Consider the following 72,089-nt stretch of genomic DNA (forward strand, 5'->3'; position numbering starts at 1 on the left):
ACAAGTTATATCATTTAGAAAAAAGAAATCTCATATATCTACATTTTCTCCTTTGAAAAGTAATTGCACCCACTTCTCATCACTTTAAATAATCTATCTTTATATTGCAGTACAGACATATCAGTTTTTAATATGCTTTTCTTCCCATAAAACCTGAGATTACAAAACAAATTTGAACTATGTACTATCTATTATTTATCTTTCCAGCAGATTAAGAAAAGATTTGGGGAAATATTCTTTCCACTCAATCACCGGTGGTATTTTCTTAACATCCTAAAGAAAGATGACAGCCTTTGTGCCTTTTCCTTCTTTCTCCCTTTTTCTGTTGTTAATTTTTAAAGATTCTGTACTCTCTTCCTTCACCTTCATGCTTTTCTGTTCCCTACCAGTTTTCCTATTTGTGTAGCATAACAAAATCTGTCAGCTCTTCAACTTTAATACACTTAAAGCTTGATACACTTTTTACATTTCTAAGTATTTTCATTTACAATAAGCTTTTGCCAAGGGAGTCTCCCATCCAGACTCACAGAAGGAAAATAATCAAAGTTAAAGATTTGAAAAAGATTTTACAAGTCTATGTCTTTCAGTGACTCCCTTTAGCTGCCAGTCCTTCAAGAAATGTAAAATCTTGGACTCCATTCTCTTATCCAAATCAATGTTTGATAAAGTATTACTTATGTCAACATTTAAATAAAAGCATTCCTTTTCCAAAACAGTTACTTCCCTGGTGGCTTAAACGGTACAGAATCTGCCTGTAATGCAGGAGACTTGGGTTTGATCCCTGGGTTGGGAAGATGCCCTGGAAGAGGGCATGACAACCCACTGCAGTATTTTTGCCTAGAGAGTCCACATGGACAGAGGAGCCAGGCAGGCTACAGTCCATGTGGTCACAAAGAGTCAGACATGACTGAGCAACTAAGCACACAAACTAAATTATCATAATTCTGATGGCAAATTTCAGGCACTGTATCTATCTCTTTATTCATAATTTATTACTTATATACCAAATCATTCCACAAACATAGACTTAAGAAAATGTACATATAGTCAATGGATAGAAAGAAATTTTAATCGGAGATCCATAAACTGAACAGACATTGTTAAGCAGTAGCAGCATCAAAGCTCTGCTTGACTGAGTTCTTACCATGTAACTTGATAATTTGATAAGTAGCTTATCTTATTTAATCCTCACACATACAAAAATGTATCAGGTGGTGAAATATGTCTGAGTTATCTTCCTATATTTTGTCAGCAATTGTGCTATATATTTTTATCACTTTAAAATAATTGTAAAAATGAAAATGTGAACTAGAGGAAATCTAGCAGATGCTTTACCCTCTGAGCCATCAGGGAAGCTCCAGAGGAAATCAAATGCATGGAAATGAAATGTGTTGAAAACATTTAAAATCATATGGTAAAGAATCTGCCTGCAAGGCAGAAGACCGAGGTTCAATGTCTGGGTTGGAAGATCCCCTGGAGAAGGGCATGGCAACATACTCCAATATTCCTGCCTGGAGAATTCCATGGACAGAGGAGCCTGGCAGGCTACAGTCCATGGGGTCACAAAGAATCAAACACAACTGAGTGACTAATATTTTCCCTTTCTTTTCAAAAATAATACATTGTGTCAAATGGACCACTCAAGCCAAGATTCTAAGAAAAATTATGATATGCCCTGATATTTACAATCTATTATATGAATTCATAGGGGTGAATTCTTAATCTCAGTCTAATATAGTTTCAACAACATAATATCATGCAGCTTTTTACATCAGTATATGTTCTTACTTTTACACAGCTGCTAGAAGAAATTTCCTGAATATTCTGGTCTTATTGTTTTCTATCTATCCACCTTACTCTTACCCACCTATTGTGAATTACATTTGATTTTATCTAAATACTAGAAGTAGATATATTTCAAGTTTTCTCTCAATCAATGGTTCTCAGTATCTCTTACAGGATAGTAATCTACAAGGACTCACAAACACAAATATTTTGAAAGGAATTAAGATGCACAAGATCCCTCATATCTCATATTTTTAATTTACTTAGCTTTTTTTTTCTTTAAAATGATACCAATTTTTGAATTGGTATCTGAACCTTTGTTCTTTTTTCTGTGCCATTATTCCTTTATTTTTTGTAAACTTTTGCAAACTAGAGTTGATATGTTACCACTTTGATTAGGAATCTGAGTTCAATATTTAGTAGAAGAAAAAGTTAATGTTTTAAAAACTCTGAGTTGATGATTTTCCCATCTCCAAAATCAAAACACCTCCTATTCCATCCTATGATTTTATCTACTTCAGTAACTTTTGGCTTGTGTTCCTTGTATAAAGCTAGGTTGTTCTACTTTTCCTGGTTTTCTTTGTCTTTTAAAAGATATTCTCTGTATGTATATATCTATTTATATTTCTATCTAATACATTTGTGTCTCTGTGCATCTATCTAAGTTCTTGTCTAATTACAAATCATTGGAAGAGGTATCCCCTGCCCTGTTCTGGATCAACTATTCTCAAAAGATTCTTGGGTAGGAAGAGAGAGTCTTAGTTTAGCTCATATTCACTATGCAAAATACCACAAGAATTCTCTTTATTTCTGTTGAGATTGTCTTCTCACAAACGTCAATTTTGTCTGTGCTTTTCTTTTAGTTCACCTTCTCTGCTTCTGATACAGCATCTAGAGGAGAATCTGTGGAGAACCAATGCATTCCAATTAATGTGGCTGCTGCTGCTGCTGCTGCTAAGTCGCTTCAGTCGTGTCCGACTCTGTGCGACGGCATAGATGGCAGCCCACCAGGCTCCCCCGTCCATGGGATTCTCCAGGCAAGAACACTGGAGTGGGTTGCCATTTCCTTCTCCAATGCATGAAAGTAAAAAGTGAAAGTAAAGTCCTTAGTCGTGTTCGACCCTTAGTGACCCCATGGACTGCAGCCTACCAGGCTCCTCCATCCATGGGATTTTCCAGGCAAGAGTAAGGAGTGGGGTGCCATTGCCTTCTCCGATTAATATGGCCACAAATGTGGAATACAATATTTACATCTCACCTTCTAAAATAGATGCCTCTGGTGAAGTATATCTCAATGCACAGCCCATCTCTGATTTCAGCAGAACTTTAGTGGACAGTTCTGTGTGAACTCAGATTCATCTCACCCACCCTGACAGTGTCTTAGCTCAAGCGTGCTGTATATGTCTTCTTGGTTGGTCCCAGGCCTTGTGTAACACTGTGGGACTGGACTTGGCACAAAGACAAGTGCTGCTCAAAAATGCAAGAGATTTAATGACCCAAGAGGAAACTTTCAAACAAGGGAGAATAGTAGCAAGTGGATAAGTATTCCAGCAAACCTTCCTTCATGTGAAAAAATCTTATGTTTTCCAAGAGGTCCCGGGAGAATTGATCTCCCATTGTACACATTGACTAATATGCCCTAATACTATTTTTCTTACCTGTCTCAATTTTCCTGTCCTTCACGCATTATTCTTGAAGTTAGTTGCCTGAATCTAATTTCTATTCTCAAGCTCTGCTTTCTGTAGGACCTAAATGGAATTGGTCTGAAAGCAGTATTTGAAAGCAGACTCATAGAAGAATATTCAGGCAGTAAATCACTCACCAGTCAAATTGTGACATGCCCTCCACTGATAGGGGTAAATGGAATAGTGGTAACCCAACATGCTCTAACATTCAGTTGAGTTCAGTCGCTCAGTTATGTCTGACTCTTTGCGACCCCATGAACTGCAGGACTCCAGGCCTCCCTGTCCATCACCATCTCCCGGCATTCATTCAAACTAATGTCCATCGATCAGTGATGCCATCCAGCCATCTCATCCTCTGTCATCCCCATTTTCCTCCTGCTCCCAATCCTACCCAGCATCAGAGTCTTTTCCAATGAGTCAACTCTTCACATGTGGTGGCCAAAGTACTGGAGTTTCAGCTTCAGCATCATTCCTTCCAAAGAAATCCCAGGGCTGATCTCCTTTAGAATGGACTGGTTGGATCTCCTTGCAGTCCAAGGGACTTCCAAGAGTCTTCTCCAACACCACAGTTCAAAAGCATCAATTCTTTGGGGCTCAGCTTTCTTCACAGTCCAACTCTCACATCCATACATGACCACAGGAAAAACCATACATTGACTAGACAGACCTTTGTTGGCAAAGAAATGTCTCTGCTTTTCAATGTGCTATCTAGTTTGGTCATAACTTTCTCCCAAGGAGTAAGCGTCTTTTACTTTAATGGCTGCATTCACCATCTGCAGTGATTTTGGGGCCCAAAAAATAAAGTCTGACACTGTTTCCACTGTTTCCCCATCTATTTCCCATGAAGTGGTGGGACCAGATGCCATGATCTTCGTTTTCTGAATGTTGAGCTTTAAGCCAACTTTTTCACTCTCCTCTTTCACTTTCATCAAGAGGCTTTTAAGTTCTTCTTCGCTTTCTACCATAAGGGTGGTGTCATCTGCATATCTGAGGTTATTGATATTTCTCCTGGCAATCTTGATTCCAGCTTGTCCTTCCTCCAGCCCAGCGTTTCTCATGATGTTCTCTGCATATAAGTTAAATAAGCAGGGTGACAATATACAGCCTTGACGTACTCCTTTTCCTATTTGGAACCAGTCTGTTGTTCCATATCCAGTTCTAACTGTTGCTTGCTGACCTGCATATAGGTTTCTCAAGAGGCAGATCAGGTGGTCTGGTATTCCCATCTCTTTCAGAATTTTCCACAGTTTATTGTGATCCATGCAGTCAAAGGCTTTGGCATAGTCAATAAAGCAGAAGTAGATGTTCTTCTGGAACTCTCTTGCTTTTTTGATGATTGCTATTACTAACAGTCTTCCATGTTGTGGTTTGGCATACAGATAGAAGGGAGCATTGGAGTACATCTAGCCTTTGAAAGATATGAGAGTAATGATACTTAGATAATTGTCAACATTGCTGGCTTTCATTCATTATCTTGGAAGCTTTGAAAAAAAAAAAAACAGAGTAGTATGCTCCAGTCAGTCAGCCAATTACCAGCCTAAGGCTATGGTTCTCAAACTGTTAAAATGCAGATTTCTGGGCCTCACATCCAGAGTTTATGATTCCTTAGGTTTTGGGTAAGGCACAAGAATTGGCATTTCTAATAAAGTCCTAGTTGATGATAATGAGGCAGGTCCAGGGAGCAACTTTGAGAACCAATAACTAGGGAAAGCTATAAAAGCAAGTAAACTTCCATGGAAGCACTTAAAGAGATTTTCATACCCTACATAGGAAAGACTGTTGAAAATCAGACCCAGGATTTGGTTATAAGACTGACAGGCAAAGAATAAAAAAATGCACATCTCAACAGACTGTTTATATTAAAGTCAGGACCCTGAAAGGGATGAAGCCATACCTTTACACCTAAGATGGTGGATATGTGTACAATTGCACCTCAAAAACATGAACTTCCTTTCAGATTTCTCTGAACCTCTAAAACTGACAAACGCAGTCTTTTCCCTCTTGTTAGAGGAGAGAAAACTCCACTTGCCAGAGATCATGTAAACTTGTTCCTTGCAAGATGCTTCAGACCTTTTCACAGTCTCTCATTGTCCTTACTCAACAACTGCAGAGCAATAACTATGATCCTAACTATAAGAGAAAATAGAGTATTCTAAAATCTGTTGTACCTGGCTAACATGTACTATCAGTAACCTCTCTTAGAGGAGAAACAGAATACAAATCTGGGTATGGAAAAGTTTATAGACATTAGAACAGTTTTGTAGTACTTAGGAATTCAACTTCTTGAAAGGAATGCTAGATTCAGTCCTAATATATTAATACTTCAGGGATATAGTATAAAACTTTTATAGATTTATATGTTCCTTGGTAGGACTGATGTTGAAGCTGAAACTCCAATACTTTGGCCACTTCTTCTCACCTTATGAGAAGAGCTGACTCATTTGAAAAGACCCTGACGTTTGGAAAGATTGAGGTCAGGAGGAGAAGGGGATGGCAGAGGATGAGATGGTTGGATGGCATCACCGACTCAATGGACATGGGTTTGGGTGGACTCCAGGAGTTGGTGATGGACAGGGAGGCCTGGTGTGCTGCAGTTCATGGGGTGGCAAAGAGTCAGACATGACTGAGCGACTGAACTGAACTGATGTACAGTGAATATGATAGCATTGCTGCAGTTGCCTTGACAGAATAATAAAGTGTAACATGGCTCAGAGTTAGGAATGTTAGAATGGATTTATGATGTACCAACAGAGAATCTATCATCTAACCACACTTCCTGTGATGTCGCAGAGGACACACTCTATTAAGTGACTAGAGAATGTAGTCGTAAAGGGGCAAAGTATTTTTGGGAAGCTTAATGTTCTTTGCAGACCAAGGTTAACAATAGGAGATGTTTTCAAGAAACTGAGATCCTTGCTAAGAATATGAATGATAAAATTTCAAATAAGCAGAGGCAAAATGGCAGCTCTTCAATACCCGAATCCACTACAATTAACAGAATGGACAGTGGGCTGGCTCAGCAGTGAGAGAACCTTAATACACAAATATTTATGGTGATGGCTAATAGATTATAATTTTCCTACGGTTGAGACATATGTAGAGACGATTACAAAGTTGCTGGAGTAGATATGTCAAAAATATTGAGTTGGTGAAACGGAAATGGGAATGGCAATAAAAATAGTGATCCTTCACCCAGGTCATATCTAGTCTGTTCTCAGACCTAGATTCCATTAATTAAAGGTCCCTTGAAATGCCACTTCAAAAATATACAATAAATATTCTACTTAATGTTTCTCCAATGCACTCTAAGGCTTCCCTTGTTGCTCAGCTGGTAAAGAATCCACCTGCAATGCAGGAGGCATGGGTTTGATCCCTGGGTTGAGAAGATCCCCTGGAGAGGGAAAGGATACCCACTCCAACATACTGGCCTGGAGAATTCCATAGACTGTATAGTTCATAGGGTCGCAAAGAGTCAGACACGACTGAGCGACTTTCACTTTCACTTTTCTAATGCAACCTATGGCCATTTACCAAATTAACTGAACAAGGGGAAAGACAAGTACTGAGACCAAAGTGTGAGGGCCATCCAATATCGAGTCTTATTTGATGCAGGACATGCAAAATGTCATAATGACCCCCAATGATAGCAAAGGCTTAGAGGCATAGGAGATAATTGGAGTCTTGGCCTAAGTTCAGTTTACAATTAGTCCAGAAGGCTTGTGGACTTGTTCCATGGTATTTAATAGTCTCTGAATGCATAATGAGGACAGATATATTTAGCCAATGGAAAAATTCTCGTATTGATGCCCTAATGGGATAAAAGCCAAGGGAAAATCCATAGACCTGCCTTTCATCAGCCAAGATCAGAAGCAATACTGTGTCCTGAATAAAATGCATGGATTAGTTCAGACTTTGAACCAGAAGATGGAGAATAAATTGATAATGGCTCCCATCTACTTAGTACCAGAGATACTAAGGCACGTGAAATTGCATAACCTTAAACCTAACAAATGGTTGCCCCATTTGCAGCTGTGTATCTGTTGTAGAACCTTAACAAGAGAAGATTAATATAGGCTCTAGCATATGGTTGATCTATTAAGTGTATCATTTTCAATCCCCATCAGTACAGAGAATTAAAAGCAATTCACATTTATGTGAGGACAATAGGACATACTCACTGTTGGATCTAAATCAACTCTCCCTTTTCTGACAAAATACAGTCTGTGAAAATCTTGACTGTCTTGATATTTCACAGAACATAATTATTCCACAATATTGATGGCAGCATCCTAATCAGATCCAAGTGAAAGTGAAATCTGCTCAGTTGTGTCCAACTTTTTGTTTACACAGTCCATGGAATTCTTCTGGCCAGAACACTGGAGTGGGTAGCTTATCCCTTGCCCAGCGGATCTTTCCTATCCAGGAATAAAACTGGGGTCTCCTCTATTGCAGGTGGATTCTCATCAACTGAACTGTCAGGGAAGCCTTAAATCAGATCTAAAGAGCAAGAAATGGCAAGAAGTCTGAATATACTATGGCATGCATGTCAAAGGGTGGAAGATAAACCTTACAAAGATTTAGGGCCCTCCACATTAAGTGAAGTTCCAGAAGTTCAATCATCTTAGGTGTGCTTGTACATTCTCTCTAATATTAAGAAAAACGTATTTCATTTTTGCTACTTAATACAAAGAGGCTCAGTATTTGATGGAATCCAGTGGATTTGGAGGCAGCACATGCCACATGGGATATTCTGCTATAAACTATCAGGTGACTGAGAAGGCTGTAAGTTATAAATGGAGCTAAGAGCAAGAGAGAAATTTCTAGCAGGTAGAAGCAGTGGTGAAAGCTATCATGTTGCTTGAAACATGTAACAAAATATATTTGTGGTGCTAGGAGTATCTGTAATAGGTAAGCACTTTTCATATGGTATCTTTGAAAGCCAAAAAAAAAGAGTGGCATACAGACTTTTAGACCTGTATGCTTTGGACCAGGGAAATGCCTCACACAAGAGAAAATTAGATGTATTAGGTTGGTGTAAAAGTAATTGCTGTTTTGCATTGTTGAACTCTGTTGTTGATATTGAAATACATTCTTAAATAAATGTGGTTATGTTATACATCATTTTAATTGGCATTTCTCACTTTATGATTTTTGCTAATGACATTCCTTGCTATTTACTTTATATTTATTTTACACTATAGAAATGACGTTAGACAAAAAGCAAATTTGAGCAATTCATTTTATTCAAGTTCAAAATGGGTTGTAAGTGGTGGAGACAACTCACAACACCAACCCATTTGGCCCAGGAACTTCTAACAAACATACAGTGCAGTGCAAAGGAGACGAGAGCTTTGGGGATGAGGAGCAAAGTGACTGGCCATCAGAAGTTGACAACAACCAATCGAGAGCAATCATCAAAGCTCATCCTCTTACATCTACATGAAAAGCTGCCCAAGAACTCAATGTCGACCATTCTGTGCTCATTCGGCATTTGAAGAAAATAGGAAATGTGAAAAAGCTCGATAAGTGGGTGCCTCATGAGCTGACTGAAAATCAAAAAAAATCATCATTTTGAAGTGTCATCTTCTCTTATTCTACACAACAACAAACTGTTTCTCAATCAGATTGTGATGTACAACAAAAAATGGATTTTATATGACAATGGACGATGACCAGCTGTTGGTTGTACTGAGAAAAAGTTCCAAAGAACTTCCTAAAGCCAAATTTGTATCACACGCACACACACAAAAGGCCATGATCACTGTTTGGTGGTCTGCTGCTGGTCTAATCCACTGCTATAGCTTTCTGAATTCCAGTGAAACTATTACATCTGAGAAACATGCTCAGCAAATTGATGAGAGGCACCAAAAACTGTAATGCCTGCAGCCAGCATTGATCAACAGAAGAGGCCCAATTCTTCTCCAAGACAATGCCTGATTGCCCGTCACACAACCAACACTTCAAAAGTTAAAGGAATTGGGCTACAAAGTTTTGCCTCATTTGCTATAACCACCTGACCTCTCACCAATCGACTACCACTTCCTCAAGATTTTGACAACCTTTTGCAAGGAAACCACTGGCACAACCAGCAGGAGACAGAAAATGATTTCCAGGAGTACACTGAATCCCGAAGCACAGATTTGTATGCTATAGAAATAAACAATTTGGACTTCCTGATAGTTCAGTTGGTAAAGAATCTGCCTGCAATACAAGACACCCTGTTTGATTCTTGGGTTGGGAAGATCCACTGGAGACAGGATAGGCTATCCATTCCAGTATTCTTGGGCTTCCCTTGTGGTTCAGCTGGTAAAGAATCCGCCTGCAATGCAGGAGACCTGGGTTCAATCCCTTGGTTGGAAAGATCCCCTGGAGAAGGGAAAGGCTACTCACTCCAGTATTCTGGCCTGGAGAGTTCCAGGGACTGGGTCGCAAAGAGTCGAACATGACTGAGCTACCTTCACTTTCACTAAACAGACTTATTTCTCGTTGGCAAGAATGTGTTGATTGTAATGGCTCCTATTTTGATTAATGAAGATATGTTTAAGCCTGGTTATAATGCTTTAAAAATATTTACATTCCGAAACCATAATTGCTTTTGCACTAACCTAATACTTTCAAACTCCAGTACTCTGGCCACCTAATGCAAAGAGTTGACTCATTGGAAAAGACTCTGATGCTGGGAGGGATTGGGGGCAGGAGGAAAAGGGGACAACAGAGGATGAGATGGCTGGATGGCACCACAGACTCCATGGACATGAGTTTGAGTAAGCTCCGGGAGTTGGTGATGGACAGGGAGGCCTGGTGTGCTGCGATTCATGAGGTCACAGAGTCAGACACAACTGCATGACTGAACTGAACTGAACTGAACTGGATACTTTCAAAGCTCCTATTCTGATGTAGTATAGACATCAAGTGATTATGCAACTGGGGCTTCCTATTAAGTTTGATATTGTCAGATCCACCATTGCATAAGGTTGGATTCATGCAGTAAAAGTTCAACATACAACTGGAAACCAAACATTTGGATCTGACCAGAGCATGTCCAGAGGACATAAATTATGTGAACTAATAGCATAGATACTTATCACCTACCTCTGTTATCAGTGCTGCACTCTTAAACTATACTTATGGCCTCATGAGGATCCCCAAATGACCAGATATTGGAGCAAAAAAAAAATTCAGGACTTACGGCACAATTGCACTCATCTCACACTCTGGCAAAGTAATGCTCAAAATTCTCCAAGCCAACTTTCAACAGTACCTGAACCATGAACTTCCAGATGTTCATGCTGGATTTAGAAAAGTTTGATTTAGGACATCAAATTGCCAACATCCATTGGATCATCAAAAAAGCAAGAGAGTTCCAGAATAATATTTTTTCTGCTTTATTGACTACGCCAAAGCCTTTGACTGTGTCCATCACAACAAACAGTGGAAAATTCTTAAAGAGATGGGAATACCAGACCACCTGACCTGCCTCCTGAGAATACTGTAGGCAGGTCAAGAAGCAACAGTTAGAACCAGACATAGAACAATGGGCTGGTTCCAAACTGGGAAAGGAGTATAACAAGGCTGTATATTGTTACCCTATTTATTTAATTTATATGCAGAATACATCATGCAAACTGCTGGGCTGGATAAATCACAAGCCATAATCAAAACTGCTGGGACAAATAGTAATAATCACAGATATGAAGATGATACCACCCTTATGGCAGAAAGTGAAGAGGAACTAAAGAGCCTCTTGTTGAAAATGAAAGAGAAGAGTGAAAAAGCTGGTTTAGAACTCAACATTGGGAAAACGAAGACTGTGACATCCAGTCCCATTACTTCATGGCAAATAGATAGGGAAACAATGGAAACAGTGAGAGACTTTATTTTCTTGGGCTCCAAAATCACTGCAGATGGTGACTGCAGCCATGAAATTTAAAGACGCTTGCTCCTTGAAAGAAAAGCTATGACAGAGCTAGACAACATATTAAGAAGCAGAGACATTATTTGCCAACAGAGGTCTGTCTAATCAAAGCTTTGGTTTTTCCAGTAGTCACGTATGGATGTGAGAGTTGGACTATAAAGAAGGCTGAGCACAGAATTGATGCTTTTGAACTGTGGTGTTGGAGAAGAGTCTTGAGAGTCCCTGGGACTGCAAGAATATCAAAGCAGTCAATCCTAAAGGAAATTCACTGGAATATTCATTGGAAGGACTGATGCTGAAGCTGAAACTCCAATACTTTGGCCACCTGATGCAAAGAACTGACTCTTTGGTAAAGACCCTGATGATGGGAAAGGGCAGGAGGAGAAGGGGACGATAAAGGATGAGATGGTTGGATGGCATCACTGACTCACTGGACATGAGTTTGAGCAAGCTCTGGGAGTTGGCGAAGTACAGGGAAGCCTGGCGTGCTGCAGTCCATGGGGTCACAAAGAGTCAGACATGACTGAGACTGAACTGAACAATAGGGACAAGTGTTAAGAAATGTAATAATTTAGAAAATGATTATATTCTACACGGATGATTTTACAATTTATTAAAAATGCATTATACAAAAGAGAAACAAGTGAAAACAAATACATTAAACTACTAGCATAAGATGTTCTTTGATATTATATCTATGCTTATGCTCAGTTCAATGTCATCATACCATCTTAGGTGAGCACATATCAAGTTATAAATCAACTTATTTTCAAAAACTATTGCTGTTCCAATTCCATACATTTCTACTACAGTTGACCCTTGAACAATGCAAGAGTTAGGAGTGCTGACTCCACACTCAGTCAAAAATCCATGACTTTTAACTTGCCTAACTTAAGTGCTACTAGCCTATTGTTGACTTATTGATAATATAAACAGTTTATTAACAACTGTTATATGTATTCTATAATGTATTCTTTACGACAAAGGAAGCTAGAGAAAAGAAAATGATAAAAGAAAAAGCATAAAGAAGAGAAAATACATTTACAGTATGTACTGTATATATCGATACCATAAGTTTACATCCTCTGGTTACAAGATGAATCATCTATCAGCACCTACATTAATATTGCCTTATATGATACAAAACACTGTATACAATTATGTAAAGTTTAAAAATAAAATAAAATTAAAAAAAAAACACTGTATACATGTATTACTAGAAATCAAAAAATAAAAAAACAATTCAAAAAATAAATTCATATTTATTTAAAGGTATAATGACTTATACACTGATAAAAAAAAAGGAGCTAGATAATTACTTTATGTTTTATAAATAAATAAATAACATATAATTGCTTCACAGTAGCCTACCTTATACACTAATAAGTGAATCATTATAAAATGTTTATGGTATATGTTATACAGTCATAGTCATAATACAGCATTGAGAATACTGTTGTTTTTTTTTTTAAACTACTTACCTGTGATGATAAGCTGAAACATAGTTTCTTTCACTGTGAAAGAGAGAAAAAAGTATACTGTATGATAATGTAATTCTTTGAAAGCAAAGTTACAAGCAATAAAAAAACTGAATTATTAATTTTATATTAAGTATCACTCATGCCTATATGAGGATATGCTATCCTCTTCCACACAAATCTTACACACGATGCTCTATACATATATTTTTATATATTTATTGAAAAAAATATGTGTAAAAGTGGATTTTGCAGCTCATGCCCATGTTGTTGGAGAGTCAGCTGTAATTCTGCTCCAGTGAATTCATGCTAATCCTAAATTTATGTGTTAATTTTTATGTTGGAACTTTGTATGATATAGTTTTTTTAATGTGGAGCTCTCTAGCAGGTTTTGACCAAACACATTCATCACAAAACTAATAACAATAGAAATACTATTATCCCATATACACCATCTGTGGTCTCAGTATTTGACCCTGAGACTATTTAAAAGAATGGATTAAAAGTTCATGTAGTCTTGTATTTTTCTGATTAAACAATCCCAAGCTTATTTTTCATGATTACTATTATGCTTCATGAGTGGTATTTTGAATCTAGTTTTTAATATGTGTGAACAACCTATGGGCCAGTATTATGCTACCTGTACAGGTGGGACTAGAGTTCACATAGTTTCACTCTGGACACAATGACGAATTAAACCTGAGGGACTCTGGAATCCCTAGGGCTAAAAGAGCACAGAGCTTGGTATGAATGATAAGCCCTTCAGTTAAAGGTTAAACTCTCTCTCCATGACTCTGTCAGTGTTGCTGGTATTTATAAAATCAGCTTCTCATTGTATTAGGAATTAGGTGAGAAGAGCCAGGCTCAATCAAAAACACCTAAATGACTGAAGATTCTGTATCTAATATACTTTTACCTCAACGTGTGAGCTTTTCTCATATGTTTTTGAAGCAGTCCAATTATGTGTTAATTACATTCTCAGTCTGTGGGCAAAATGTAGCTGAATAAGAAATTCACAAGAGGTGAAATGTCAGAAAGTCACTGCATTTTTCATCTTGTCTTTAGACTAAACTTCCTTCAAAACATGACACAAAGAATGGGGTAGACATCTTTTCATCACAAGAAAAAAGAAAAGGTGAGTGATGTCTACTGAAGAGAATTATGTTACTGCCATTGAGTGGGAAAGATCTCTCAAGGTCATTTCATATACTTCCCTGCCTTTAGGTTGCTTCACATTAAATGACCAGAGTTCAATTTGCTTCCTGGGAATCTTGAAATAAAGGTCAAATATTTTCAGTGGCTCCAAAAATACTTGCTATCATTTCACTCCTTTGAATGAATGTTTGCCCATTATATTGTCATACCAAAAAAAAAAAAAGAGTCAGCAGGATTTTTAAGCCAAAAAAATAAATAAAATTAGGAGTATTTCAGGATTCTTTTAATTAGTAGAGTATATAGAAATGGGAGAAGTGTTATGATAACAGTGGGATGAAAATATCGTTTTCAAAGGGCAAGTTCATTTTTCTGATAATGTAAAAAGGGAACTAAAGAATGAGCTGACATTAGTGGCATACAAAATGTGGGGAAGAGTACTGAGTAGAAGATGTGAAAAACAGAAATAGGAAAAAAAGCAGCTGATGAGTAAAGCATTTTTATTTCTCATGCCCAAAGGCAACTCAATGTCTCCTACTAAACGTTGACTTGACTATCATTTAAATGGAAACGATGTTCTCAGTATTACACTAGAAACAGAGAAAAAATGATTTGTACATTTAATCATTTCATACTATAATATTATAAAGTTACAATAAGTTTTGGTTCCACCAATAGTAATTTGGTTGTCTGTTTTTTCATACACATGAAAAGTGGAGATAATGATATATTATTTCTATTAATACTTACTGATAATAATTAATACTCTTGATGCTATTAGTGATAACTAGTTCACATTCACTAAATGCTTACTATGTTCCAGAGCCGTCCTAAGTTCAGATGTGTAGGAATTGCTGCGTTAGATATACAATAACTCTCATTATCAATACAGAATCTTTGAATTTTGACCACAAGGATGTTCACCAATTTTCCCAGAACCATATTCAGACAGTAAAGAATCTGCCTGCAATGCCAGAGACCTGGGTTTGATCCCTGAGTTGGGAAGATGCCCTGGAGAAGGGAATGGCTACCCACTCCAGTATTCTTGCCTGGAGAATCCCATGGACAGAGGAGCCTGGTAGGCTACAGTCCATGGGGTTGCAAAGAGTGGGACTCAACTGAACAACTAACACTTTCACTTATACAGATCAGATATAAAATGTTGGGAGATTCTAGCTACAGAGGCAATGTTCTGAAAAGCTAACTTCTAAGATGATTTTTTTTAAAACATTACCTAGTGAGTAGACATAGCATTTTCCTGTTTGATTTTTATTTATTGGTGAAAAAGTTGCACATCTTTTCTAATTTCACCTTTGCGTCATATTTTTTCTTCTCCAACATGTTTATTTATATCCATTGCTCTTTTTTACTAGAGTTTTAGTCTTTTCTCATAATTATTAGGTACTATTTTTGCCGTAAACACTGCACATTTTTCATCTTGCATTTATCCTTTATCACTGCATGAACTTATTCATGTGAAAATTTAAATGTACACACAAATAAGTCAAGTCTTACATCCTTTTCTATTTTTCAACTGAAAGTGTATTATTGGTATTTACTAAATAACAATGTATCTGTAGCAAAAAGCCAAAATTAAAACTACATCTAATGGAAAGAACTACAGATCTTAGCACCATTTCTATTCATTCTTATGTAGGCATCCCATGCTAAAGTTATAGTTTATATATCAGTGTTACTAACTTGGGGGGAAGTATTCCATTCTGGTATAAAATTTGTCAATTCTTCTTATTTTATCTTCTTTCTTTTTTTAAAAATTATTTTATTGAAGTATGTTTAATTTTTAATGTGTTAATTTCTGCTGTACAGCAAAGAGATTTAATTATATATATATACATATATATTCTTTTTTTATTTTATTTTTTAACTTAACAATAATGTATTGGTTTTGCCATATATCAAAATGAATCCACCACAGGTATACACATGTTCCCCATCCTGAACCCTCCTCCCTCCTCCCTCCCCATACCATCCCTCTGGGTCCTCCCAGTGCACCAGCCCTAAGCATCCAGTATCGTGCATTGAACCTGGACTGGCGACTTGTTTCATATATGATATTATATATGTTTCAATGCCATTCTCCCAAATCATCCCACCCTCTCCCTCTCCCACATAGTCCAAAAGACTGTTCTATACATCAGTGTCTCTTTTGCTGTCTCGTATACAGGGTTATTGTTACCTTAAGTCAATCTAGCAGCACTATCTATTTTTATGCTTGTAAATTCAAATGGGATAGGTCTAACCAATGACAATTTAAACTCACAAAGTAGGCCGAAGGACTTTAGGTGCCCTTGGGTTATATAACTAAATAACTGATAACTTCCACAGACTGAAGAAAATCAACTTTCTTTGAGTTTTCATTCCTTGATTCCATTGACTACCACTGTTGTGGCTTCCTTTTGTGCTTTCTCTATATTTAGGTGGAATTAAGGTATATATAAAAAAGAGAATGGCCTTTAAATCCTGGTATTGAGTCTTGGCTTCAAGATTACAGAGTGTGCAATTTATTTATTCTCAATGAGTCACAGTAGCAGTAAAATGTAGATCATATCTATTACTAGGGTTTTGGTGAGAATTAGAATTATTTTGGTCTCTAACCAATGCCTGTCACATGGTAGCAAGTCAACAATTAGCTTATGCACATTACAATTTTCATCAAGGTATTTGAAGATGCCGGAAGATGTCAACTCTGAATATCATTATAAATCACAAGTTAACCATAATTTTTTTTTACCATGAATCAAAGCATCTCATACTCATGATAGCTCTTTGTGGGAACGGATGTTCATATATGTCATTTAAGAGAGGCAGCTCAAAATATACCAAGAAATTACTACTAAAACAAGTATAATTTCTTTAGATCAAGTTCAGATTTACATGATACTCTTATAACCTCTATATTACCCAGCATTTTGAGCTTGAATTAAAAATTATTCAATTAAAACAGCTTTTATTCTTAAAATACTTATTAAGGTAAGTTAGAAGTTAAGAAAAGGAAGAAGAATGAATTGAGCACATGTAACTGTCCATGTTTTACAATACAAGTTCATATTGTTGGCATTTAAATGTGATGATTGCTTCATAAAGTCAAACATAAATATAAAAATAGAAGACTTCTTTTCTAACCATACGATACACATATTATATTTCACAGGATTCTATTTAATTGACTATATATTTGACATTGAATGATTCACTATAATTATCCTAAATTCAGTCCTGTTACCATAAGAGTAGTCAATAATTATCTATTGACCACTTTCCTATTTTATATTTTTTAGGAATTAAAAATAAGTACATCATCATGAATTGGGCAAATGAGAGCTCCATGAAAGAATTTGTACTACTTGGCTTTTCAGACAAGCCCTGGCTGCAAAAGCCCCTTTTTGTGTTACTATTAATATCATACACAACCACCATCTTTGGCAATGTGTCCATCATGATGGTGTGCATTCTGGATCCCAAGCTTCACACCCCCATGTATTTCTTTCTTACTAATCTGTCCATCTTAGATCTCTGTTACACCACAAGCACAGTCCCTCATATGCTGACGAATATTTCTCACAACAAGAAGACCATCAGCTATGCTGGCTGTGTGGCCCAGCTCATCACCTTCCTGGCCCTGGGTGCTACTGAGTGTCTCCTCCTTGCTGTTATGTCCTTTGACAGGTATGTGGCGATTTGCAGACCCCTCCACTATGTTGTCATCATGAACCCTTGGTTCTGCTTGAGGATGATAGCCTTCTCCTGGTTCACTGGCTTCAGCAACTCAGTGCTGCAGTCCTCCTTGACCCTTAACATGCCACGGTGTGGTCATCAAGAAGTGGACCACTTTTTCTGTGAGGTTCCTGCCCTTCTCAAGTTGTCCTGTGCTGACACAAAGCCTATTGTTGCTGAGCTTTTTTTCTTCAGTGTGTTAATTCTGCTAATTCCAGTGACATTGATCCTCATCTCCTATGGCTTCATAGCTCAAGCAGTATTGAGAATCAAATCAGCAGAAGGACGACGGAAAGCTTTTGGGACGTGTGGGTCTCACATGGTTGTAGTCTCTCTCTTTTTTGGAACAAGCATATACATGTATCTACAACCACCTTCTTCCACCTCTAAGGACTGGGGGAAAATCATTTCTCTCTTCTATGGGATATTCACACCCATGTTGAACCCCCTCATCTATAGCCTTAGAAATAAAGATATGAAGGAGGCCTTTAAGAGGCTGATGCTATTAACATTTTACTATAAGAAGTAAGAAGTGTTCCATCATGATGAGAATCTTCAAGTCTCATTTTCTCTTGAAAACAGTAATAATGTTTGAACTGATTTTTCTATTTTTCAGGCTCTTATTAGTTTATGGAATTAGGCCAACAGTTAGAAAAGTCTTCCTTGCTTCAGGAAGTAATGCTTGGACCATAAATATATTTTTCTAAATTAAAAATTCCTTTGCTTTCTATAAGGTTCCTCAGTGTATTTGTTTTTGAGGCCAAGCCATGCTAATCCCCTCCTGTCAATGCCTGACTATTCAGAACACTTGGATGGTTTACCTTCCTACTTATATACTACATGTTAGAGAACTATCTTCTCTATCACCTTGGTTAGGGAGTTCCACGTCTTTCTGACTAAATAACCAGCAATCATAAGCAAGAAATTTTCCTATTGCGCACAAGTCCTCATATGCACCCTTCAGTAATGTTCCAAGCATGTAGTCTGTCTCAAATCTAGTAATAGCTGGCTTTAAACCAGCTAAGTGTGTGCATCTCATCTTAGAAACTGGACATACCAGTTGAATTTTTAAACATTTCTTTTTCACTGTGCTGGGTCTCCGTTGCTACTCACAGGCATTCTCTAGTTGCAGCGAGCAGTGCCTACACTGCAGTTGTGATGAGAGGGCTTCTCACTGCAGTGGCTTCTCTTGTTGTGGAGCACAAGTTCTCGGGCACGTGGGCTTCAGTAGGTGTGGCACACAGGCTTAGTTGCTCTGTGGCATATGGGATCTTCCCGGGTCAGGGATCAAACCAGTGTCCCTTGCATTGTGAGGTGGGCACTGAGCCATCAAGGAAGCCCTCAGCTGAATTTTATTTCCAACCCTCTTTTTAATTCATTCCTTTATTTCTGATGAATTGCATTTTTTTCCTTTCTTCCTTCATTCCCCAAATTCTTACTTCTCCCAAGCTCTGCACCAAGCACACAGATCTCCCCTAAATTATGATGCTATTTATAAAAATGTTAACAAGAATTTTTTTCTAATATTGATCTGAATTAATTCAATCTTTATTTGGGTAGTCACTCAATAAGTATTTATTGATCACTAGGTAGCACTAGACCAGAGAGAAAACAGAGTTCCTCTACTAAAAATTATTCTATTTAGCAGAGAAAATGACTCTTTTTTTTTTTTTTTCAAATTAAGAATTTTTATGTTTTTTTGCTTTTGGAGATAATCTTTTTTTTTTATTATTTTATTTTTAAACTTTACAATATTGTATTAGTTTTGCCAAATATCGAAATGAATCCGCCACAGGTATACCTGTGTTCCCCAACAATCAGAGTTCCTCTACTAAAAAATATTCTATTTAGCAGAGGAAATGACTCATAAACTCAAATACTTAAATGATTACTTGCAGTTAATAATGTAAGGGCATAGATGGGACAACATTTTAGGCAACAGAGAAAAGGTTACAAAACACATACAAAAAGAGGCTGGAGATGATAACTGAAAAGATTGGACTTTATCCAGTTATGAAAGCAGAATACTTAGAGCACAGAAGGTAGCAGTAGCACAAACTATCTAAAAACACAAGTACAGTCTACGGCAGAATATATAATAAGCATGTGTTTACTAAATGTGACATTTCAAATAAATGGGAAAGGGGAAAAGTTTAAATATATGGAAGTTTAAAATGTTTATTTAGCACAAAAAGAAAGCAATAAGCATTTCAAGACACCATAAATGAATGAATACAATTATATCTCAGTATAGGTGTCTTTTTTTTTTTGATAGAAATGTGTTTGTTTATTTGAAATTTAAATTACACTGGTGAACCTGTATTTAATCTAGCCATCCTGCTGCTGCTGCTGCTGCTAAGTCGCTTCAGTCGTGTCCGACTCTGTGCGGCCCCATAGATGTCAGCCCACCAGGCTCCCCCATCCGTGGGATTCTCCAGGCAAGAACACTGGAGTGGGTTGCCATTTCCTTCTCCAAGGCATGAAAGTGAAAAGTGAAAGTGAAGTCACTCAGTTGTGTCTGACTCTTAGCGACCCCACGGACTGTAGCCCACCAGGCCCCTCCATCCATGGGATTTTCCAGGCAAGAGTACTGGAGTGGAGTGCCATTGCCTTCTCCAGCATATAGGTGTCTTTTAAAAAATTTCCCAACCATTTAGTACCACTGCCATCTCTTTTTGAATATATGATAGACATTTCCAACTCAACACAATCAAAAGCTGAACACCTGCTCTCTCCACCACAAAGCCTTCTTCTAAAGCTCACTATTTTATGCACGATACTGGATGCTTGGGGCTAGTGCACTGGGACGACCCAGAGGGATGGTATGGGGAGGGAGGAGGGAGGACGGTTCAGGATGGGGAACACATGTATACCTGTGGCAGATTCATTTTGATATTTGGCAAAACTAATACAATTATGTAAAGTTTAAAAATAAAATAAAATTTTAAAAAAAAACATAAAAAAAATTAAATAAATAAAGCTCACTATTTTAGTAAATGGATTCACTTGTTGTGAATTTGCAAATCAGAAACCATTTGCCATATCTTAAGCCATCCCCTGCATAATTTTCCATATCAAAACCATTACCAAGACAAATCAGTCATTCCTCTTTTGTACCTCCCACCCCTCCATTCCTTTCCATCTTCACACTCCTGGTTACATCCTCTTTTATCTAGACCTACCTTATTACCCAGTCTATCTTTATGCACTCCTGCCAACTCTGCAACACACTTTAGGAAATACAGCCAGGGTCATCATTTCAATGCACATATGATCATTCCACTCTTCCTACTTGCACTAGAGATACTCCATGGTTTTCCATTGCTCATGAGTTAAACATAAATGTTTATTTCCCAGCCATAGAGCCTTCTGTCTTACACTGAGCATTTTTCCTTAAAGCACAGACTATTTGAGCATTCTTATCCTGCCCTGCCTGGCATGCTGCAGACCATGGGGTCGCAAAGAGTTGGACACAACTGAGCAACTGGACTACAACAAATCCTTCCCCCTAAAATACTCTTCCCACCCATCTGTATCTAATTACTAATTGCTCAGACCTCATCATTTATCAGATCTTTTTGTGGTCTCCTTGAATTACTCAAATACCCACAAATTTACTTGCTCACCATGTACCTCTCATTTATGGCATTTATCCTGCTAAGTGATCATTTGATAATTACTTTTATCTACTACTAGACTGTAACAAAGAGCAAAGTTTGGTTTTCCTCACCAAGACCCTCACAAAACTTAATTTTGGAGACAAAAATTAAAATATCAGTTGTCAAACCTATGGATAATTTTAGCTATTCTTTTAAAACAATTTTCAGAGATATAAAACTCTCTGGGGTGAGGAAAGTGGTCCTATGAAATCCCACAGTGGGATATAAACTTAAATTCTCAAAGCTAAAGAAATTGAATTTCTCTGTAGAAAATGAAAACCTAGTGATTGTCACATATAGTTATTAGTACTCTTTTCTCTTTTAAAAATTACATAAATGCATTACCTCTGTTTTGGGAAAAACAGTTTTATGGAAGAGAATTCATCCTTAAATTTACTATATTTAACTTCATCATTGTTGGCACATTAGTTTATCCCTCTAGGAATAATGGTTACGGTTTCTTTTTACATGCATTAAATCTTACTAGTATACCGAGATTCTTTTATTAAAAGAAAGTTTCTTTAAATTTTGTAGTACTTTACAGTTTTCAAAAGTTTCACAAATACATCATTCCATAAAAACCCTTTTTATCCCTATGCCTATGTTGCACTTTCCACTTTCCTCTCCTCACTGATAACTACTAGTTTGCCCTTTGTGTCTGTGAGTCTGCTTCTTTTTTGCTACAGTCACTAGTTTTCATGTTTTTTAGGTCCCTCACATAAGTGATATCATACAATATTTGCCTTTCTTTATCTGACCTATTTCACATAGAATAATGCCCTCCAAGTCCATCCATATTGCTGGAGATGGCAAATTTTAATTCTTTTTGCTATGTCTCCTCAAGCAAGGGAAACGAAGGCAAAATTTAAGAGGGAACTACGTCAAAGAAAAAAATCCTTTCCACAACAAAGGAAACTATCAACAAAACAAAAGACTGCCTACTGAATGGGAGAAAATATTTGCAAACAATATATCTGACAAGAACTTAATATTCAAAATATACAAAGAAAGCATAACTCAAAAAATCTGATTAAAAAAATGGGCAGAGAACCTAAATAGACATTTTCAAAAAAAACTCCATACAGATGACTTACACCCACTCAGAACCACTAGTCATCAGATAGAGGCAAATCAAAACCACAATGAGATATCTCCTCACACCTATCAGAATGCTACTGCTACTGCTAAGTCACTTCAGTCATGTCCGACTCTAATGGCTATTATCAAATGGACAACAAATAATAAATGTTGGTGAGGATGTGGAAAAAAGGGAACCCTCACGTACTCTTGGTGGAAATGTATATTGGTTTAGCCACAGTGGAAAACATATGGAAGTACTTCAGAAACTTAAAACCAGAAAATTAAAATTAAGAAAAAAATTCTAGAGCAAAACATTGTCTCAGAAAATAAATAGAACTACCATATAATCCAGAAATTCCACTCCTGGGTATTTATCCAAAGGAAAAAAAAATAACTAATTCAAAAAGATATATGTAAAACTGATTCACTTCCCTGTACAGTAGAAACTAACATAATATTGGAAATCCAATAAAAGTTAATTTAAAAATTAAAAACTAAAGAAGTACCTCCAACCACTCAACTGCCAAAAAAAGATATATACACCCTTATGTTCATTTGCAGATTAATTTACATTAGCCAAGAAATGGGATCAACCTACATGCCCATTAGTAGATGGATAGATAAATAAGATGTGGAATATATATATACAATGGACTATTACTTAGACAAAGAATGAAATCTTGCCATTTGTGACAACACAGATGGGCCTAGAGGGTATTATGAGAAGTGAAACCAGTCAGATAGAGAAAGACAGTGTGATTTCACTGACATGTGGAATCTAAAAATAGTACAAATGTACAGACATGACTGAACAGAAACAGAGTCCTAGATACAGAGAACAAATAGGTAGTTGCCAGATGGGAGGGGGTGGGAGGGAGGAAAAAGTAGCTGAGGGAAATTAAGGCACAAATTTACAGTTATAAAATAAATGCATCATGGGTATAAAATGTACAGTGTGAAGCCTATAGTCAATAGCTGTGTAATAGCTTCATATGATGATAGATGGTAACTAGATTTACTGTGGTGATCATTTTGAAATGTATAAAAATATGCTGTGCACCAGGAATTCATTCAGTGCTGTAGTTCAATTATACTTCAACAACTAACTCATAGAAACAGAGATCAGATTTGTTGTTATTAGGGGCAGGGTATGGGGTAGGAGAGAATTGAATAAAATGCTCAGTGTGTACACATTTCCAAGTATAAGATAAATAAGTTATAAGGATGTAATGCACAACAGGATTAATATAATTAATATCGCTGTATGTTATATATTAAAGTAGTTAAGAGAGTAAATCCTCAGAGTTCTCAAGACAAGAAAAAATATTTTTAATTTCTTTTAATTTGTATCTTTGTGAGATAATGAATGTACACTAAATTTACTGTGGTCATCATTTCATGATATATCATTAAGCTGTACAACTTAAACTAATACAATGCTCTATGTCAATTATATCTCAATAAAACTGAAAAAAATTAGAATATAGATGTTAAAATCAGAAAGAATCAGAAGTTATTGTTTTATTTAATATTAATGACTTTGTTTCTTAATGGACTCTATATAAAAATAACTATATTTTAAAAGATAAAACAAAGTTACTGATTTAAATACTTCATCTTCTTCTATGCTATATTATGGGCACAGAGAAAATTCTTCCAGTGAAGAATCATATTAAATGACATTAAATTGAGCAAAGATCTCTTTTATACTCTCCGGTCATTGATGTAGAGTTCTAGGTTTTATCAATTTCTCCATTATAATCTACATTTGGACATTTCATTTGATATTCAAAAATTTATATAATGATCTATCATTTAACTATCATACCTTAAATTTTATTTTATTTGTGCCATTGAAAAAATACATTTATGTGCTTGATAATAAAACTGTTATCTATATCATTCATATAATCCTGATTTGAATCTGATAGTGAAGTTTCTGAATATAGCCATATGATTTCTACTATATTGATTATTCTACTTTCAGAATTGCTATTAAGAAAAAAGAAAAAGAATGATCAATGACAGCTACTTTGGTGGATTTATACTCCTTGGATTCACGGGGCAGCCTCAGATGGAGATGATTATTTCTTGGGTTGTATTTTTCTTCTACATCATTGCCCTGATTGGAAATGTGGCCATCATCCTGCTATCTTTTCTCGATGACCATCTCCAAACTCCCATGTACTACTTCTTTAGAAGTTTGGCCACTTTGGATCTCTGTTATATCACAAACATAGTCCCTCAGATGTTGGTCAATATCTGGGGCAAAGACAAGAGAATTACCTTTGGTGGCTGTGCTTTCCAACTTTTCACTGATATGGTTCTCTGTTCAGTTGAATGTATCCTTCTGGCTGTGATGTCTTATGACAGGCTCAGTGCTGTCTGCAAGCCTCTGCACTATATGACCATAATGAACTCCCAACTTTGCCAGGGCCTTGTAGGCACTGCCTGGGTAGTTGGTGTTATTAATTGCATGATACTTTCCCCCTAGCCATGAGTCTTCCCCAATGTGGAAATCACCACCTGCATCACTTCTTTTGTGAAATGTCTGCAATGATCAAGATTGCATGTGTGGACACGACAGCCATGGAGGTAACCACATTTGCCATGTGCCTGATTATAGTTCTTGTTCCTCTTCTCATTCTAGTTTCTTATGGCTTCATTGCTGTAGCTGTGCTCAAGATCAAATCTGCAACGGGAAGGCAAAAAGCATTTGGGACCTGTTCCTCCCATCTCATTGTGGTATCCATCTTCTACGGAACTGTTATCTATATGTACATCCAGCCAGGAAACAGTCCAAATCAAAATAAGGGTAAACTTCTCAGTACCTTTCATTCCACTGTTACTCCCAGCATGAAACCACTGATCTATACTCTAAGGAATAAGAAGTTCAGGGGGACCATGAAGAGACTGATTGGGAAAAAGAAAGTTCTGTGGAAACAATAGGACACTGAGTCTTCCTCCCAGAAATTTCTATTATGGAAATGTGTCCTTTGCAACCTTTATATGTAGACAGTTTATGTTGTGGAAATATATAAAAATTATTATCAAATCTAATGCATTAATGAATAACTAATGTATGATGACACATGTACAAAAAACAAATTTAAAATAAGTTTTAAACGGAGGCACCAAACTGTGGTGTTGGAGAAGACTCTTGAGAGTCCCCTGGACTGCAACGAGATCCAACCAGTCCATCTTAAAGGACAGCAGTCCTGAATGTTCATTGGAAGGACTGATGTTGAAGCTGAAACTCCAATATTTTGGCCACCTGATGTGAAGAACTGACTCATTTGAAAAGTCCCTGATGCTGGAAAGATTGAAGGCCGGAGGAGAAGGAGACGACAGAGGATTAGATGGTTGGATAGCATCACCTACTCAAAGGACATGAGTTTGAGTAAACTCCAAGAGTTGTGAGGGACAGGGAGGTCTGGCGTGCTGCGGTCCATGGGGTTACAAAGAGTCGGACATGACTGAGCGACTGAACTGAACTGAACTGAAGCAACACTAAAAATAATTTACAGTATGCACTATATACTTAGATCATACATGACCAAATTTTACTTACATTCCTCAGTTAATTGTAATATTTTCCTTTCATTATGCTAACTAGATATTCTCATAATTTTAAGGGGTTAAAAGCAGTTCTTTACTGACAGCAGTAAAAACACTATTAACCAAGAAGACCAAGAGTTCTAGTTATCAATCATCTTCATAGTGGTGCAATGTTAATTGACCACACCAAAAATTTCTTTCCTCTGATACGTTCATCTACCCGTATAATTACTCAAAAAAGTAATTGTGATCACAAAATGAAAGATATTTTATGTCACACACCAGTAACCATCTTTAAGATATCAAGACTAATGCTTTTATTTTTCCCCCTGATTTTCCAAATTTCTTATTTTAGGAGTCAGCATGGGGGTATTACCATGGCACCTGTTTTGAGAAAAGGTAAAATTCTTGCTCTGGAAATGGAAAAATTGGCACAAAGAGAGGTGATTTTAGCAGTCACTAAAATGTCCTCTTTTCTTTATTTGGAGAAGTATCTATTTAGGCCTTCCACCCATTTTTGGATTGGGTGTTTGTTTTTTTGATATTGAGTTGCATGAGGTGTTTGTATATTTTGGTGATTAATCCCTTGTCAGTTGCTTCATTTGCAAATATTTTCTGCCATACTGAGGGCTGTGTTTTCATCTTGTTTATGGCTTTCCTTTGCTGTGCAAAGCTTTTATGTTTAGTTAGGTACCATTTGTGGAAAGGAAGGCCTCTAGACTATGAGCTCAGGCAACCAACAGGCAGAGGGTTAAATCTGAAAAAGTGAGCCTATGTGCCTACAAAAGGTATTTAAAGGAAGAACAGGATTTTTCTCAGCAGAATGTCCTCTCCCATATGACCTACTCTTCCCATGACCAATATCTACAATTACCTTTTCTGTCAACTACTTTCATATCTGTTATCCTGTTAACTCTTTGCAATAAATCTAGGAGATATCATTAGCCCCATCACTTGGATCATGCATTGAAAAACAGAAACTCCTTTTGGTGGAGAATGTTTTTCTGCTTCCCAGGTCCTAGGGTCAACCTCCATGTGGTGGGGACACTGGCTCCTGTTGAAGGAGGGTACACAGCTATTACAGTCGTGGGCCTCAGGGCCCTTGGAGGCAGGTTTGGGGACCATAGTGTCTTTCCTGTAGGGTTGTTGTGAGGCAGTGTGAAGAATTTTTAAACCACATATTCATAAAGATATTTTGTAATTACTGAATGAAATCTTACTATGTCTCCTACTTTGCGATCTACTTTTTATACTTAAAAATATTAACCTACATCATAATTTAAAATGCCTATGAAATATCCCTGTATACAGATATAACAAGATACTAAATGTATTCCTGTTTCTGAGCATGTGTTTCCGGTTCCTCACTATTCTACACGCTTCCATGAGTGTGCTGTTACGTCATATACCCCTGAGATGATGTGACAAGAATATCAAGACAGGTGGCACTTTGCAGTGTTCTTTCCAAAAACCCACAGCCCCACTCTAATCATGAGACAAATACTAAATCAACACAAACCGAGGGGCATTCTGTAAAATACCTCACAGTATGTCTCAAAACTGTCAACATCATTTCAAAAATGGAAAAAAGGAGACAGAAACTGTCACAGACCAGAGGATAGTGAGACATAACAGCAAATGCAGTGTGGCATCCCAGATTGGATCCTGGGACAGAAAGAGGACACTAAGGGAATAACTGGTGAAATCTAAATGAAGTCTGGAGTCTACTTAAAGGTAATGTGCCGGGGTCCAGCCCTGGCTGATCCAGGGAATTAGAAGGGGAGACAGCTTCGGCGAGTTCACTGGCTTTAATTAAATATTAATTTGAGATATAAAGAGTAATAGAATGAGGATAGCTTAGTAAGAAAATTCAGTGGAGAAGAGTCTGAGTAGCTTGGTTTATGCGGAAAATCAATATAACCTGTGACATCAGGTTAGCTCTGACCATGGAGGCCGGAGGCGCCCTCTTGAACAGTGGAAGGTGCCCCACCTTAGGCACCTTCTCGAGTGGGTCTTAGAAGCCCAGGCAAATAAGTGGTCACAGAGGACCTCCACGCCCCAGATGGAAACTCAGTCAGAGGTTGAGAGAAAGAATGACATGGGGAGACCAAGCTTTGGTGAGCAAGGCCCATAGCTTTATTTTCAACAGGGGCTTTTATACCATAAGTTGTACATAAAGGATAATAGGGGGTGTGAAATCATGCAAAGTCAGCAGTCTTTGATCCTTATCGAAACCAGGGTTTCTTTCCTGCAAATATATCGTATACAAATGGTTTAGGTTATTTACATCACCTTCTGGCCAGAAGGCCTATTAACATTTTATGACTCTTGACAAAGGTTTGTCAACCCATAAGACTTATTTTCTCTAAGAGTAATTATTTTAAGGTTTGGCGCCATCCTCCGAAGGTATTAGATAAAGTTGCATTCCTATAGGGCAGAGGTGCAGTGGGTTTACAACAAAGGAAAGAATTTATTACCTTAAGGGTCTAAAGTTGCTAGCACCAAGGCCACTACTTATTTTTTCTACATACCAACTATATTAATTAATACACATTCAAGGATACAAAACAGGGGATGTGGAAACTTGGCAGCAAGCATTGGATCATCTATGAAATCTTTCACTAGTTTTATTCTGACAGTTTCTAACTCTCTGACAGGCTCTAAGCTATTTGAATATCTTAAGCTTTCTGTGCCTCTTGTGGCTGGGAGACTGTAAACAATCCTATGCATAGCTGTAGGAGTCTCAGTAAACTTGTCAGGCTAGTTAGAGAGCCATCTGAGGGGTTTGGATTTAAACACCCCTAATGCCCAATGAACAGTATGAAAAGGCAAAATGATAGGATACTGAAAGAGAAACTCCCCAGGTCAGTAGGTGCCCAATATGCTACTGGAGATCAGTGGAGAAATAACTCCAGAAAGAATGAAGGTATGGAGCCAAAGCAAAAAGAATAACCAGCTGTGGATGTGACTGGTGATAGAAGAAAGGTCCGATGCTGTAAAGAGCAATATTGCATAGGAACCTGGAATGTCAGGTCCATGAATCAAGGCAAATTGGAAGTGGTCAACAAGAGATGGCAAGAGTGAATGTCGACATTCTAGGAATCAGCGAACTGAAATGGACTGGAATGGGTGAATTTAACTCAGATGACCATTATATCTACTACTGCGGGCAGGAATCCCTCAGAAGAAATGGAGTGGCCATCATGGTCAACAAAAGAGTCTGAAATGCAGTACTTGGATGCAATCTCAAAAACGACAGAATGATCTCTGTTCATTTCCAAGGCAAACCATTCAATATCACAGTAATCCAAGTCTATGCCCCAACCAGTAATGCTGAAGAAGCTGAAGTTGAATGGTTCTATGAAGACCTACAAGATCTTTTAGAACTAACACCCCAAAAAGATGTCCTTTTCATTATAGGGGACTGGAATGCAAAAGTAGGAAGTCAAGAAACACCTGGAGTAACAGGCAAATTTGGCCTTCAAATACAGAATGAAGCAAGGCAAAGACTAATAGAGTTTTGCCAAGAAAATGCACTGGTCATAACAAACACCCTCTTCCAACAACACAAGAGAAGACTCTATACATAGACATCACCAGATGGTCAACACCGAAATCAGATTGATTATATTCTTTGCAGCCAAAGATGGAGAAGCTCTATACAGTCAGCAAAAACAAGACCAGGAGCTGACTGTGGCTCAGATCATGAACTCCTTATTGCCAAATACAGACTGAAATTGAAGAAAGTAGGGAAAACCACTAGACCATTCAGGTATGACCTATTTCAAATTCCTTACGATTATACAGTGGAAGTGAGAAATAGATTTAAGGGCCTAGATCTGATAGAGTGCCTGATGAACTATGGAATGAGGTTCGTGACATTGTACAGGAGACAGGGATCAAGACCATCCCCATGAAAAAGAAATGCAAAAAAGCAAAATGGCTGTCTGGGAAGGCCTTACAAATAGCTGTGAAAAGAAGAGAAGTGAAAAGCAAAGGAGAAAAGGAAAAATATAAACATCTGAATGCAGAGTTCCAAAGAATAGCAAGAAGAGATAAGAAAGCCTTCTTCAGCGATCAATGCAAAGAAATAGAGGAAAATAACAAAATGGGAAAGACTAGAGATCTCTTCAAGAAAATTAGAGATACCAAAGGAACATTTCATGCAAAGATGGGCTCGATAAAGGACAGAAATGGTATGGACTTAACAGAAGCAGAAGATATTAAGAAGAGGTGGCAAGAATACACAGAAGAACTGTACAAAAAAGATCTTCATGACCCAGATAATCACGATGGTGTGATCACTCACCTAGAGCCAGACATCCTGGAATGTGAAGTCAACTGGGTCTTAGAAAGCATCACTGCGAACAAAGCTAGTGGAGGTGATAGAATTCCAGTGGAGCTATTTCAAATCCTGAGAGATGATGCTGTGACAGTGCTGCACTCAATATGCCAGCAGATTTGGAAAACTCAGCAGTGGCCACAGGACTGGAAAAGGTCCATTTTCATTCCAATCCCAAAGAAAGGCAATGCCAAAGAATGCTCAAACTACCGCACAATTGCACTCATCTCACTCGCTAGTAAAGTAATGCTCAAAATTCTCCAAGCCAGGCTTCAACAATATGTGAACCGTGAACTTCCTGATATTCAACCTGGTTTTAGAAAAGGCAGAGGAACCAGAGATCAAATTGCCAACATCCGCTGGATCATGGAAAAAGCAAGAGAGTTCCAGAAAAACATTTATTTCTGCTTTATTGACTATGCCAAAGCCTTTGACTGTGTGGATCACAATAAACTGTGGAAAATTCTGAAAGAGATGGGAATACCAGACCACCTGACCTGCCTCTTGAGAAATCTGTATGCAGGTCAGGAAGCAACAGTTAGAACTGGACATGGAATAACAGACTGGTTTCAATAGGAAAAGGAGTACGTCACGGCTGTATATTGTCACCCTGTTTATTTAACTTTTTTGCAGAGTACATCATGAGAAATGCTGGACTGGAAGAAACACAAGCTGGAATCAAGATTGCGGAGAGAAATACCAAGAACCTCAGATATGCAGATGACACCACCCTTATGGCAGAAAGTGAAGAGGAACTCAAAAGCCTCTTGATGAAAGTGAAAGTGGAGAGTGAGAAAGTTGGCTTAAGGCTCAACATTCAGAAAATGAAGATCATGGCATCTGGTCCCATCACTTCATGGGAAATAGATGGGGAAACAGTGGAAACAGTGTCAGACTTTATTTTTCTGGGCTCCAAAATCACTGCAGATGGTGACTGCAGCCATGAAATTAAAAGACGCTTACTCCTTGGAAGGAAAGATATGACCAACCTAGATAGCATATTCAAAAGCAGAGACATTACTTTGCCATCAAAGGTCCGTCTAGTCAAGGCTATGGTTTTTCCTGTGGTCCTGTATGGATGTGAGATTTGGACTGTGAAGAAGGCTGAGTGCCGAAGAATTGATGCTTTTGAACTGTGGTGTTGGAGAAGACTCTTGAGAGTCCCTTGGACTGCAAGGAGATCCAACCAGTCCATTCTGAAAGAGATCAGCCCTGGGATTTCTTTGGAAGGAATGATGCTAAAGCTGAAACTCCAGTACTTTGGCCACCTCATGTGAAGAGTTGACTCATTGGAAAAGACTCTGATGCTGGGAGGGATTGGGGGCAAGAGGAGAAGGGGATGACAGAGGATGAGATGGCTGGATGGCATCACTGACTCGATGGACATGAGTCTGAGTGAACTCCAGGAGTTGGTGATGGACAGAGAGGCCTGGCGTGCTGCGATTCATGGGGTCACAAAGAGTCGGACACGACTGAGTGACTGATCTGATCTGATCTGATCTGAATGCCCAAGAACTTTATTAACTGGAGCCGTAAATTAACTCTTTTTCAGAGAGAGCGAGATGGTGGTGGGGGACAGCCCCCATAGGGTCAGAGGTGAGAGCACAAAGCAGTAAAGTAGGCAGACTCTGGTTTTGGGGGTAGATGCTCGAGAATATCCAGGGGGGACTCCTGAGGCTCGATCCCACCTTTGCGTATGCCTAGCCTCCTTCCTCATGACCTTTGCCACGGGCGGAGTTCCTCACACTGGCTCCCGACAGTAATGCATTTTTTTTTTTTTTTTAAGATTCTACATACAAGTGATACAAATGAACTTATTTACAGAACAGAAACAGACCCATAGACAGAGAAAACAAACTTATGGTCACCAAACACAAAAGCAGGGGGAGGAATAAATAGGAGTTTGGCATTAACGTATATACACTACTATATATAAAATAAATAATCAACAAAGACCTACTGTACAGCACAGGGAATTCTATTCAATATTATAAATTAACAATACTCCAATATGAAATAAAAATTAAATTAAGAAATGAATGTTTCTTCAGACCCAGGGTTGTGTGTAGAAGTGAGCTTTTTAGGCTATAATTTTATGTTGTCAACTAAGATTTTCTACATTAAGTCTTTTCACAGTGCAGTCTCACTCAAGTCCAGTGATCAAACAATAGACTGTATCTTTCAAATATCATTTAGCTCAGTGGTTTCTTCTTAGCTTTTTCTATAAGTCATTTCAGGGTTAGGAATTCTCCCATTGATAATGCCTCATTTCCCGTTCCTGTTGTTTTAATGAGTCAGATAATTCACCACAGGCTATATTCACAGAGAGATAGGGGTTCTTTCAGCTATTTGCAGTAGTGGGCACCCTTTTCCTGCATTGTTCCACACCTGTCTGGCCTTCTCTAATTCCAGAGTCTTTTTCTATTTTATGATCTATATTTCAGAGATCAGATTTTAAAATGAAGTTTGCATTTGTGCTTTTATTATTTTCCTTGTTGAAGAAGTTTCTCAGACAAGGAGAAGTAATGATTTTTCATTATACGATAATAGAATTTTAATCTGCCATTATAAATAACCTAAGGATCACTGACAAGGCTTACATTTTCTGATGCAGTTACTAAAACTATTCAACAGCAAAAACTGCTGAATATTATTTGGAACTACATACATATAAAATGGCAATTTGGAGCTCGGGTGGCGGGAGGAGCAGCAGAGGTCAGGCTACTCAGCTTTGCGAAGGCTCTAGGCTCACTGCGGCCCTCAGGCAGGTTCTTGCCTGCCCCTACACCAAGATGCCCAAGAGGAAGGTCAGCTCCACTGAGGGGTCAGCAAAGGAGGAGCCCAAGAGGAGATCGGGGAGGTTGTCAGCTAAACCAGCTCCTGCAAAAGTGGAAGCTAAGCCAAAGAGCATATTAAAAAGCAGAGGCATTACTTTGTCAACAAAGGTCCGTGTAGTCAAGGCTGTGGTTTTTCCAGTAGTCATGTATGAATGTGAGAGTTGGACTATAAAGAAAGCTGAGCACCGAAGAATTGATGCTTTTGAACTATGGTGTTGGAGAAGACTCTTGAGAGTCCCTTGGACTGCAAGGAGATCCAACCAGTCCATCCTAAAGGAGATCAGCCCTGGGTGTTCTTTGAAAGGACTGATGTTGAAGCTGAAACTCCAAAACCTTGGCCACCTGATGCGAAGAGCCTTCTCATTTGAAAAGACCCTGATGCTGGGAAAGATTGACAGCAGGAGAAGAAGGGGACGACAGAAGATGAGATGGTTGGATGGCATGAGTGGATGGACCAACTGGATGGACATGAGTTTCGATAGGCTCCAGGAGTTGGTGATAGACAGGGAGGCCTGGCATGCTGCGGTTCATGGGGTTGCAAAGAGTCAGACACGACTGAGCGACTGAACTGAACTGAATTGAAGCCAAAATGGCGGCAGGAAAGGTTAAATCTTCAGACAAAAAAGTGCAAACAAAAGGGAAAAGAGGAGCAAGGAGAAAACAGGTGAAAGTGGCCAACCAAGAGACTAAAGAAGACTTACCTGCAGAAAATGGAGAGACTAAAAACGAGGAGAGCCCAGCCTCTGATGAAGCAGAAAATAAAGAAGCCAAGTCTGATTAATACCACACACCCAGTCTTGTCAGTGGGCCCTATTTCCCTTCTTGTACAATCCTGAGGAATATTTTTATCAACTATTTTGTAAATGCAAGTTTTTTAGTAGCTCTATAAAAAATTTTTAAAGGAGGGAATCCCACCTCATCCCATTTTTTAAGTGTAAATTCTTTTTTTTTTAAGAAGTGAAATCATTTTCTGGTTGTTTATTTTTTGGTGTAACCAGAAAATAGTGGGATATTGAATATGGGAGGCTTTGATTGTCTTGGATCCTATAATACAAAAGCATACTAAATGGCAATTTGGAGTCAGTTGTGCTTTTAATGCCTTGAACACTTTAAATTCTCTTCCCATATTGTTTTGGTAGAATTGTTTCCTACAGCAAACCACTCTTTGATCTTGGCTCTCCTGGTCAGGATTTTGTGCACACTAAAACATCTATGGTCCTGGTAGTCCAGTTTTCCTAGTAACTTCGTTAATGTGCTGTGAATGATTGACAGTTTGAGTATGTAGTGTATATGATATTAAATTGTGAATTAGTGGGACTTATGATGTAACAGAATATCAATATTTGAATATAATTTATACTTGATATCCTGTTAAGAAAAATTTGCTCCAAATTTTAAGCTGAAAAGTCACAGAGCAACTATTAAGAATCACAACTACATGATTTTTTAGATTTTTGGTACAAATGTGAAGAATTGTGTACAAACTGAAATGTCTATATAGTGATCCTCAAAACAACCAATAAAATCTCAGTTATAAAAAAAATGGCAATTTCCAAGGAGTGTGTAATTGATCAGTGTGCCCTCAATGGGAGTAACAGGCAAATGTTTAAATAATAAATTACGGTTTTCAATCATAAAGCTATCCAATGATTGTCACTATAATTCTCTCACCCTTTCTATCTGTGGTAGTGAGTCTGGTACACTTCTATGAGGTTCACCTACTGTTGACGTTGTCCTTTTTTGCCAAAACTAGGTATTTCATTGTTATGAAAATATATTTGAAAGTTTAGGTGATACAAACTAGAGGTGATAGAAAAGATAAAAAGTACAGTTACTATCGTATGTAGGTTTGTGTGTCTCATCTGTATTGTTCATTATGTCTGTTACCTTGTGATAATCTATAACTTCTAGACAAGCAATGTTTTCCCATATAAAGTAGGATAATAAAAAAGCATTTTATTGATCAAACCACTTATAAGAAATGTACACTGACTTGTAAAATTGTTGTAGTTATTTATTTAATCATATATCAATATTATTGGTTAACTAGGGGAACTTCTCCTGGGAGATTTTTTTTTTTTTTAATGATCTTCCTTGGATAATTATACAACGCTCATTTAATTGCTATTGAGTAACCCAATGTCCCCAAGATCTTCCCAGACTCAACAAATTTTATCTTGGCTGATTAGGGAAAACTACTTGTTATCTTTCACACTGAAGATGTTTTTTTCTCCGAAATGTATAATGGGAAGAGTCTTCTTGAATGGGTACATGAACTGCGAAAGATGACAGTCAGTGGCTGCCTCCTGCCGCTATCATGTAGGATCTCAATGGCAAGTGGGAGGAAATTGTATGAACTATGTAATGAAGACGGAGAAGTTGATGGCACCCCACTCCAGTACTCTTGCCTGGAAAATCCCATGGACGGAGGAGCCTGGTGGGCTGCAGTCCATGGGGTCGCTAAGAGTCAGACACGACTGAGTGACTTCACTTTCACTTTTCACTTTCATGCATTGGAGAAGGAAATGGCAACCCACTCCAGTGTTCTTGCCTGGAGAATCCCAGGGACAGAGGAGCCTAGTGGGCTGCCATCTATGCGGTCGCATGGAGTCGGACACAACTGAAGCGACTTAGCAGCAGTAGCAGCAGCATGTAATGAAGAATTACATATTCAGTCTTATTTAGAGAAAGAGAGAAAGAAACTTTTCCTACTTTAGAAGAGTTGGATTTTTCTCTTCCAGAAAGTCCTTGGTTAAATCACCACCACAGAAAAGCTCACTAAGCTTAATTAGGGTAAGTGGGGAGAGAAATTATGCTGTTTTAAAAACATTTGATAAGATTTCCAATTTAAAGAATTTGCATAAAAGCTTCTGGCTTTTATACCAATTTTCTTTTCTTCAAAGTTTGAGATGTATATTAAATCCTAATTGATTTCACATGAAAATGGGTATTTGTGTTTTTAATTTCTGTCCCCCAAATTCATAAATTCATTTTAACAAACATTTGTTAAGAACCTAGGAGATACCTTATGAGGCAGCTATATGGATAAAAAGCTTTTGTTTTAAGATTTAAAACAGAATGAATTCAATTTTGCATATTGCTTGATATGGGAGTAAAATCCAGTGGAAATCCCCACAGATTAGCTAAATTTGTAAATTTGAAGCTGCAAAAGATGAAGGGGCCATAAAAAATAGAATTCTTAGTTAGGTGTGCAGAATTAGTAACTTAAGTCATAGAGGCAGAGGATATATGGGGGAAGGGAATTCCATTAGAGAATGTTGTTTATAAATGCAGGAAGAAAGGAGGAAAAGAATGGAAATTGCACTGGGGCAAATGCTAGTGAAAAATTTAAGAGAATTATATCTGAAGGCAAAGGGCAGGTCTGATATAGAAGGCATTAACCTGCCATAGAGAATTCAAGTAGACAAATAATTTAGAAAAGACCATTGGTTTAAAAACTAAGAACCCATTAGTGTGCTTGACAGACATTTTCTTAGTAGAAATGCATTTGTAAAAAGACACTAATTTTGTTAGATAGGAAAACAAACATCCACATGTGGTCATCAAAGTCTCTTTGGAACAACATCAAATGTTTACAGATTTTTTTTCTGTGCTAAATCTGAGAAAAGTCACTAGGGATATGAACATAAAAATAACACAATTTCCCCCCTCTTGGAGTGGTTTAACATTTTAAATGCATAAGAACTGGAGCTTCTGTAAGATGAGGGATAGGATATGGACAATTCATATAGTCACATAGTCATTTGTGAATATTAATGATTGAACATAAAACTAAGAAATGGGTCCATTTAAAAGCATCACTCCATAGGAAATGATAGAATTTGGAATCAAAAACACAGATGAAAAATATGGTACCTGCAATGAAAGAGGGAGAATGCTGTTTCTGGGGAGGAGTGGAAAAAGGAAAATAATGATTGGGATACAAGTTTTTAGTTGAAAGAAATTTTGCATTTTAAAATATAAGATCAGAAGATTTATATAGCAGAGTGAAAATGGATAACAGGATTGAACCTTTGCAGCTTAACTAAGAAAAGGAATAAGAGTTATAAAACCTTCATTTTCTATGAACCCTTGGATGAAGGAGGCAATAATTTCTTGCTGATTCCCAACCCCCTTTCCAGCATCCTGATTTGTAAAGGGAAGTCCATCTGGCTTCATTCAACCATTTTTCTCAGGATTTTCTTCTGAGACTTCTGCAGTTTTTTTGCCTTGACACAGAAGGAGACAAAGTAATTGAGAGTATAAACGCTGGAGGCAAATTGCCCTTGAAATAAATTTTATACCAAATTGGATAAACAGGAAAGTTAGAATAATTATGAGACTTATATACTAACTTTTTAATTGTGTGATGTTTATCTTAGCAATATATATCTGCAATACTGTTTAAAAACATACTCACTATGGCTTCTAATACTTAATATTTTATTTTCACAGTTGATATCAAGAAAATAAGAAGAAATGATCAATGATAGCTACTTTGGTTTCCTGGGTGGCCTCAACTGGAGATGATTATCTATGGAGTTGTCTTTTTCTTCTACACTATTGCCTTGATAGGAAATATTGCCATCATCCTGCTGCCATTACTAGAGGAACGTCTCCAAATTCCTATGTACTTCTTCCTCAGAAATTTGGCCATCTTGGATCTCTGTTATACCACAAATATAGTCCCACAGATGTTGGTCAATGTTTGGGGTAAAGACAAAAAAATCTCTTTCAGTGGTTGTGCCTTTCATCTTTTCACTGATGTGACATTATGCACAGTTGAATGTATGCTCCTGGGGTGTGATGTCCAATGACAGATTCAATGCTGTCTGCAAGCCTCTACATTATATGACAATAATGAACCCTCAACTCTGTCGAGGCCTAGTGACCATGACCTGGATAATTGGTATCATTAATTGCACGATCCTCTCTCCCTATGCTATGAGTCTTCCTCGATGTGAAAACCACCTGGATCACTATTTCTGTGAGATATCTGCAATGGTCAAAATTGCATGTGTGGACACCAAAGTCATGGAAGAAATCTTATTTGCATCGTGTTTTTTCATTTTCCTCTCACCACTTCTTCTCATTCTGGTTTCATATAGCTTCATTGCTGTAGCTGTGCTCAAGATCAAGTGTGCAGCAGGGAGACAAAAAGCATTTGGGACCTGTTCCTCTTATCTCATTGTGGTATCCATCTTCTATGGGACTGTTATCTACATGTACATACAACCAGGAAACAGTCCATCTCAGGATGAGGGTAAACTACTCAATATCTTTTACTCTATTGTTACTCACAGCTTGAACCCACTGCTCTATCAGTTCAGTTCAGTTCAGTTCAGTTGCTCAGTCATGTCCTACTCTTTGCGACCCCATGAATCACAGCATGCCAGGCCTCCCTGTCCTTCACCAACTCCTGAAGTTCACTCAAACTCATGTCCATCGAATCAGTGATGCCATCCAGCCATCTCATCCTCTGTCTGATCTATACACTAAGGAATAAGGAGTTCAAGGGGGCCATGAAGAGGCTGATTAGAAAAGAAAAACTTTCTGTAGAAACAATAGGACACTAACATCTTTTCACAAGGCATTTCCAATAAAGAAATTGGCCCCATGTAACCTTTAGTTCATTGTGAAATTATTTTAGTAGCAGCCTTTACCTAAAAATGAAAATAATGCCTAGAAAATGTGCTTATATTTTAATGTCAGTATCCTATAATGCCAAGTTGATTCTCAACTAATCAAAGTCACTAACTAATGGCCAACAGGCACAAGAAAAGATGCTCAATATCATCAATCATTAGAGAAATCCAAATCAAAATTACAGTGAGGTATCACCTCACAACAGTCAGAATGGCTGTCATTTAAAAGTCTACAGATAATAAATGCTGAAAAGGCTGTGGAGAAAAAGGAACCCTCCTACATTGTTGGTGAGAATGTTAGTTGGAGCAGCCAGTATGGAAATCAGTATGGAGGTTCCTTTAAAAGCTAAAGATAGAGTTACTACACAATCTTGAAACCCCATTCCTTGGCATGGGAGAAAACTCTACTTAAAAAAGATATATGCACCCCAATGCTCATAGCAGCACAACTTACAATAGCCAAGACATGGAACTGTACGTACCTTCCAGATGTTCAAGCTGGATTTAGAAAAGGCAGAGGAACCAGAGATCAAATTGTCAACATCCGTTGGATCATCGAAAAAGCTAGAGAGTTCCAGAAAAATATCTACGTCTGCTATCATGGCATCTGGTCCCATCACTTCATGGCAAATAGATGGGGAAACAGTGGAAACAGTGTCAGACTTTATTTTTCTGGGCTCCAAAATCACTGCTGATGGTGACTGCAGCCACGAAATTAAAAGACGCTTACTCCTTGGAAGGAAAGTTATGACCAACCTAGATAGCATATTCAAAAGCAGAGACATTACTTTGCCAACAAAGGTTCGTCTAGTCAAGGCTATGGTTTTTCCTGTGGTCATGCATGGATGTGAGAGTTGGACTGTGAAGAAGGCTGAGCACCAAAGAATTGATGCTTTTGAACTGTGGTGTTGGAGAAGACTCTTGAGAGTCCCTTGGACTGCAAGGAGATCCAACCAGTCCATTCTGAAGGAGATCAGCCCTGGGATTTCTTTGGAAGGAATGATCCTAAGCTGAAACTCCAGTACTTTGGCCACCTCATGTGAAGAGTTGACTCATTGGAAAAGACTCTGATGCTGGGAGGGATTGGGGGCAAGAGGAGAAGGGGATGACAGAGGATGAGGTGGCTAGATGGCATCACTGACTTGATAGACGTGAGTCAGAGTGAACTCCGGGAGTTGGTGATGGACAGGGAGGCTTGGCCTGCTGCAATTCATGGGGTCACAAAGAGTCGGACACGACTGAGCAACTGAACTGAACTGAACTGATACCTCCTAGTGTTAATTGAATTGAGACCCTCTCTTGAAGACAGCATTTCAACCACAACTCCCTTATGAGGAAATAATCCCACACTCACTACTTTAGAAAGTGGTATTTGAGCTATTGGCTTTATTCTATTTCTAGATCATTCCTTTTGCTCCTATTTTTAAAATACATGGATTCATTTGAACCTCATGTCATTTTGGCTGAGCAACTATCTAGACTAGAACTTTCCACAGTGTGATCCTAAGCAGCCTGCATCAGAATCACCCATGGTTTTATTTAAAATGCCCATCCCAGGGCACAATCAAATGCTTTTAATCAGAAATTCTGAGTATGAAACACAAGTACTTTAATTTTTAACACGTATACCATGTGAATCTTATGAATTCTAAAGCCTGAGGAACCATGTACCTTCTTCCCTTCATACTGCTGTCATTTACTGGTATCATGACCTCTCTCCACATGCATTTACATTTTGGCATCAGATGCACAACTTTTCACTTACTAAAAGACCTGGTATCATTGCAGCCTATGTCAAAAGTAAGATGAACTTTTAAATATGCCGGCATCCCTGTTTGCATCTCCAAGGTAGATACCACTTTTCATTTCAGGTACTCATTACTGTGTCCACATCATAAACCTCAACATTCCCTAGAGCTGCTCCAGCTTTACTATCTTAATGCAATATGTCACAAAACGACCTCTGTCCTTTTAGATTCCTTCCCATTTGCTTCCTTTAATCTTAGAATAGAGTGGAAAGATAACAAATGCTTATACAACCATTGTTCTCTTATCAACAGTGAGAAATGTATTTTTTTTTATCGTGCTCCTTTTATTACACTCAGTAAACCATCCTTAGTATGAAATGAATGGTTAGATATATAAATATAAGACATAACATGAGAAAATCTAGGGCAAAAATCCTCATTTTAATCCAAGACCACAAATATCAGCTCCAGTTAGTCTTCATCAGCAACTTACCCATTTTTTTTTCTTACACAAAGACAAGCTTGATAATTTAACTCTTCCTAGTTGGTGGTTAAGGCTCTAGAATGTCCTTACCTTTTTTAAAGATCATTTTAAAACCAAAGCACTAATTTGACACAGTAAAAGCACAATACAAAGATCCAAATTTCAAATCTGGCTTTTGCTAGATAGAGTTTAAGAATAAAGAAACATTCTTCCCTTTCTTGATAATAATTTAAAATATAAATAATTGTATTAAGTCCCAAGACCCATTGAATAGAGAATGTGAAAGTTTCTGGTATAAAAACTACCTTAGAAGTCTGATAGTCATTTCATTCTACAGAGGGACAGAGACTGGATTTTGTTTGCTTTCTGTAATTACTTCACAATCTCCCTCCATTTCAACATTGAGATTCACAAATGAACTGGATGCCAGCGTTTCTGGTTGATCGGACTGAACAACGGAATCAGCCTGCAGCTTATTTTGTTGGTATTGTCTTTCTGCTTCTTCTGACATTCTATTTTCTTCTTCTTCTTCTTCCTCCTTCTTCATCCGGTAATACTCATCAATTGCATACTGGTATTTTGGGGTGCTGATGCCCAAAACAGATGCAATCTTCTCTCCAAGAAAGTCACAAACTGAGAGGGTGGATGTGGCAGCACGAAGCATGTGAAACCATAAGTAGGGGCCCCAGGTAAGTTTTGTCGGATCAACAGGAGGCAGAACGTCTTTCTTCTCCAGGCTGTCCACTTCATCTTCGTCTGTGCTGTACTCTTCCATTGTTTCACCGCTAACAAAGTGGATGACTCTCCTTGGGACTTTCTTCTTTTTTCCTATGACTCCCAGTTCTACATTTTCAAAGCCTCTTTCATTACTCATCTGCTGTGCCGATTCCCTGAACGCCGAGGCGGCCGCAGCTCCCGAGGCATTCACGGCTTCTCCCTCCTCACAGCTCGCTGGCTCCCGCTCCATCGCTGTCGACGCCACAGGACTGCTGGCGCGGCAGGTCCCGCCTAGCGCCAGGCCGAGAAATGTATTGTTATTTCTTACAAGTTTAGTGTCGGTTTGAGTAACTTAATGCTTTTTTAAGGAGGGAGGTGGGAGAAGGGTTCAGGATGAGAAACACATGTACACCCGTCGCGGATTCATGTTGATGTATGGCAAAACCAATATAATATTGTAAAGTAATTATCCTCCAATTAAAATAAATAAATTTATATTTAAAAAAAAGATCACAAATAATAATTCATTTTAAAAATTTGATATGAAATCTCCAAATCAGAAACAAGTGGTACAGTTCATTAGTATAGGAAAATGGGATGGAATAGGGCCTCATACTAATTCCATCTCCTCATGCAATAGGCATCAGCAGATGGGAGGTATAGTTGATTAGACAATCTTACAGGAGAATCAAGTTTATACCCTTGATTTCAGTGAAACAAACTAGAGTAGTGAACACTTATAAGTGGTAGATAAAAATCATCAATAAATAAATTTTGGTGGATAATATGCAAAAGTCAAAAGGCATGAGGCATGGTAATCAGACCAAAGCAGGAGTTGAAGAGCAAGTGTCTCCCCGTTAAGATGATAAATTAAAAATATTTTGGTTAATATCTCTATATAGCTTTGGACAATAAACTCCATGATGTTAGTGATTTTTTGTGTCTTGAAAAGTGAAAGTTGCTCAGTCATGTCTGACTCTTTGCAACCCTATGGACTATCAGTTCAGTTCAGTCGCTCAGTCGTGTCCAACTCTTTGCGACCCCATGAATCGCAGCACACCAGGCCTCCCTGTCCATCACCAACTCCCGGAGTTCACCCAGACTCACATCCATCGAGTCAGTGATGCCATCCAGCCATCTCATCCTCTGTCGTCCCCTTCTCCTCTTGCCCCCAATCCCTCCCAGTATCAGAGTCTTTTCCAATGACAATGGACTATACAGTCCATGAAATTCTCCAGGCCAGAATACTGGAGTGGGTAGCCTTTCCTTTCTCCAAGGGTATTCCCAATCCAGGGATCGAACCCAGGTCTCCCACATTGTAGGCAGATTTTTTACAAATTGAGACACAAGGGACTTATCTACCATTACATACCCAGAATCTAGTGCAAAATAGATGACTAGTAAAAAAAAAAAAATGAATGAATAAGAATTGGATTTGATAAAAAGAAAGCCATTTCATTATGACAGAGACTCAGAATGAGGAAAAATGAAGTCAGTTCCTATCATTGGAGGCCCAGAATATTGGAGCTCAAACTAAGAAACTTGGATACAGGTTTGTAGAGCAGTAGCACCAGACAGCAGTAAGTACTGACCTCTGCTTGGCAAACACTGGTGCAATGGGGATTTCTAGGCACATCACACATCAACAAAGGACAGACTGAAGCAAGAAGGCAGAAGTAACTCAAAACTAGACCAACTGATTAGATTACTTAAGTATTTCTTGAACACTCTCTAAAAATGTTAGGAGCCTTGTTGGGACTAGATGTTTAGATGGAAGTAATAGTTGGGAAATAGAAACACTATAGTGGAGGAAAATAGAACAAAGGAAAGAGAAATCATGGAAAGGCATGAAATGTTATACTTAGTCTTTTATTTTGCAAGTTTGTGTTTCTTTTGTTGCCCCAATTCAACTATATTATGTGCTATTTAATATGACTAATAAATATATTCATTTCTACCATATACTGTGCCTAAACCAGCACCATGAAGCAAATAAGGCTTAATCAATGATTGATGAATAGGACTGAAATCTCAGCTTGAGCAAACTGCAGCTCCTTTTCTACTACTCTAAGGTTGGGAGGTATATCTTCAGCTTTTTATGATAAAGTTATTTTCTTTCTCAGGTTAAGCAAACATCCAATATATGTCAACATCTTTAGTTATTCTGAATATTCCAGGTCCTCCTCCCCAGCCTTATTAGTGCCCCCTTTACCTCCTTGTTCCTTAGAGTATAGATGAGTGGGTTAAGAGTCGGGGTTACAACAGTGTAGAAAAGAGTGAGAAACTTGCCCTGTTCATGAGCATAGCGACTCTTGGGTTGAAGATAAACAGCTGTGACAGTGCCATAGAAGAGAGACACTACAAGAAGATGAGAAGTGCAGGTGCCAAATGCTTTCTTCTTCCCTGCAGTTGACTATTCTCAGCACAGCTTTAGCAATAGCAACGTAAGAGGAAAGGATAATAATCAAGGGCACCACCAGGAGTATAATACCAGCTATGAGTATCTGGATTTCAATGTCGGTGGTGTCTGCACTAGAGACCTGAATGAGGGCTGGAACTTCACACACAATGTCATCCACCCTCTGGTGGGAGCAGAAAGGTAACCGGAGGGTAGCAGGAGACTGAATCAGAGACTGAATCAGGCCAGTCCCCCATGCTAGGACGGCCAGCTGTAGACAAAGTTTTGGGTGCATGAGAGTGGTATATTGGAGTGGATGACACACTGCCACACAGCGGTCCACAGCCATGACCACAAGCAGGACACATTCAGTGGTCCCAAGCCACAAGAAGATATAGAGTTGAATGGCACAGCCAGTGTAGCTGATGGTCTTCTCTGGACCCCAGAAATTAACCAACATTTGTGGAACACAGCTGCTGGTGAAACAGAGATCTAGCAGAGATAGGTTAGAAAGAAAGTAATACATCGGGCTGTGGAGTTTTGGATCCTTCAAGGAGACAAGAATTATGACCACATTTCCTGTAATAGTTAAGCAATAAGAGATCAGAATTACTGAAAAGAGCATCCTCTCCAAATATGGCTTGTCAGAGAAGCCTAGAAGGATGAAATCACTGTGGCTGTCATTGCAGATTGTGAACATAGCTTCTAGAGCAATCGTTTCTTTAGGGAATGGTTCAAAAGAAGTTGCTCAAAGGCCTGTGAGGTTCCAGTACAGAAACAGGAGGAGGGGCAGTATGAATTATTTGATTCCTTTTTACTCAAGAATGAGAGTTTTGCATCCTTATTTTGGGAAAACAATACAAGATTTAGTGATCTGTTTTAATCTTAGATACTCATCACTCTGTTTTTCTTCCTCCTTTACATCTTCTTCATATGTTGCATTTTTAGAACTCTGCATTAGAAACAATATTTAAAATAAATATTAAACATATGTATTAGTAAAATTAACTTTATTACATATTATAATATCATTTCATCTTTGCTCTCAAAGATCATACATTTATAACATTTATCATAAAGTTTTGATACACCTTAAAGTTCAATCGTATTCTCTTTCAACTTCTTTATTCACTTTGTGCTCTTATTTCTGTGTCTTTGTATTGCAATTTGTGTGAATACCTTGCTCCCATACCTCAATCTTCATTCTTCCTTTTCCCTTTCTCTTCCTCATTCAGCCTTCCTACCACTCTCTTGATTTCTGAGCTTGAATTCTTCCTCAAATCCCTTGCATTCCTATACACTAACAATGAGAAAACAGAAAGAGAAATTAAGGAAACAATCCCATTCGCCATTGCAACGAAAAGTATAAAATACTTAGGAATATATCTACCTAAAGAAAAAAAGACCTATATGTAGAAAACTATAAAATACTGGTGAAAGAAATCAAAGAGGACACTAATAGATGGAGAAATATACTGTGTTCATGGATCAGAAGAATAAATATAGTGAAAATGAGTATACTACCCAAAGCAATCTATAGATTCAATGCAATCCCTATCAAGCTACCAGTGGTATTTTTCAGAGAATTAGAAAAAATAATTTCACAGTTTGTATGAAAATACAAAGAACCTTGAAGCCAAAGCCATCTTGAAAAGAAGAATGGAACTGGAGGAATCAACCTGCCTGACTTCAGGCTCTACTACAAAGCCACAGTCATCAAGAAAGTATGGTACTGGCACAGACAGAAATATAGATCAATGAAACAAAACAGAAATCCCAGAGATAAATCCACGCACCTATGGAAACCTTATCTTTGACAAAGGAGGCAAGAATATACAATGGATTAAAGACAATCTCTTTAACAAATGGTGCTGGGAAAACTGGTCAAACACTTGTAAAAGAATGAAACTACAACACTTTCTAACACATATACAAAACAAACTCAAAATGTATTAAAGATCTAAGCGTATGACCGGAAACTATAAAACTCCTAGAGGAAAACATAGGCAAAACACTCTCTGACAAGACCACAGCAGGATCCTCTATGACCCACCTTCTAGAATATTAGACATAAAAGCAAAAATAAACAAATGGGACCTAATTAAAATTAAAAGCTTCTGCACAACAAAGGAAATTATAAGCAAAGTGAAAAGACAGCCTTCAGAATGGGAGAAAATAATAGCAAATGAAGCAACTGACAAAGAATTAATCTCAAAAATATACAAACAATTCCTACAGCTCAATTCCAGAAAAATAAAAGACCAAATCAAAAAGTGGGCCAAAGAACTAAACAGACAGTTCTCCAAAGAAGACATACAGATGGCTAACAAACACATGAAAAGATGATCAACATCACTCATTATCAGAGAAATGCAAATCAAAACCACAATAAGGTACCATTTCACACCAGTCAGAATGGCTGCTATCTAAAGTCTACAAGCAATAAATGCTGGAGAGGGTGTGGAGAAAAGGGAACCCTCTTACTCTGTTGGTGGAAATGCAACTAGTACAGCCACTATGGAGAACAGTGTGGAGATTCCTTAAAAACCTGGAAACAGAGGAGGAGCTAAGATGGCGGAGGAGTAGGATGGGGAGAACACTTTCTCCCCCACAAATTCATCAAAAGAACATTTAAACACCGAGTAAATTCCACAAAACAACTTCTGAAAGCCGGCAGAGGACATCAGGCACCCAGAAAAGCAACCTAAGTCTTCGAAAGGAGAGAGAAGAAATACAGCTCCACTCACCAGAACACCGACGCAAGCTTTCCTAACCAAGAAACCTTGACAAGCCACCTGTACAAACCCACACAGAGCGAGGAAACGCCACAATAAAGAGAACTCCACAAACTGCCAGAATACAGAAAGGACACCCCAAACTCAGCAATTTAAACAAGATGAAGAGACAGAGGAATACCCAGCAGATAAAGGAACAGGATAAAAGCCCACCAAACCAAACTAAAGAGGAAGAGATAGGGAATCTACCTGATAAAGAATTCCGAATAATGATAGTGAAATTGATCCAAAATCTTGAAATCAAAATGGAATCACAGATAAATAGCTTGGAGACTAAGATCGAGAAGATGCAAGAAAGGTTTAACAAGGACCTAGAAGAAATAAAAGAGAGTCAATATAAAATGAATAATGCAATAAATGAAATTAAAAACACTCTGGAGGCAACAAATAGTAGAATAACAGAGGCAGAAGATAGGATTAGTGAATTAGAAGATAGAATGGTAGAAATAAATGAATCAGAGAGGATAAAAGAAAAACAAATTAAAAGAAATGAGGACAATCTCAGAGACCTCCAGGACAATATTAAACACTACAACATTCGAATCATAGGGGTCCCAGAAGAACAAGACAAAAAGAAAGACCATGAGAAAATACTTGAGGAGATAATAGTTGAAAACTTCCCTAAAATGGGAAAGGAAATAATCACCCAAGTCCAAGAAACCCAGAGAGTCCCAAACAGGATAAACCCAAGGCGAAACACCCCAAGACACATATTAATCAAATTAACAAAGATCAAACACAAAGAACAAATATTAAAAGCAGCAAGGGAAAAACAACAAATAACACACAAGGGAATTCCCATTAGGATAACAGCTGATCTTTCAATAGAAACTCTTCAAGCCAGGAGGGAATGGCAAGACATACTTAGAGGGATGAAAGAAAATAACCTACAGCCCAGATTATTGTACCCAGCAAGGATCTCATTCAAATATGAAGGAGAAATCAAAAGCTTCTCAGACAAGCAAAAGCTGAGAGAATTCAGCACCACCAAACCAGCTCTCCAACAAATACTAAAGGATATTCTCTAGACAGGAAACACAAAAACGGTGTATAAACTCGAACCCAAAACAATAAAGTAAATGGCAACGGGATCATACTTATCAGTAATTACCTTAAATGTAAATGTGTTGAATGTCCCAACCAAAAGACAAAGACTGGCTGAATGGATACAAAAACAAGACCCCTACATATGTTGTATACAAGAGACCCACCTCAAAACAGGGGACACATACAGACTGAAAGTGAAGGGCTGGAAAAAGATTTTCCATGCAAATAGGGACCAAAAGAAAGCAGGAGTAGCAATACTTATATCAGATAAAATAGACTTTAAAACAAAGGCTGTGAAAAGAGACAAAGACGGTCACTACCTAATGATCAAAGGATCAATCCAAGAAGAAGATATAACAATTATAAATATATATGCACCCAACACGAGAGCACTGCAATATGTAAGACAAATGCTAACAAGTATGAAAGGAGAAATTAACAATAACACAATAATAGTGGGAGACTTTAATACCCCACTCACACCTATGGATAGATCAACTAAACAGAAAATTAACAAGGAAACACAAACGTTAAACGATACAATAGACCAGTTAGACCTAATTGATATCTATAGGACATTTCATCCCAAAACAATGAATTTCACCTTTTTCTCAAGCGCACATGGAACCTTCTCCAGGATAGATCACATCCTGGGCCATAAATCTAGCCTTGGTAAATTCAAAAAAATAGAAATCATTCCAAGCATCTTTTCTGACCACAATGCAATAAGATTAGATCTCAATTACAGGAGAAAAACTATCTAAAATTCCAACATATGGAGGCTGAACAACACGCTGCTGAATAACCAACAAATCACAGAAGAAGTCAAAAAAGAAATCAAAATTTGCATGGAAACTAATGAAAATGAAAACACAACAACTCAAAACCTGTGGGACACTTTAAAAGCTGTCCTAAGGGGGAAAGTTCATTGCTATACAGGCATACCTAAAGAAACAAGAAAAAAGTCAAATAAATAACCTAACCCTACACCTAAAGCAACTAGAAAAGGAAGAAATGAGGAACCCCAGGGTTAGTAGAAGGAAAGAAATCTTAAAAATTAGGGCAGAAATAAATGCAAAAGAAACAAAAGAGACCATAGCAAAAATCAACAAAGCCAAAAGCTGGTTCTTTGAAAGGATAAATAACATTGACAAACCATTAGCCAGACTCATCAAGAAACAAAGGGAGAAAAATCAAATCAATAAAATTAGAAATGAAAATGGAGAGATCACAACAGACAACACAGAAATACAAACGATCATAAGAGACTACTATCAACAATTATATGCCAATAAAATGGACAACATGGCAGAAATGGACAAATTCTTAGAAAAGTACAACTTTCTAAAACTGGAACAGGAAGAAATAGAAAACCTTAACAGACCCATCACAAGCACGGAAATTGAAACTGTAATCAAAAATCTTCCAGCAAACAAAAGCCCAGGTCCAGATGGCTTCACAGCTGAATTCTACCAAAAATTTAGAGAAGAGCTAACACCTATCCTGCTCAAACTCTTCCAGAAAATTGCAGAGGAAGGTAAACTTCCAAACTCATTCTATGAGGCCACCATCACCCTAATACCAAAACCTGACAAAGATCCCACAAAAAAAGAAAACTACAGGCCAATATCACTGATGAACATAGATGCAAAAATCCTTAACAAAATTCTAGCAATCAGAATCGAACAACACATTAAAAAGATCATACACCATGACCAAGTGGGCTTTATCCCAGGGATGCAAGGATTCTTCAATATCCGCAAATCAATCAATGTAATACACCACATTAAAAAATTGAAAAACAAAAACCATATGATTATCTCAATAGATGCAGAGAAAACCTTTGACAAAATTCAACATCCATTTATAATAAGAACTCTCCAGAAAGCAGGAATATAAGAAACATACCTCAACATAATAAAAGCTATATATGACAAACCCACAGCAAACATTATCCTCAATGGTGGAAAATTGAAAGCATTTCCTCTAAAGTCAGGAACAAGACAACGGTGCCCACTTTCACCATTACTATTCAACATAGTTTTGGAAGTTCTGGCCACAGCAATCAGAGCAGAAAAAGAAATAAAAGGAATCCAAATTGGAAAAGAAGTAAAACTCTCACTGTTTGCAGATGACATGATCCTCTACATAGAAAACCCTAAAGACTCCACCAGAAAATTACTAGAACTAATCAATGATTATAGTAAAGTTGCAGGATATAAAATCAACACACAAAAATCCCTTGCATTCCTATACACTAATAATGAGAAAACTGAAAGAGAAATTAAGGAAACAATTCCATTCACCATTGCAACAGAAAGAATAAAATACTTAGGAATATATCTACCTAAAGAAATTAAAGACCTATATATAGAAAACTATAAAACACTGGTGAAAGAAATCAAAGAGGACACTAATAGATGGAGAAATATACCATGTTCATGGATTGGAAGAATCAATATAGTGAAAATGAGTATACTACCCAAAGCAATTTATAGATTCAATGCAATCCCTATCAAGCTACCAACGGTATTCTTCACAGAGCTAGAACAAATAATTTCACAATTTGTATGGAAATACAAAAAACCTCGAATAGCCAAAGCGATCTTGAGAAAGAAGAATGGAACTGGAGGAATCTACCTGACTTCAGGCTCTATTACAAAGTCACAGTTATCAAGACAGTATGGTACTGGCACAAAGACAGAAATATTGATCAATGGAACAAAATAGAAAGCCCAGAGATAAATCCACACCCCTATGGATACCTTATCTTTGACAAAGGAGGCAAGAATATACAATGGATTAAAGACAATCTCTTTAACAAGTGGTGCTGGGGAAACTGGTCAACCACTTGTAAAAGAATGAAACTAGAACACTTTCTAACACCTTACACAAAAATAAACTCAAAATGGATTAAAGATCTAAACATAAGACCAGAAACTATAAAACTCCTAGAGGAGAACATAGGCAAAACACTCTCCGACATACATCATAGCAGGATCCTCTATGACCCACCTCCCAGAACATTGGAAATAAAAGCAAAAATAAACAAATGGGACCTAATTAAACTTAAAAGCTTCTGCACAACAAAGGAAACTATTAGCAAGGTGAAAAGACAGCCTTCAGAATGGGAGAAAATAATAGCAAATGAAGCAACGGACAAACAACTAATCTCAAAAAAATACAAGCAACTCCTACAGCTCAACTCCAGAAAAATAAATGACCCAATCAAAAAATGGGCCAAAGAACTAAATAGACATTTCTCCAAAGAAGACATACAGATGGCTAACAAGCACATGAAAAGATGCTCAACATCACTCATTATCAGCGAAATGCAAATCAAAACCACTATGAGGTACCATTTCACACCAGTCAGAATGGCTGCGATCCAAAAGTCTACAAGCAATAAATGCTGGAGAGGGTGTGGAGAAAAGGGAACCCTCTTACACTGTTGGTGGGAATGCAAACTAGTACAGCCACTATGGAGAACAGTGTGGAGATTCCTTAAAAAACTGGAAATAGAACTGCCTTATGATCCAGCAATCCCACTGCTGGGCATACACACTGAGGAAACCAGAAGGGAAAGAGACACGTGTACCCCAATGTTCATCGCAGCACTGTTTATAATAGCCAGGACATGGAAGCAACCTAGATGCCCATCAGCAGATGAATGGATAAGAAAGCTGTGGTACATATACACAATGGAGTGTTACTCAGCCATTAAAAAGAATGCATTTGAATCAGTTCTAATGAGATGGATGAAACTGGAACCTATTATACAGAGTGAAGTAAGCCAGAAAGAAAAACCCCAATACAGTATACTAACACATATATATGGAATTTAGAAAGATGGTAACAATAACCCTGTGTACGAGACTGCAAAAGAGACACCGATGTATAGATCAGTCTTATGGACTCTGTGGGAGAGGGAGAGGGTGGGAAGATTTGGCAGAATAGCATTGAAACATGTATAATATCATGTATGAAATGAGTCGCCAGTCCAGGTTCGATGCACGGTACTGGATGCTTGGGGCTGGTGCACTGGGACGACCCGGAGGGAGGGTGGGGAAGGGAGGAGGGAGGAGGGTTCAGGATGGGGAGCGCGGGTATACCTGTGGCGGATTCATTTCGATATTTGGCAAAACTAACACAATATTGTAAAGTTTAAAAATAAAATAAAAAAAAAAAAAAACACAAAAACCTGGAAACAGAACTGCCATATGACACAGCAATCCCACTGCTGGGCATACACACTGAGGAAACAAGAATTGAAAGAGACATGTGTACTCCAATGTTCATCGCAGCACTGTTTATAATAGCCAGGACATGGAAGCACCTAGATGTCCATCAGCAGATGAATGGATAAGAAAGCTGTGGTATATATACACAATGGAGTATTACTCAGCCATTAAATGGAATATTTGAATCAGTTCTAATGAGGTGGATGAAACTGGAGCCTATTGTACAGAGTGAAATAAGCCAGAAAGAAAAACAACAATACAGTATCAGTTCAGTTCAGTCGCAGTAGTGTCTGACTCTTTGCAACCCCATGAATCGCAGCACGCCAGGCCTCCCTGTCCATCATCAACTCCCAGAGTTCACTCAAACTCATGTCCAACAAGTCGGTGATGCCATCCAGTCATCTCTTCCTCTGTCGACCCCTTATCCTCCTGCCCCCAACCCCTCCCAGCATCAGAGTATTTTCCAATGAGTCAACTCTTCACATGAGGTGGCCAAAGTATTGGAGTTTCAGCTTTAGCATCAGTCCTCCCAATGAAAACCCAGGACTGATTTTCTTTAGAATGGACTGGTTAGATCTCCTTGCAGTCCAAGGGACTCTCAAGAGTCTTCTCCTCACCACAGTTCAAAAACATCAATTCTTCGGTGCTCAGCTTTCTTCACAGTCCAACTCTCATCCATACTTGACCACTGGAAAAACCATAGCCTTGACTAGACAGACCTTTGTTGGCAAAGTAATGTCTCTGCTTTTGAATATGCTATCTAGGTTGGTCATTTGGGAAAACCAATACAATATTGTAAAGTAAAATAAATAAATAAATATTTTAAAAAAGAGAATACTTCATGGTTTGTGATCTAAGGAGGTTGTTTAAACTTACATTCTTATCTTAGTTTTTCCTTAGATTATATGTTTGAAAAATGGAGGGGAGGTAGGGGAATCTTAGAACCTATCTATGCTTGTTGAGAAACTAAATGTGAAGGAGTTCCTGGCCCATAGTAACTCCTCAACGTTTGTTACTTATCATAAGCCTGATGAAGATACTGTTCAATTGATTTTTCCAGGGACAAAACATCAAAATATAGGAGCAAACTTTTATAGACAGTATTAGTTATATACTTCCCAGGTGGCACTAGTGGTAAAGAATCAACCTACCAATGCAGGAGACATAAGAGACACTGTTTTGAGTCCTAAGTTGGGAAAATCCCCTAGAGGAGGGCATGGCGATCCACTCCAGTATTCTTGCCTGAAGAACACCACGGGCAGAGGAGCCTGGTAGGCTACAGTCCATAGGGTCGCACAGAGTTGGACATGACTGAAGCTACTTAGCACACACACACATAAGTTATATCACTTAGAAAAAAGAAATGTCATATATCTACATTTCTTCCTTGCAAAGAACTGAAAAGTAATTGTACCCACTTCTCACCACTTTAAATTATCAGTCTTTATATTGCAGTATAGACATATCTATTTTTAACATGCTTTTCTTCCTATAAAACCTGAGATTACACAACAAGTTTGAAATATGTACTATTATTTATCTGTCCAGTAGATTAAAAATGATTTGTGGAAATATTCTTTCCACTCAATCACTGGCAGTATTTTCTTAACATCCAAAAGAAAGATGGCATCCATAGTTCCTTTTCCTTCTTCTCCATTTTTCTGTTGTTAATTTTTTTACTTCTGTATTCTCTTCCTTCACTTTCCTGTTTCTCTGTTTCCTTCCAATTTTCCTATTCATATATCATAACAAGATCTATCAGTTCTTCAACTTTTATATAGCATTTTTTACAATTCCAAGCATTTTCACTTACAATAAGTTTTTGCCAAGGGAGTCTTCCAACAAGACTCCTTGAAGGAAAATAATCAATGATTTGAAAAGCATTTTACAAATTTATGGCCTTCAGTGACTCCTTGAACTGCATATCCTTCCAAGAAATGTAAACTCTTGGGCTTCCTTCTCTCACCCAAATCAATGTTTCATAAAACCTTACTTATGCCAACATTTAAATTAAAATATTCCTTTCCCAGAACAGTTTTCAGTTTACCAAATACTAGAGAACTAAACACGGAGAAGGTGATGGCACCCCACTCCAGTACTCTTGCCTGGAAAATCCCATGGATGGAGGAGCCGGGTAGGCTGCAGTCCATGGAGTTGCTCAGAGTCGGACAGGACTGAGCAACTTCACTTTCACTTTTCACCTTCATGCATTGGAGAAGGAAATGGCAACCCACTCCAGTATTCTTGCTTGGAGAATCCCAGGGACAGGGGAGCCTAGTGGGCTGCCATCTATGGGGTCGCACAGAGTCAGACACAACTGAAGTGACTTAGCAGCAGCAGCAGCAGCAGAGAACTAAACCAAATTATCAAAACTCTGATGGGAAATTCCAGATGTTTCCATCACTTTATTCATAATTTATTCCTTATTTACCAAGTCATTCTACAAATATAAATTTAAGAAAATGTACATATAATCAATGGATTAAAATAAATTTTAATTAGAGATCCATAGATGAAACTGACATTGAAAATCAGGAGCAGCAGCATATCTCTGCTTGACTGAGTTCTTCTCAGGTAACTACCAATTTTCTAAATAAATTAGCTTATTTAATCCTCACCAAAAAATTATCAGATGGTTAAATATTCCTGGGTTATCTTCCTATATTTTATCAGCAGTCATGCTTTGTTTTTTATCATTTTAAATAATTCTAAAAATGATAATGTGAACTAGAGAAAATCAAAAGCTTGGGAATATCATTGAAACATTTAAATTCATATAAAAATAATACATTGCATGAAATGGAACACTCAAGCTAGAATTCTAAGAAAAAATATGACATTATCTGATATCTACAATCTATTATATAGTCACAGGGGTGAATTCTTAATCTCAGTCTAATGCAGTTTCAACAATGTAATGATATCATGCAACATTTTACATCAGTATATGTTTAGGGATTACCTGGTAGCTCAGTCAGTAAAGAATTTAACTGCAGTGCAAGAGACCTGGGTTCAATCCCTGCATCAGGAAGAGCCCCTGAAGAAGGAAATAGCAACCCACTCCAGTATTCATGCCTGGAAAATCTCATGGACAGAGGAACCTGTCCATGGCTACAGCCCATGGGGTCACAAGAGTCGGACATGACTTAGCAAATGAACCACCAGCACATATTTTTGCTTTTACACAGCTTGCTGGAAGATATATCCTGAATATTTTAGTCCTATTGATTTTTATCTATCCACCCTACTCTTACCCACCTATCATGATCACATTTGACTTTATCTAAACACTAAAAGTAGATTTATTTAAAGTTCTCACAATCAGTAGTTCTCATGCTTACAGTATATTAATCTACAAGAAACTCACAAGCACAACTATTTTGAAGGGGCTTAAGATGCAAAAGGATCTCTCATGTCTCATATTTTTATTTTTATTAGATTTTCTTCTTTTTTTTTATATTTTTACAATGACATGTATTTTAGAAAGTCCGCATATACTCTCTGATCCTCTGTTCTATTTTCTGTGCCATTGTTCCTTTATTTTATGTAAAATTTTGCAAATTAGAGTTGAAATGTTAGCACTTTGATTATGATTCTGAGCTCAATGCTTAGTAGAAGAAATTAGTTGAAGTTTTAAAGAATCTCAGAGTCTTACAGATTTTCCCATCTCCAAAATCAAAATACCTTTTATTCCAATCTGTGACTATTATCCACTTCCAGTAACTTTCGGTTTGTGTTCTTTGTATAAAGCTAGATTGTTTCACTATATGTATATATCTACCTATATTTGTATCTACATATTGGTATCTTCATGAATCAACCTTTTTTCTCTAAGCTCCTGTTTAATTACAGATCATTGGAAGAGGTATATCCCCTGACCAATCCTTATTCTTGGGTAAGAGGAGAGAGTCTTGGTTTAGCTCATATTCACTATGCAAAATATTACAAGAATTTTCTACTTCTGTTGAGACTGTCCTCTTCTCACAAACATCAATTTTGTCTGTACTTTTCCTTTAGCTCATTTCCTCTTCTCAAAATAGCATCTAGAGGAGATCCTGTGGAGAGCCAATGCATCCCAATTAATGTGGTTACAAATATGGAATACAATATTTACATCTCACCTTCTAAAACAGATACCTCTGGTGAAGTATATCTCAATGCACAGCCCACCTCTGATTTCAGCAGAACTTTAGGGGACAGTTTTGTGTGAACTCAGATTCATCTCATCTACGCTGACAGTGTCTTAGCTCAAGCGTGCTGCATATGCTTTCCTGGTTGGCCCCAAGGCCTTGTATAACACTGTGGGAGTCTAATTGGCACAAAGACAAATGCTGCCCCAAAACGCAAGAGATTTAATGACCCTAGAGGAAACTTTCAAACAAGGGAGAATGGTAGCAAGTGGATAAGTGTTCCAGCAAACCTTCCTTCATGTGAAAAAATCTTATGTGTTTTCCAGGAAGTCCCGGGAGAACTGATCACCCATTACACACAACCTGACTAATATGCCCTTATATTCTCTGTTTTTCTTACCTGTCTCATTTTTCCTGTCCTTCACTCATTATTCTTGAAACCAATTATTTGAATCTAATTTCTATTCTCAAGTTCTGCTTTCTAGAGGACCTAAATGTAATTAGTCTGGAAGCAGGATTTGAAAGCGGACTCTTAGAAGAGTATTCAGGAAATAATTCACTCACCAGTCAAATTGTGACAAACCTTTCACAGGTAGGGATAAGTGGCATAGCGGTAACTCAACATGTGCTAACATCACTACTACTAATAGTCTTACATGTTGTGGTTTGGCATACCATACAGGTAGAAGGAGAAGCATTGAAGTACATCTAGCCCTTGAAAAATATGAGGGTAATGATACTTAGATAATTGTCAACATTGCTGGCTTTCATTGACTATCTTGGAAGCCTTGAATAAAAAGAGAGTAGTATGCTCCAGTCAGTCAGCCAGTTACTAGCCTAAGGGTATGGTTCTCAAACTGTTGGTGAAAATGCAGATTTGTGGGCCACACATCCAGAGTTTATGATTCCCTAGGTTTGGGGTAAGGCCCAAGAATTGGCATTTCTAATAAAGTCCTAGTTGATCATAATGAAGCAAGTCCAGGGAGCAACTTTCAAAATCAATAACTAGGGAATGCTACAAAAGCAAGTAAACTTCCACGGAAGCACTTAAAGAGATTCTCATATCCTACATAGGAAAGAGGGTTGAAAACCAGACCCAGGACTTGGTTATAAGACTGACAGGACTGAAAAGAAGAAAAAATGCACATCTCAACAGACTGTTTATATTAAAGTCAGGACTCTAAGAGGGATGAAGCCAGACCTTGCCACCTAAGATGGTGGATATATGTATAATTGCACCTCAAAATGTGAACTTCCTTTCAGATTTCTCTGAATCATTAAAACTGACAAAATCAGTCTTCTCCCTCTTGTTAGAGGAAATAAAACTCCACTTGCCAGAGATCATGTAAACATGTTCCTTGCAAGATGTTTCAGACCTTCTCACAGTGTCTCATTGTCCTTACTCAACAACTCTAGAGCAATAACTATGACCCCTACTATAAGAGAAAATAGATTATTCTAAAATCTGTTGTACCTGGCTAACACATACCATCAGTAACCTCTCTTAGAGCAGAAACAGAATACAAATCTGGGTATGGAAAAGTTTATAGACATTGGAACACTTTTGCAGTGCTTAGGAATTCAATTTCTTGAAAGGAATGCTGGATTCAGTTCTAATATATTAGTACTACAGGGATGTAGTATAAAACTTTCATAGATTTATATGTACAGTGAATGTGATAAATAATAAATAATAAAGTGTAAAGAATAATAAAGTGTAACAGGGCTCAGAGTTAGGAATGTTAGAATGGATTTATGATGTACCAAAAGAGAATCAATCATCTAACCACACTTCCTGTGATGTCCCAGAGGACACACTATATTAAGTGAGTAGAGAATGTATCGGTAAAGGGACAAAGTATCTTTGGGAAGCTTAATGTCCTCTGCAGGCCAAGGCTAACAATAGAAGATGTTTTCAAGAAACTGAGATCCCTACTGAGAATGTGAATGATAAAATTTCAAATGAGCAGAGGTGACATGGCAGCTCTTCAATACCTGCACCCAGCTACAATTAACATAATGGATAGCAGGGCTGGCTCAGCACTAATAGTGTCTTAATCCACAAATATCTATGGTGATGGCTATTAGATTATAATTTCCTAGGTTTGAGACATACATAGAGACAATTACAAAGTTGGTGGTGTTGATTTTCCAAAAATATTATGTTGGTGAAATGGAAATGGGAACTGCAATAAAAATAATGATCCTTCACCCAGGTCTCATATCTAAGTCTGTGCTCAAACCTAGATTCTATCACTTAAAGGGAATGGCAGGTCCCTTAAGAAAGAACTTTGAAATGCCATTTCAAGAATACACAATAAATATTCTACTTAGCATTTCCCCAATGCACCCTAGGGCTTCCCTTGTGGCTCAGATGGTAAAGAATCCTCCTGCAATGTGAGAGATGTGGGTTCAATCACTGGGTTGGGAAGACACTGGAGAAGGGAAAGGCTACCCTGCCCAGTATTCTGACCTGGGGAATTCACAATTAGTCCAGAAGGCTTACGGACTTACTCCATGTTTCACCTCAAAACAATGAATTTCACATTTTTCTCAAGTGCACATGGAACATTCTCCAGGATAGATCATATCCTGGGCCTAACTCTAGCCTTAGTAAATTTTTAAAAACTGAAATTATTTCAAGCATCATTTCTGATCACAATGCAGTAAGATTAGATGTCAACTACAGGAAAGAAACTATCAAAAATACAAACATGTGGAGGCTAAATAAAAAGCTTCTGAAAAAACAACAAATCACGGAAGAAGTAAAAAGGGAAATCAAAATATGCATAGAAACAAATGAAAATCAAAACACAACAACCCAAAACCTAAAAAAAGTAAAAGCAATGCTAAGGGGAAGGTTCATAGCAATACAAGCTTACTTCAAAAAACAAGAGAAAAATCAAATAAATAATCTAACGTTACACCTAAAGCAACTAGAAAAAGAAGAAATGAAGAACCCCTGGGTTAATAGAAGGAAAGAAATAATAAAAATTAGGGCAGAAATAAATGAAAAAGAAACAAAGGAGACCATAGCTAAAATCAACAAAACTAAAAGCTGGTTCTTTGAGAAGATGAATAAAATAGACAAACCATTAGCCAGACTCATCAAGAAAAAAGGGAGAAGAATCAAATCAACAAAATTAGAAGTCAAAATGGAGAAATCACAACAGAAAACACAGAAATACAAAGAATCACAAGAGACTACTATCAGCAACTATATGCCAGTAAAATGGACAACTTGGAAGAAATGGATGAATTCTTAGAAAACTATAATCTTCCAAAACTGAACCAGGAAGAAATAGAAAATCTTAACACACCCATCACAAGCACAGAAAGCAAAAGTGTAACCAAAAATCTTCCAACAAACAAAGCCCAGGACCAGATGGCTTCACAGCTGAATTCTACCAAAAATTTAGAGAAGAGCTAACACCTATTCTACTCAAACTCTTCCAGAAAATTGCAGAGGAGGGTAAACCCCCAAACTCATTCTACGAGGCCACCATCACCCTAATACCAAAACCTGACAAAGATCCCACAAAAAAAGAAAACTACAGGCCAACATCACTGATGAACATAGATGCAAAAATCCTTAACAAAATTCTAGCAAACAGAATTCAAAAACATATTAAAAAGATCATACATCATGACTAAGTGGGCTTTATCCCAGGGATGCAAGGATTCTTCAGTATTCACAAATCAATCAATATGATACACCACATTAAGAAATTGAAGGATAAAAACCATATGATTATCTCAACAGATGCAGAGAAAGCCTTTGACAAAATTCAACATCCGTTTATGATAAAAACTCTCCAGAGAGCAGGCATCAAAGGAACATACTTCAACATAATAAAAGCCATATATGATAAAGCCAGAGCAAATATGATTCTCAATGGTGAAAAATTGAAAGCATTTCCCCTAAAGTCAGGAACAAGACAAGGGTGCCCACTCTCACCACTACTATTCAACATAGTTTTGGAAATTTTAGCCACAGTAATCAAAGAAAAGGAAATAAAAGGAATCCAGATCGGAAAAGAAGTAAACCTCTCACTGTTTGCAGATGACATGAGTCTCTACATAGAAAACCCTAAAGACACCACCAGAAAATTACTAGAGCTAATCAATGAATATAGTAAAGTTGCAGGATGTAAAATTAATACAAAGAAATCCCTTGCATTCCTATACACTAACAATTAGAAAACAAAGAGAAATTAAGGAAACAATCCCACTCAACACTGCAGTGAAAAGAATAAAATACTTAGTAATAAATCTACCTGAAGAAACAAAAGACCTATATATAGAAAACTATAAAACACTGATGAAAGAAATCAAAGAAAACACAAATAGATGGAGAAATATACCACGTTCATGGATCAGAAGAATCAATATAGTGAAAATGTTATACTAGCCAAAACAATCTATAGATTCTATGTAATCCCAGTCAAGCTACCAGCGGTATTTTTCACAGAACTAGAACAAATAATTTTACAGTTTGTATGGAAATACAAAAAACGTTGAATAGCCAAAGCAATCTTGAGAAAGAAGAATGGAACTGGAGGAATCAACCTGCCTGACTTCAGACTATACTACAAGCTACAGTCATCAAGACAGTATGGTACCAGCACAAAGACAGAAATATAGATCAATGGAACAAAATAGAAATCCCAGAGATAAATCCACACACCTATGGATACCTTATCTTTGACAAAGGAGGCAAGAATATACAATGGAGAAGACAATCTCTTTAATAAGTGGAGCTGGGAAAACTAGTCAACCACCTGTAAAAGAATGAAACTAGAATACTTTCTAATGCCATACACAAAAATAAATTTAAAATGGATTAAATATCTAAATGTAAGACCAGAAACTATAAAACTCCTAGAGGAAAACATAGGCAAAACACTCTCTGACATACATCACAACAGGATCCTCTGTGACCCACTTGCCAGAGTAATGGAAATAAAAGCAAAAATAAACAAATGGGACCTAATTAAACTTAAAAGTTTTGCTCAGTGAAGGAAATTATAGCTTTTGCACAATGAAGGAAACTATAAGCAGGGTACAAAGACAGGCTTCAGAGTGGGAGAAAATAATAGCAACTAAAGCAACTGACAAAGAATTACTCTAAAATATAAAAACAGCTCATGCAACTCAATAACAGAAAAATAAATGAGCCAATCAAAAACTGGGCCAAAGAACTAAACAGACATTTCTCCAAAGAAGACATATAGATGGCTAACAAACACATGAAAAGATGCTCAACATCACTCATTATCAGAGAAATGCAAATCAAAACCACAATGAGTTTTGATTTACCATCTCATGCCAGTCAGAATGGCTTCTCTCAAATAGTCTACAAACAATGAATGCTGGAGAGGGTGTGGAGAAAAGGGAACCCTCCTACACTGTCGGTGGAAATGCAAACTAGGATAGCCACTCTGGAGAACAGTGTGGAGATTCCTTAAAAAACTGGAAAGAGAACTGCCATACGACCCAGCAATCCCACTGCTGGGCATACACACCAAGGAAACCAGAATTGAAAGAGACACGTGTACCCCAATATTCATCACAGCACTGTTTACAATAGCTAGGACCTGGAAGCAACCTAGATGTCCATTGGCAGATGAATGGATAAGAAAACTGTGGTATATATACACAATGGAATATTACTCAGCTATTAAAAAGAATGCATTTGAGTCAGTTATAATAACATGGATGAAACTGGAGCCTATTATACAGAGTGAAATAAGTCAGAAAGAAAAACACCAATACAGTATATTAATGCATATATATGGTGTTTAGAAAGATGGTAATGATTACCTTATATGAGAGACAGCAAAAGAGACACAGATAAAAAGAACAGACATTTGAACTCTGTGGGAGAAGGTGAGGGTGGGATGACTTCAGAGAATACCATTGAAACATGTATATTGAGTTCAGTTCAGTTCAGTCGCTCAGTCGTGTCTGACCATGCAACCCCATGATCGCAGCACGCCAGGCCTCTCTGTCCATCACCAACCCCCGGAGTTCACTCAGACTCACATCCATCGAGTCAGTGATGCCATCCAGCCATCTCATCCTCTGTCGTCCCCTTCTCTTCCTGCCCCCAATCCCTCCCAGCATCAGAGTCTTTTCCAATGAGTTAACTCTTCGCATGAGGTGACCAAAGTACTGCAGTTTCAGCTTCAGCATCATTCCCTCTAAAGAAATCCCAGGGCTGACCTCCTTCAGAATGGACTGGTTGGATCTCCTTGCAGTCCAAGGGACTCTCAAGAGTCTTCTCCAACACCACAGTTCAAAAGCATCAATTTCTCGGCACTGAGCTTTCTTCACAGTCCAACTCTAACATCCATACATGATGACTGGAAACACCATAGCCTTGACTAGACGGACCTTTGTTGGCAAAGTAATGTCTCTGCTTTTCAATATGCTATCTAGATTGGTCATAACTTTCCTTCCAAGGAGTAAGTGTCTTTTATTTCATGGCTGCAGTCACCATCTATAGTGATTTTGGAGCCCCAGAAAATAAAGTCTGACACTGTTTCCACTGTTTCCCCATCTATTTCCCATGAAGTGATGGGACCAGATGCCATGATCTTCGTTTTCTGAATGTTGAGCTTTAAGCCAACTTTTTCACTCTCCTCTTTCACTTTCATCAAGAGGCTTTTTAGTTCCTTTTCACTTTCTGCCATAAGGGTGGTGTCATCTGCATATCTGAGGTTATTGATATTTCTCCCGGCAGTCTTGATTCCAGCTTGTGCTTCTTCCAGTCCAGCGTTTCTCATGATGTATTCTGCATATAAGTTAAATAAGCAGGGTGACAATATATAGCCTTGGCGTACTCCTGTTCCTATTTGGAACCAGTCTGTTGTTCCATGTCCAATTCTAACTGTTGCTTCCTGACCTGCATACAGATTTCTCAAGAGGCAGGTCAGGTGGTCTGGTATTCCCATCTCTTTCAGAATTTTCCACAGTTTATTGTGATCCACACAGTCAAAGGCTTTGGCATAGTCAATAAAGCAGAAATAGATGTTTTTCTGGAACTCTCTTGCTTATTACCATATGTGAAATAGAGCACCAGACCAAGTTTGATGCATGAAACAGGGCACTCAAAGCCAGTGCACTGGGACAACTCAAAGGGATGGGATGGGGAGGGAGGTGGGAGTGGATTTCTGGTGGGGGACCCATGTACATCCATGCTGATTCATGTCAATTCATGGCAAAAATTACCACAATATTGTAAAGTAATTAGCCTCCAAGTTAAATAAATTAATTAATTTTTTTTAAAGCCAAGGGAAAATCCATAGACCAGCCCTTCATCAGCCAAGATCAGAAGCAATACTGTGTCCTGAATAAAATGCATGGATTAGTTCAGACTTTGAACCAAAAGATGGAGAATAAGTTGATAATGGCTCCCATCTTCTTAGTACCAGGGGTACTAAGGCACATGAAAGTGCATAACCTTAAACCTAACAAATGGTTGCCCCATTTGCAGCTGTGTATCTGTTGTAGAATCTTAACAAGAGAAGATTAATATAGGCTCTAGCATATGGTTGACCTATTAAGTGTATCATTTTCAATCCCCATCAGTACAGAGAATTAAAAGCAATTCACATTTATGTGAGGACAATAGGACATACTCACTGTCCCACCTCGGATCTAAATCAACTGCACCTTTTCTGACAAAACAGTCTGTCTGCAAAAATCTTGACTGTCCTGATATTTCACAGAATATAACTATTTCACAATACTGATGGCAGTATCCTAATCAGATCTAAGTGAAAGTGAACATCACTCAGTCATGTCTGACTTTTTGGGACCTCATGGACATTCTTCAGACCAGAATACTGGGGTGGGTAACCTCTCCCTTTTCCAGCGATCTTCCCAACCCAGGAATCGAAACAGGGTCTCCTGCATTGAAGGTGGATTCTTTACCAATTGAGTTATCAGGGAAGCCCTAAATCATATCTGAAGAGCAATAAATTTCAAGAAGTCTGAATATTCTATGGCATGCATGTCAGAGGGTGGAAGATAAAACTTACAAAGATTTAGGGCCCTCCACATAAGTGATCTCTAGTCTTTCCCATTCTATTGTTTTCCTCTATTCCTTTGCATTGATCACTTAGGAAAGCTTTCTTATCTCCCCTTGCTTTTCTTTGGAACTCTGCGTTCAAATGGGTATATCTTTCCTTTTTTACTTTGCCTTTAGTGTTTCTTCTATTCTCAGATATTTGTAACACCTCCTCAGACAACCATTTTGCCTTTTGCATTTCTTTTTTGGGGGATGGTCTTGATTATTGCCTCCTGTACAATGTCATGAACTTCTCCATCCATAGATCTTCAGGAACTCTGTCTCTCAGATCTAATCCCTTGAATCTGTTTGTAACTACCACTGTATAATTGCAAGGGACTTGATTTAGGACATACCCGAATAGTCCAGTGGTTTTCTCTACTTTCTTCAATTTAAGTCTGAATTTTGCAATAAGGAGTTCATGATCTGAGCCACAGTCAGCTCCTGGTCTTGTTTTTGCTGACTGTATAGAACTTCTCCATCTTTGGCTGCAAAGAATATAATCAATCTGATTCTGGTATTGACCATCTGGTGATGTCCATGTGTAGAGTCTTCTCTTATGTTATTGGAAGAGGGTGTTTGCTATGGACCAGTGCATTCCCTTGGCAAAACTCTATTAGCCTTTGCACTGCTTCATTTTATACTAAGGCCTAATTTGCCTGTTACTCCAGGAATCTCTTGACTTACTTCCTACTTTTGCATTCCAGTCCCCTATAATGAAAAGGACATCTTTCTGGGGTGTTAGTTCTAGAAGGTCTAGTAGGTCTTCATAGAATCATTCAAATTCAGCTTCTTCAGCACTTCTGGTTGGGGCACAGACTTGGATTACTATGATATTGAATGGTTTGCCTTGGAAATGAACAGAGATCAATCTGTTGTTTTTGAGATTACACCCAAGTACTGCATTTCAGATCTCTTGTTGACTATCAGGGCTACTCCATTTTTTCTAAGGGATTCTTGTCCAAGTGAAGTGAAAGTTGCTCAGTCATGTATGACTCTTTGCAAACCCACAGACTAAACAGTCCATGGGATTCTCCAGGCCAGAATACGGGAGTGGGTAAGACTTTCCCTACTCCAGGGGATCTTCCCAACCCAGGGGTCAAACCCTCCTGCATTGCTGGTGGATTCTTTACCATTTGAGCGACAAGGGAAGCCATTCTTGCCCAAAGTAGTAGATATGATGGTCATCTGAGTTAAATTCACCCATTCCAGTCCATTTTAGTTCACTGATTCCTAAAATGTTGATGTTCACTCTTGCTATCTCCTGTTTGACCACTTCTAATTTACCTTGATTAGTGGACCTAACATTCCAGGTTCCTATACAATATTGTTCTTTACAGCATTGGACTTTACTTCCATCACCAGTCACATCCACAACTGGGTGTTGCTTTTGCTTTGGCTCCATCTCTTCATTCTTTCTTTAGTTATCTCTCCACTGTTATCCAGAAGCGTATTGGGCTGACCTACCAACTCGGGGAGTTCATTTTTCAGTGTCCTATCTTTTTACCCTTTCATACTGTTCATGGGGTTCTCAAGGCAAGAATACTGAAGTGGTTTGCCATTGCCCTCTCCAGTGGACCATGTGTTGTTAGAACACTCCACCATGACATGTAAATCTTGGGTGGCCCTACACGACATGGCTCATAGTTTCATTGAGTTAGACAAGGCTGTGGTCCATGAACTGGTCCAAGGCAATGCCAAAGAATGTTCAAACTACAGCACAATGGTGTTCATCTCACATGCTAGCAGAGTAATGCACAAAATTCTCCAAGCCAGGCTTCAACAGTACGTGAACCATGAACTTCCAGATGTTCAAGCTGGATTTAGAAAAGGCAGAGGAATCAGAGTCAAGCTGCCAATATCCACTGGATCATCGAAAAAGCAAGAGAGTTTCAGAAAAGCTTCTGCTTTATTGACTATACCAAAGACTTTGACTGTGGATCATAACAAACTGTGGAAAATGCTCAAAAAGATGAGAATACCAGACCACCTGACCTGCCTCCTGAGAAATTTGTATGCAGGTCAAGAAGCAACAGTTAGAACTGGACATGGAACAACAGACAAGTTTCAAATCGGGAAAGGAGTATATTGTTACCCTGCTTATTTAACTTATATGCAGAGTACATCATCAGAAATGCAGACAGATGAAGCACAAGCTTGAATCAAGATTTCCAGGAAATACCAATAACCTCAGACATGCAGATGACACCACTCTTATGGCAGAAAGTGAAGAGGAACTAAAGAGTCTCTTGATGAAAGTGAAAGAGGAGAGTGAAAAATTTGGCTTAAAGCTCAACATTCAGAAAACCAAGATCATGGCATCTGGTCCCATCACTTCATGGCAAATACATGGAGAAGCAATGGAAACAGTGAGAGACTTTATTTGGGGGGACTCCAAAATCACTGTAGATGGTGACTGCAGCCATGAATTTAAAAGACGCTTGCTCCTTTGAAGAAAAGCTATTCCCAACCTAGATAGAATATTAAAAAGAAGATATTACTTTGACAACAAAAGTCCATCTAGTCAAAGCTATGGTTTTTCCAGTAGTCATGTATGGATGTGAGAGTTGGACTATAAAGAAAGCTTAGCGCTGAAAAATTGATGCTTCTGAATTGTGGTATTGGAGAAGACTCTTGAGAGTCCCTTGGACTGCAAGGAGATCCAATCAGTCAATTCTAAAGGAAATCAGTCCTGAATATTCATTGGAAGGACTGATGCTCAAGCTGAAACTCCAATACTCTGCCCACCTGATGCAACATACTGACTCATTGGAAAAGATCCTGATGCTGGGAAAGATTGAAGGAGGAGAAGGGGATGACAGAGGATGAGATGATTGGATAGTATCACCAACTCGATGGACATGAGTTTGAGTAAGCTCCGGGAGTTGGTGATAGACAGGAAAGCCTGGTGTGCTGCAGTCCATGAGGTTGCAAAGAGTTGAACACAACTGAGCAACTGAACTGAACATTAAGTGAAGTTTTAGAAGTTCAATCATTTTAGGTGTGCTTGTACACTCTAATATTATGAAAAATGTATTGCATTTTTGCTACTTAACACAAAGAGGCGCAATATTTGATGGAATCCAGTGCATTTGGAGGCGTCACATGCCACACCGGATAATCTGCTATGAACTATCAGGTGACAAAGAAGGCTATAAGTTATAAATGGATCTCAGAGCAAGAGAGAGATTTCTAGCAGGTATAAGCAGCAGTGAGAGTTATCATGTTGCTTGAAACATGTAAAAAAATATATTTGTGGTGCTAGCTATATCTGTAATAGCTAATTAAAAACTTTTTATATGGCATCTCTGATAGCCAAAAAGGAAAAAGATTGTCATACAGACTTTTAGAGTCTTGGACCAGGGCAATGCCTCACATAAGAGGAAATTAAAAGTATTAGCTTGGTGCAAAAGCAATTGCTGTTTTGCATTGTTGAACTTCGTTGTTGAAATACATTCTTATATCAATGTGGATATGTTATACATTGTTTTAATTGGCATTTCTCACTTTATGATTTTTGCTAATGACATTACTTGAGTTTACTTTATATTTATTTTACACTATAGAAACTATGTTAGACAAAAAGCAAATTTGAGCAACTCTTTTTATTCAAATTCTTCATGGTTTGTACATAGCATGGAAAACTCGCAACATTAACCCATTTGGGCCAGGAACTGCTAACAAACATATGGTGCAATGGTGGTTCAAGAAGCTTTGTAAAGCAGATGAGAGCCTTGGAGATAATGAGCAAAGGGGCTGGCCATCAGAAGTTGACAATGACCAATTGAGGGCAATCATTAAAGCTGATACTCTTGCAACTACATGAGAAGTTGCCAAAGAATTCAACATTCACCATTCGGTGGTCATTCAGCATTTGAAGCAAATTGGAAAGATGAAAAAGCTTGATAAGTGAGTGCCTCATGAGCTGACTGAAAATTTTTAAAAAGTCATCGTTTTGAAGTGTCATCTTCTCTTATTCTACACAACAACAAACCATTTCTCAGTCGGATTGTGATATGCAATGAAAAGTGGGTTTTATACAACAAATGGCAAAGGCCTGCTCAATGGTTGTACTGAGAAGAAGCTCCAAAGCCTTTCCCAAAGCCAAAGTTGCGCCAAAAAAACGTCATAGTCACTGTTAGGTGGCCTGATGCTGGTCTGATCCACTATAGCTTTTTGAATCCCAGTGAAACCATTACATCTGAGAAGTATGCTCAGCAAATCAATGAGATGCATCAAAAACTGTAATGCCTGCAGCTGCCATTGGTCAACAGAAGAGGCCCCATTCTTCTCCACGACAATGCCTGACTGCACATCACACAACCAACACTTCAAAAGTTGAAGGAATTGGGCTACAAAGTTTTGCCTCATCTGCCATAATCACCTGACCTCTCTCACCAACCAACAACCACTCCTTCTAGCATCACAACAATTTTTTGCAAGGAAACAACTATCACAACCAGCAGGAGGAAGAAAATGCTTTCCAAGAGTCTGTTGGATCCCAAAGCATAGATTTTTATGCTACAGGAATAAACAGACTTATTTCTCATTGGCAAAAATGTGTTGATTGTAATGGCTCCTGTTTTGATTAATAAAGATATGTTTGAGCCTGGTTATAATGCTTTAAAAAAATTTACAGTCCAAAACCACAATTACTTTTGCACTAACCTAATACTTACAAAGCAGCTATTCTGATGTAGTATAAGCATCAAGTGATTATGTAACTGGGTTTTCCTATCTGAGCTCGATGTTGTCAGATCCACCATCTCATAAGGTTAGATTCATGCAGTAAAAATCCAACATACAACTGGAAACCAAACATTTGGATCTGACCAGATCATGTCCAGAGGACATAAATTACGTGAACTAATGGCACAGATACTTAACCTACCTCTGTTACATCAGCGTTGCACTCTTAAACTATACTTATGGCCTCATAAGGATCCCCAAATGACCAGATGCTGGGGAAAGAAAAAATTCAGGACTCTAACATATAGTCAGCTTTATATGTTGTTGTGAGTCATAAGTGAAAAAATGCTACAAAAGATCCTAACTTAGGTGTCACCCCAAAGGGCAATAGTGAGAGGAAATTCTCTCAGGGGGTAGAGCTATTAATCCATAGAGCACATTAGGTTGTCTCCTTTGCATAGAAGGAGAAATTGAGCACACAGCAAGCTATTGGGAGAAGGCAATGGCACCCTACTCCAGTAATCTTGCCTGGGAAATCCCATGGACGGAGAAGCCTGGTAGGCTGCAGTCCATGGGGCTGCTAAGAGTCGGACACAACTGAGCGACTTCACTTTCACTTTTCACTTTCATGCATTGGAGAAGGAAATGGCAACCCACTCCAGTGTTCTTGCCTGGAGAATCCCAGGGACGGGGGAGCCTGGTGGGCTGCTGTCTCTGGGGTCGCACAGAGTCAGACACGACTGATGCGACTTAGCAGCAGCAGCAAGCTATTGGAGAGAGGAAAGGGCTTGTCTATTGATTAGAGGCCTAGAAAAGGCAAGATTTAAAAATCAGAGGCAAGGTAGTCTGGTGGAAGTGCATGCAATGGTCTACAGGAGTGGGAACAAAGCATGTGAACTTTTGTGCTGCATGTCAATGCCCACCAGAGAACACTGACCATTGAAGAGACACTCCCCAAACAGTTTATTTTATTTTTATTTTTAATGTTATTGATGCCTAATTGACATACAATATTATACTGGTTTTAGGTGTAAAATATCATGATTCATCATTTGTATACATTGTGCAGTGATTACAACTAGTTTAGTTACCCTGTGCCACCATACAAAGATAATACAATACTATTAACTACAATTCCCGTGCTGTATATTACATCCCCATGACTAATTTGTTTAATAACTATATGCCTGTACTTCTTCATTCCTTTATCCTGTTTTCCATTCCCTGACCCCTCTTCCCCTCTGGGAACCACCTATCTATTCTCTGTATCTGTGAGTCTGTATTTGTTTTGTTTTCTTTTAGATTCCACATACAAGTGAAATCATATGTACTTGTCTTTCTCTGGTTTATTACACTTAGCATAGTACCCTCAAGGCCCATCCATGTTGTCACAAATAGCCAGATGTCTTTCTTTTTATGTCTGAGTAGTATTCCATTTATAGACATGCAAAAGAGAAACAGACTCACAGATACAGAAAACAAACTAGTGATTATGCAAAAGGGAGAGGGGCATATTTGTGGTATGGGATTTACTATGTATAATATAGATGAGCAACAAGGATGTATAGTATAACACCAAAAATTATAGCCATTGTCTTATAGTAACTTTTAATGGAATATAACCTATAAAAATACTGAATCATTATGATGTACACCTGAAACTAATATAATGTTGTAAATCAACTAGAGGTCAATAAAAAAGGAAAAGCAAATAATAGGAAAATAGTAAAGTATATAAATAATTATAAGTTATTAATTTTTAAAAGAATGTTGTACAATAAGGGCTGGCTCATAGTGGAAAAGGCAAAAAGATATGACACTGAAAGATGAACTCCTCAGGTCAGTAGGTTAGCCCAATATGCTACTGGAGAAGAGTAGAGAAATGACTCCAGAAAGAATGAAGAGATGGAGCCATAGCAAAAACAACACCCAGTTGTGGATGTGACTGGTGATGAAGTAAAGTCTGATGCTGTAAAGAACAATATTGCATAGGAACCTGGAATGCTAGGTCTATGAATCAAGGCAAATTGGAAGTGGTCAAACAGGAGATGGCAAGAGTGAACATCGACATTTTAGGAATCAGTGAACTCAAATGGACTGAAATGGGTGAATTTAACTCAGATGACCATTATATCTACTGCTGCAGGCAAGAATTCCTTAGAAGAAATGGAGTAGCCCTCATAGTCAACAAAAGAGTTCAAAATGTAGTACTTGGGTGCAATCTCAAAAACAACAGAATGATCTCTATTTATTTCCAAGGCAAACCATTCAATATCACAGTAATCCAAGTCTATGCCCACCACTAATCTGAAGAAGGTGAAGTTGAAGACCTACAAGACCTTCTAGAACTAAAACCCAAAATAGATGTCCTTTTCATCATAGGGGACTGGAATGCAAAAGTAGGAAGTCAAGAGACCTGGAATAACAGGCAAGTTTGGCCTTGGGCAAAGGCTAATAGAGTTTTGCCAAGAGAACACACTGGTCATATCAAGCACCCTCTTCCAACAACACAAGAGAAGACTCTACCCATGGACATCACCAGATAGTCAATACCAAAATCAGATCGATTATATTCTTTGTAGCCTAAGATGGAGAAGTTCTATAAGGTTAGCAAAAACAAGACCAGGAGCTGACTATGGCTCAGATCATGAACTGCTTATTGCCAAATTCAGACTTAAATTGAAGAAAGTAGGGAAAACCTCTAGACCATTCAAAGAAAAGAAAGTAAACGTGTAGCCACTCAGTCATGTCCAACTCTTTGCAACCCCACGGACTGTAGCCCACCAGGATCATCCGTCCAGAATTCTCTAGGCAAGAATACTGGAGGGGATTGCTATTTCCTTCTTCAGTGGATCTTCCCAACCCAGAGATCAAACCTGGGTCTCCTGCATTGTA

The 72,089-nt window shown here is 38.0% G+C and overlaps 2 protein-coding genes and 3 pseudogenes across 2 annotated transcripts; 3 read left to right on the top strand and 2 right to left on the bottom strand.

Moving 5' to 3' along the window:
* The first annotated feature begins 17,337 nt into the window (after positions 1–17,337).
* Positions 17,338–18,279, top strand: OR2B3 (olfactory receptor family 2 subfamily B member 3). Its single transcript, NM_001389974.1, has one exon. It carries the CDS (start codon positions 17,338–17,340, stop codon positions 18,277–18,279), a length of 942 nt encoding a protein of 313 aa, NP_001376903.1.
* On the top strand, positions 24,504–25,438 carry OR2U4P (olfactory receptor family 2 subfamily U member 4, pseudogene; annotated as a pseudogene).
* OR2U6P (olfactory receptor family 2 subfamily U member 6, pseudogene) lies at positions 37,720–38,629 on the top strand (annotated as a pseudogene).
* Positions 41,039–42,099, bottom strand: LOC509155 (protein FAM177A1). The gene has a single exon (XM_002697428.6). The coding sequence runs from the start codon at positions 42,068–42,070 to the stop codon at positions 41,435–41,437; it is 636 nt and encodes a 211-aa protein (XP_002697474.2). The 5' UTR covers positions 42,071–42,099; the 3' UTR covers positions 41,039–41,434.
* Positions 43,976–44,918, bottom strand: OR2H4P (olfactory receptor family 2 subfamily H member 4, pseudogene; annotated as a pseudogene).

This window comes from Bos taurus, chromosome 23 (genome assembly GCF_002263795.3).
Source record: "Bos taurus isolate L1 Dominette 01449 registration number 42190680 breed Hereford chromosome 23, ARS-UCD2.0, whole genome shotgun sequence".
Lineage (NCBI taxonomy): Eukaryota > Metazoa > Chordata > Mammalia > Artiodactyla > Bovidae > Bos > Bos taurus.

What these genes read in the sequence shown, in the direction of transcription:
- LOC509155 (XM_002697428.6), bottom strand. Translation starts at nt 42,070, where the DNA reads ATGGAGCGGGAGCCAGCGAGCTGTGAGGAGGGAGAAGCCGTGAATGCC.
- OR2B3 (NM_001389974.1), top strand. Translation starts at nt 17,338, where the DNA reads ATGAATTGGGCAAATGAGAGCTCCATGAAAGAATTTGTACTACTTGGC.